General features: G+C 46.3%; 3 protein-coding genes, 1 long non-coding RNA gene and 2 pseudogenes across 7 annotated transcripts; 3 read left to right on the plus strand and 3 right to left on the minus strand.

Moving 5' to 3' along the window:
* Positions 1–10417: 10417 nt before the first annotated feature.
* On the minus strand, positions 10418–12819 carry LOC136535038 (RING-H2 finger protein ATL43-like). The gene has a single exon (XM_066527384.1). The coding sequence runs from the start codon at positions 12391–12393 to the stop codon at positions 11158–11160; it is 1236 nt and encodes a 411-aa protein (XP_066383481.1). The 5' UTR covers positions 12394–12819; the 3' UTR covers positions 10418–11157.
* Positions 12820–18427: 5608 nt separating this feature from the next.
* On the minus strand, positions 18428–22133 carry LOC136535036 (uncharacterized). Of its 4 annotated transcripts, XR_010778914.1 has the most exons (6): positions 21797–22133; positions 21460–21540; positions 19732–20942; positions 19550–19615; positions 19124–19473; positions 18428–18570 (listed from the first exon to the last, which is right to left on the minus strand). It is a non-coding gene; the product is annotated as an uncharacterized lncRNA (long non-coding RNA). The 4 variants fall into 4 exon arrangements; XR_010778913.1 differs by having other exon boundaries at positions 18428–19473; positions 21797–22131; XR_010778916.1 differs by having other exon boundaries at positions 18428–19473; positions 21460–21609; positions 21797–22131.
* A 1236-nt stretch (positions 22134–23369) lies between these two features.
* LOC136535029 (protein ALP1-like) lies at positions 23370–24620 on the plus strand. The gene has a single exon (XM_066527378.1). It carries the CDS (start codon positions 23583–23585, stop codon positions 24618–24620), a length of 1038 nt encoding a protein of 345 aa, XP_066383475.1. The 5' UTR covers positions 23370–23582.
* Positions 24621–25449: 829 nt separating this feature from the next.
* Positions 25450–27310, minus strand: LOC136535031 (uncharacterized; annotated as a pseudogene).
* Positions 27311–42110: 14800 nt separating this feature from the next.
* LOC136535032 (uncharacterized) lies at positions 42111–44767 on the plus strand. The gene is made up of 4 exons (XM_066527381.1): positions 42111–42503; positions 42988–43155; positions 43369–43523; positions 43630–44767. The coding sequence occupies exons 1-4, from the start codon at positions 42111–42113 to the stop codon at positions 44765–44767; spliced, it is 1854 nt and encodes a 617-aa protein (XP_066383478.1).
* Positions 44768–66664: 21897 nt separating this feature from the next.
* On the plus strand, positions 66665–67770 carry LOC136535033 (xyloglucan endotransglucosylase/hydrolase protein 22-like; annotated as a pseudogene).
* The last annotated feature ends 3845 nt before the right edge of the window (positions 67771–71615 follow it).

Raw genomic sequence — 71615 nt, forward strand, 5'->3', positions numbered from 1 at the left:
AAAATCGTTTAACCATGTCAAGCGCTTCCTGAGCCTCGTCTGTCCACTCGAAGCGGTCAGATTTCTTTAGGAGTCGATAAAGGGGGAGTCCTCGTTCGTCGAGGCGTGAAATGAATCGGCTGAGAGCGGCAAGGCACCCTGTGATCCGCTAAACTCCCTTTATGTTTTGAATCGGGCCCATCCTTGTGATGGTTGATATTTTCTCTGGGTTGGCTTCAATGCCACGCTCGGAGATGATAAAGCCGAGCAGCATGCCCCTCGGGACCCTGAAAACACATTTTTCGGGATTGAGTTTGATGCCATTTGCCTGGAGTTTCACAAAGGTTTGCTCAAGGTCGGCGACAAGGTGGTTAGCTTGTTTGGATTTGACTACGATGTCATTGACATAGGCCTCAATGGTTCGCCCGATGAGGTCTCCGAAGCAACTGAGCATACAACGCTGGTACATTGCCCCAGCATTCTTCAGACCAAAAGGCATCGAAATGTAGCAAAATGATCCGAAGGGGGTGATAAAAGATGTTGCGAGCTGGTCAGAATCTTTCATCGTGATTTGGTGGTAACCAGAGTACGCGTCAAGGAAGCAGAGGGTTTCGCACCCTGAGGTGGAATCGACTATTTGGTCTATTTGTGGCAAAGGAAATGGATCCTTTAGACATGCTTTGTTGAGGCCGGTATAATCGACACACATTCTCCATTTCCCGCTCTTTTTTCGTACAAGAACGGGATTTGCTAACCACTCTGGGCGGTATACTTCCTTAATGAATCCTGTGGCCAGCAGTTTGGCTATCTCCTCGCCGATGGCCCTGCGTTTCTCTTCGTCGAATCGGCGTAGGCGTTCCTTTACCGGCTTGGAGCCCGGGAGGATCTAGAGAGTATGCTCGGTGACCTCCCTCGGCATGCCCGGCATATCCGAGGGTTTCTACGCAAAGATGTCTTTGTTGTCGCGGAGGAAGTTGACGAGCGCGCTTTCCTATTAGGAGGAGAGCGCGGTCCCGATACGGATTTTTTTGCCCTCGGAGCTGCTGGGGTCCAAAAGGACCTCCCTGGAGCCTTCTGTCGATTCGAACGACCCAGTTGATTTCTTCGCGTCGGGTGCCTCTTCAACGACCTCTTCCCTGAGGGTAGTGAGTTCTTCGGAGGCGATGACTGCGGATGCGTGTCCGCGGCATTTGACCTCGCACTCGTAAGCACGCTAGAAAGAGGTGTCTATGGTGATGACCCCGTGGGGGCCCGGCATCTTCAGCTTAAGGTACGTATAATTGGGTACGGCCATGAACTTCACGTAGCATGGTCATCCCAGAATGGTGTGGAAAGTCCCCAGGAACCCCACTACGTTGAAGGTGAGGGTCTCAATCTGGTAATTGGACCGATCCCCAAAAGTGATGGGTAGGTCGATCTGCCCTAGTGGCATGGCTTGCCTACCAGGCACAACGCCATGGAAGGGTGCTCGGATGGGACGGAGGTTCGTTCGGTCGATGCCCATCTCGTCGAGCGTCTTGGCGTACATGATGTTGAGGTCGCTGCCTCCATCCATCAGTACTTTGGTAAGCTGCTTTGGACCAACGATCGGATCGATGACAAGCGAGTACCTTCCTGGGTGTGGGACGGCATCCGGATGGTCGGTCCGGTCGAAGGTGATGGCGGATTCCAACCATCGGTGGAAGGCTGACGTGGCCGGTCTGGCGGTATAGACCTCGCGACGCGTGACCTTCTGGCAGCGCCTGGAGTCGTAGGCCGTTGATCCTCCAAAGATCATGAGGGCACCGGTCGGCGTTGGGAAGGTGTCGTCCTTCTCCTCTGCGTCGTCTGTGGCGGGAACAGGTTCCTTCCCCTGCTCCCCTTTGTTAAGGCCCTTGGCTAAGTATTTGCGCATGAGGCCGCATTCCTTGTATAGATGCTTGGCCGGGAAGGCGTGGTTTGGGCATGGCCCCTCGAGCATTTTCTCGAAGTGGTTCGGAGTGCCCTCCGTGGGCTTCCAGCCACCTTTGCAGTCGGCAGCGGCCACGAGCGAGTTGTCGCACCATTGCTTCTTATTTTTCTTTTTGGCAGGACGGTTGGAGGCGCCTTCACCGGCGTCCTCGTCCTGCCTCATCTTTCCGTCGGAGCGATCAAAGATGGCTCTGACCGCCTCCTCTCTAGAGGCATGACTGGTGGCGATGTCCAGGAGTTCCTTGGTAGTTTGTGGGCCCCTACGTCCTAGCTTGTGGACCAAGGATTCGTAGGTTGTTCCAGACAGAAAGGCTCCTATCACGTCAGCGTTGGCGACGTTAGGGAGCTCATTGCACTGCCGAGAGAAGCACCGAATGTACCCGCGAAGGGTTTCATCGGCCTTCTAGCGGCAGTTCTTGAGGTCCCATGGGTTTTCAGGGCGTTTGTACGTGCCCTAGAAGTTGCCCATGAAGATCTCCGTCAGATCCGCCCAACTCTAAATAGTATTGGACAGTAGGTGCTCCAGCCAGGCTCATGCTGAATCGGCCAAGAACAGCGGGAGATTGCGAATAATAAAATTGTCATCACTCGCCCCACCGGCCTGACATGCAAGCCGATAGTCTTCGAGCCAAAGCCCGGGATTTGTTTCACCAGAATATTTAGGGATGTTGGTAGGCGGTTGATACCTTAGGGGGAACGCGGCATTGAGGATGTGCCGACCGAAGGCCTGAGGACCTGGCAGGCCGAGGCTCGGGCTTCGGTCTTCGTTGCTGTCGTAGCGTCTGCCACATCGGGGATGGTAGCCATGGCGTGCTGCTTCTCTGTCGTCGCCATGGGCGCGTTTCTGAGCGTCGATGATGTTGCATACGTCGCGGCCATGGCTGAGGCATTGATGTACTGGGACGGCGGAGGGCTGCCTGCCCGCTGGCGGTGTTTGGTGAACGGACGCATCCCTGGTGGGACGTACTGAGGGCGAGCACTAGCTGGTGTTGGGTTCGCATCGTCGAGACAACGAACTTTCCGCCTGCTGCGCCGCCGCACGCTCAAGCAACGTGCGAATCTCCCTATGGGCCCGGTGATCTTCGGTTGTCGTGGCCTCCAGAAGGCCATGCAGCAAGGCGGTTGCTGTGGCGATGTTCTGGCTGGCTTAGGCAAAGTGAGGAAGGGTCCCATCATCGGTGAGGATCCTTTGGTGTACGGTGCGGGCCGTGGCGCGCGCGCCCCCCGTCTTTGCGGCGCTCAATCTCGTGATTGATGTTCGCGTACTCCCGGACGAGCCCTTGCCCGGCCTCATCGATCTCCTACTAACGGGCCCTCAACTGCTCCATCCTTAGGTGAGATGGGGCCGTCATCTCTTCCCCAGATTTGCCATCATGGTTGTTCATAGGGGTGACCTCTTCCCTGGAGACACTTTCGACATGACCCTCGGGGGTCTGCGTCATGAAGCATTCTCGGGAAGGGTGGTGGCTCCCCCTACTAGAATCCGAGTTAGAGAACGATCCTAGTTCCTCGTTGAGGAGCCTGTAGAGGGTCTTCGTACCATGCTCAATCGCCCCCATGAACTCGATGTCTGTGGGTGACTGAACTGCACGTAGTGCCAGAAGGTGGCCAGCGGTCGCCGCAGCGTTGCGGAGACCGAACGAAAACGCTGTCGGGGCGCTCCGTGCGGGCCCTTCTGGACACAGGGTGACATTGTGCGAGGCCTCCCTTGATGACTGGGGTCCAAGGGAGTTGCCCGGTGGGGCTTCAAGCCTAAGACGGTTGAGGTCGATGGAAGAGAGAGGCCGGGCGGCTGGGTGAGTCAACGCCAGCTCTCCTTCTAGTGTGATGATGAAATCTAGGTCGCCGAAATGCACGTGTGCGCCTGGGGCCTAGCTGATTGCATGGGTGGCCATCCGAGGCCTTTTCTGGGACACGCAAAGCCCCTACCTGGCGCGCCAACTATCGGTGTTTTGTACGAGCACCGGCAAGTAAATTTATAGTAATGTGCGTTAGGCTCGGATGGTACGCTAAAGGACATAAGATTTATACTGGTTCGGGCTGAATGTCCCTATGTCTAGTTTGTTACTGCTCGTGTTATTAACACCGTGAACGGTCTGCAGTAAGGGGTACAAACGATCGAGAGAGGGACTGGTCCCAAGTCTCTGATGGAAGGGTTGAAAGGAGGTCAAAAGCTTCGTAGCCACTTGACTGTGTGTATGTGTCTTCTTGTTCGGTTCCAAAAGTCTGTCCCTTTGTTGGGAGAAGAGCATCCCCTTTTATAGATGAAGGGGGTGGCTTTACAAGGATGAGGGCTTTACCTAATCTTGTGGCTCACGTCTACTCGGCCTCCTTCTTCATCCTGATGAGTGTGAAGGAAGATAAGTACCTACAATACTATCGAAGTCTTTGTAGAATGTCAGGTTGATTACAGAACGCTGCCCTGCGTAGGGTATGGGCTATAATACAATGGTTTTGACTTATTAGCCTCTCCCAGCCTTGCTCCGCACGCCTCCTGGTTCCTGTGAGTCTTCGTCGGAGGGACGAGGGGTCGGGGCTCGACATAATGCCGTGGTCAAGGCCTTCTGACTTGGCGGACCTGAGGGGTCGGGAAGCGGGCGCCGCTCCCTCGGGTCCATAGCGTGGTGACAGAATATCCGTCGTTCATGGAGATAGCAAATCCTTTTTTGGAGCATAGCGGTTGTCGTATATCTTCGTCGGGTTCTGTGTCCCAGGGCTGAAGGCGGTGCCTACAACTCTATAGGACAAGGAGCACGCACCTGTACAACCTTTCGGGCTCTACGGTGCTCGAAAGGGTCTAAAGCACCTATCCCGTCACCCCCTGGTAGTACTTTTCCTGCTAGGGCGTAGGGTATGGTCCTATGCGTCCAGAAGTTTTTCACGTTAGGTGGTTATTGGTTCCACCTTCTAGGGTACCTCGGTATTAGGTCCCCGATAGGTACGTTCATTGACCTTAGTTGCTCAAGCTCAATCGCTGTGTAAGGTGGTGGTGGAACATACTGCTGCGCTTCGCTAATTCTGCCCCATGAATCATATGGGGTATCATCTGCTAGCAAATTTGTGACTAGTCTACCTTGAGCCTAGATAGCATGCAAAACCTTAGTTGGTCCTGGTAATGGCATACCATGAACAGACACTTGCATGGCATCAATTAGTGTGGGCATAGCATGTCTAGCTCCCTGGTCACCATCTGAATCGTCCGAATCACTGCTAACTACATCACCGATCCTGTCCTCCTCCTCCTGCTCCTCCTCTTCCAGTTCGAACTCGTTCATATCAAAATCATTGCTTATACAGCCTACTTGACTTGAATGAAAATGCTTCTGCGTCAACTGACCGTCCAAATCCATATTACCCTGAGCTGCTTCCCCTTTGACCCTCAATTTTTGCTCATTGCCTCCAACACCGTCTATGGATGGCCCGTCCTGGACACCCTGCATCCTATAGCCATTCTCCACCACCACCTCAGCCATGGGCACATTGGAACCTTGGAGCACCCTAGTGTAGCGGGACCAGTGAGCAGGGTCGCGTAAGAGCATGAGGACATAGTGTGCCCTAGTCTTCCCAGTATCAAATCTCTCCTTCAGTGTGAAATCACCGCCAAACTTTGCATTCAAACGGACACAAAGGTCGTTGAAGCTAGGAGGTTCATCAAACCATTCCAATTCTTCTTCCATATCCTTAAACATACCATCTTCTCTCCTAACACTTCCTCCGTAAAAAACTCTAACACAACAATCCATCTACAAAAGCATTTCAAGAAACTTCATCAATTTATCGAAATCGGCGTACGTAATGTCCATAGTAATATTAATACATATTCTAACTATAACTATACTAACTAATCTAATATTGACATCTATACAAGGTTAACTACAACAACTAATGTATAACTAGACTCACTAACTGTACTAACTAAGCCAACTAACTTTACTATCTATATTAACTTACTATATTGCCTATACTAACTAAACTAACTAATTTTACTAACTATACTAACTATGCTTTACTAATCATACTAACTTTATTTATTTTATTAACTTACTATACTAACAATATCGATTCAATCAATAAATACACAAGGGGAGTACCTCACGGCAGCGGCGCTCGTCCTTACGGCGGCGGCGCGCTAGACCGGGCCCTAGAGGTGCGGGCGCTGGCCTCGGCGGCAGTCGTGGGCCCTGCAATGAGGGCGGCGGCACGACAGTGAGGGCGGTGGCGGGTGCGATGGGCATCCGTGGTCGGAGGGCGCGGCTTGCGGCCGGAGGGGGTGGCGCGCCGGTGTTCGTGGCGCGGCCGTGCGGTGCGGCCGCGGCCTGCAGCAGGCGCGACGGGCTGGCGCTGTCCACGGCGGGTGCGGTGGGCAAGCGAGGTGTTGGCCACGCGCGGTGAGCGTGACACTCTGGCGGGACTGGGCTGCTGCCCTTTTAGCCGGCTCTGCCACGCCACTGATCAGGGCGCGTCACTGGTGGCACGGCAGACCCTGCCACATCACCGGTCATCGCCACGTCAACCCTCTCGCCGCGCTACCATGCATGGCGCGGCACATACGTTTCGCCGCGCCAGGGAAATAGGCACGTCCAAAAGTGTTAGTTTTGAAAAAAAAATTAAACAATGTTAGATTTAAAATTAATTTACAAAAAATGTTAAAAATAAAAAAAATCACAAGGGCGGATCTACAGGGGGCTGGGGGGGCTTCAGCCCCCCTGGTGCATCAATGGAAGTATGGGGAGAGTGAGGGAGAAGAAGAGGTGGATGAAAAAAAATAGAGAGAAGGAAAGAAGAAGAGACTAGCTCTCCTTCAATTCTGTTCTGCATCCACCACTAATGGGATGAAGGTGCTAGCTTGTCTGAGATTGGAACCTTCGATGTGAAGTACTTGTTGCCATCTCTGCTCCCAATTCCAATTCAATGAACGTTCACTCGTTTTGAAACGAGCGAACACTTCCACCCTGCCGTGCGCATCCCTACCACTCCTGCAGCAAGGGCTTTCCTGCATGCTTGTGTGAAGCAGAAAGCAATCATTTTTTTCAACACTCCCGCATGCGCCCACTCCTGCCGCACGCACGCACTTCTTTCTCGTTATTATTATTCTTTTTATTTTATTTAGTTATTGTTTTATGTGATTTTTTGTATTCTTTTCATTTTTTACATTTTTTATCCTTCTTTTTTTATTTGTTTTTGGCGGTGTTGACAAGTTGTATATAATAACTCATGTACATAAGTTGTGTTTGATAACTTTTATACATAGGTTGTGTTTCAAGTTTTTCTTTTATTTTTTTATTTCTACTTTTTTCCTTTGCCTTTTAAATCTTTTATACATTAACTTATGTATTTTTACATGACCATATTTTTTATATTTCTGCTAAAATGTTATGATATTAATTTACACATAATAACTTATACTCCCAACTTTACATCTAAGTTACTAATCAAGTTATATATCTAAGTTGTACAAACAAGTTATTATATAATATAAGTTATCAATGTTGAGTTGTACATATAAGTTTGTTCATCTATATCTGATAAATCTAACTTTTTACATGCAGGTCATCTAATTTTGTCATGTAGTAAGTTATATGTATAAGTTATGTGCATAACTTATCACATAAAAGTTATATGTATAAGGTATACACATAACTTGTGGCCTAAAAAATTCTTCGAAACATATGCAAGTGGGGTTAGTTTTGTTCGCCTCGTCGCGTAGAACACACCGGTGTAGGCGGAATTAAAAACGCGTACATCGTTTATAAGTTATAGCAATTAGAATTTTTTTGCTGAGTCAGCGCTAACATCAGCAGGCGGGGGTGAGCGCGCAGCCGAGAAGCCAAAAGAGAATGACTGAGCATGCCCCGCCATCCAAAATAGAAAAAAGGTATTTTTTTCGGAAAAAGTCTACTTAACCTCCACCTTTCATACTTGGTCTACTTCACCCCCTCAACTATGAAACCGTCTGTTTTACCCCCCTGAACTTTCTAAAACCGTCTATTTTACCCCTTGGGCGGTTTCAGACGGCGGTTTTGCTACAGTAACGACTGGTTGCTACAGTGTTAGTGTTTTGAATTTTCTCTTTTTTTATTTATTTTCGGTGAATTTTTAAAAAAAATCATAGTAAATCATAGAAAAATCATAAAATAAAAAATCTAATTTTATTGGACTCCACATGAGTAGATCTACAGTGAATATATAATACAGTATGCTTTAGTACAAATTTTTTTTGTAGCTTTAGATTAATTGGAAAATCTAATTTTGTCTGTAATTAATTGGAATAATTAATAGCTGCAGCTTCTATGGTCCAATTGTGGTGAAATTTTTATGGTACGCTAATTATTGTATGCTTGAACTATAGTAAAAATTTCGTACTCATTGGACTATGTATAACTTAATTATAGATAAATTCTAATTAATTACAGACAAAATTGGATTTTCCAATTAATCTAAAGCTACAAAAAAAATTTTGTACTAAAGCATACCGTATTATATATTCACTGTGTAGATCTACTCATGTGGAGTCCAATAAAATTAGATTTTTTATTTTATGATTTTTCAAAAATTCACCGAAAATAAAAAAAAATTCAAAATCCCGGCTCTGTATCAAACCCACCGTTACTGTAGCAAAACCGCTGTCAAAAACCACCCAGGGGGTAAAATAGACGGTTTTAGAAAGTTCAGGGGGTAAAACAGATGGTTTCATAGTTGAGGGTGAAGTAGACCAAGTATGAAAGGTGGGGGGTTAAGTAGACTTTTTCGTTTTTTTTTTCTAAAATAGGAAACAAATGCATGTCAGAAATTTGTTCGCCAGATTTAATTTCAACGAAAATTCGCTATTTAGACCACCTTCTTTTCGCAGACGCAAAAGATTTGCGCATCATTGCTATTTAGTCTAACCGCCTTTGCTCCAAGGTCGCCGTTCTGACTTGTAACGGTATATCAAACAAAACAGGTGGAGTATATTCGACACAAAACAAAGAAGAGATTGAATATCAGTGCGCTTACGAACGAACGACGGAACGAGCACGTCGTACGGCGACGCAGGACGGGATTGATTGCGTGTCACGAGAATCATGTCGGCAGCAGCAGCAGTCCACCACAAGGAGTAGCAGAATGTAGGAGTGTTCTCCTACTGCTACTCCCTGCGAGGCCTGAGTTCGTGGTTTCCCTGTCCCGGGAAAGCGGCTTCGTGCTTTTGGAAAAGCCGCCTGCTAGTGGTATGTGGCCGCTTCTTGGGATACCGTATCGGAGCAGCGATCATGAGGGCGTGTCACGAGGAGGGCAGCCATGTCGGGACCGTGTCCGAGCGCACGACCGAAAAGAGAGCCGCGAGTTGGGAGACGAGGAGTAGCCGTGGCCGACTGGCCATGGAGAGCTGAAACTGAGATCCCCGCCTGTCGCGTCTATGCCTGCCGGTTCTGTTCGCAAGTCGCAACGACGACAGCCAGCCACCGCACCGCGTGTCACGAGGGGAGTCATGGATGCGAGCTGGCGACTCGTTTGAGCCATGGAGATGGCGGTCGAGCACCGACGACCGGACCCGCCTCCGGCCTCCTGGTCCGGGCGGCGAGTGAGGCCAAAAAGGGAAGGCGCCTGCCACGCCCATCCCATGCGTACACGTCCCTGCTCTGCAGGGTGCAGTGGAGGCTCACGGCTGTAACGCCGATACAGAAATCGCAGCGAGACATACTCCTACTCCGTACGTACTCCGACGTACGCCCGGGCACAGTACACGCACGACGGGATCAGATTTGCGATCAGTGATCCCCCACACCCACAGGCCACAGGCGGACAGCCGGACAGGCCACGGCGCCCCACCGAGAGAGAGCTCGAGCTGCGCCGTGTACAGCGAACTGATCGCGGCCGTGTCAGGCGGGGCCTCACCCTCACCCTCCCCTGACGTCGACGAGCGCCCACGCACAGAGGGGCAGGCGCTGAAAAAGGCGAGAAATTTCCCTTCAATGCGGCAGGGGAGGCCAGCAGAAGTGCAGGAGGCAATTTATTAACGCGAGAACGAGCGCACAGGCCAGGCCACACGACGGCAGCAATCATGGCCGCCCGCGCCAGTCACCCCGCGAGAGGATTCGGAGCAAGAAGCGGCGCACCCGTGTGTGATACGGTGACATAGCCGTTGGGGGCCGCCCGGGGCACGGCGGCATGGGGACAGCCGGACAGACAAGGTGGGTGACTGATGCCCGGCACGGAGAGCACGAGGCCACGACGGAGTGCGGCCGGGGCAGGAGGCAAGCGTGCGTACCGATCCGCTCGCTGGTCGCTACACGGCGAGAGCAAAGGTAAATCCAAGCAAAACAACGCAGGAAGGAACAAAAACGAGATGCCTGCTCGATCGTGCAGTTGTGCCGCTTGACAAAGCGTCTGTGCTCGTGCTCATGTGCTCGCACGCATGCCATGCAGATGCAGCGCGTTGGCCAAGTCACCTATACTTTGTACTAGTAGTAGTACACCAAAAAGCCGCGGCACTTTTCTTCCTCCTCGTGCACAGAGAGACAAAAGAATTTTTAGCAGGCAGCAGTTCAGCTACACAAGCACGCTTCAGCTTTCGTATGGTTCCCTAACCCCCGACCCGGCCGACGCAAGGAGCCAAAACCTCACCTGCGCAGCCGCACCCGCACCCGCACGGGCGCACACACAGCGCTCCGCCGATCGCCACACTGCCGCGCTTCCCGTCCGGGGCCGGCCCGCAGGGGATCCGCGGCCACGCCTCCACCCTGTTACCTGTTAGCTGATGCTGAAATTTGGCTCATACGGATACGTATGTTAAAATACTGTGCAGGGAAAACACTTCCATGACTGAAAAGTGAAAAGCAAGTAGTTCTGAATAAAGAACTAGCGAACCGGGCGCTCGATGCCCGCGGCGGCATCTGCGGGCGGGAGCGGGACGCAACCAATCCGCGCCACACGTACTACCAGCCACCGGACCAACACACCGGCCTCGAGATGTCCGCGAAAGCAACATCCCTTCAGCGTCTCCTCCTCGTTCTCCGGCGCGGCTTCCGAGACCGGCTGGCGTGGCCCCGGACGAAAGTAGGGAGGCCCCCCCGCCCACGCTGCCCATCACGTGACGCGCCGGCGACCACGGAGAGCGGCCAGCCAGCCCCGCCGCTTTACTGCTCTGTGCAATTGCGTGGCATCTCAGGGGGTAGTTTGGCATGGACGACGTCGACGGCGGAAAAAACTTTCTCCCGGCTGCAACGTGGGGTCCCGGGCCACGCAGGCCTAGGCGATAGGGCCGTTACGCGCGGGCGGGGTCCCACGGGGAGCCCACCATCTCGACCCGGGCCACCGCTGGGCGCCGCCGCCGCCACCGGTTCGTGGCTCGGCCTCCCCCTCGCCCTCGCCCTCGCACGCGCCGGCGCGGATGGGCGGGAGGCGGCGGACCCCCGCAGCGAGCTCCGACAGGCTCCGCACGCCGATGGGGCTCCTGGCGTTGCCGAAGTTGACAACGGCCGCGGAGCAGGAGTAGCGGCCGGCCTCGGTGACCAGGAACTCGGCGCGGACGAACATGAGGTCGGAGGGGCGCAGGTCGCTCCACCGCTGCTGCGCCGCGGGGGCCGTCTCGCCCTCGCACCCGCCCGCGGTGCTCACCAGGATGCGGTGCCCGAAGCGCCGGTCGAACGCCACGGGGTCCGGCTCCGCCACCACGGCCGCCGGCTCCACCAGCAGCACCCGGTCCTTGCGCACCTTGGCGCCGTCGAAGCACCCGACCGCGGCGCCGCCGTCGGCCGACCGCCGCGAGGCGGGGCCGACGCGCCCGGGCGCGCGCACTGAACCCGTGGAGTGCCGGCCGGAGATCCTCCGCCCGGACTGCGCGGGCGTTGGAGCTGGAGCAGGAGGCGGAGGCGGAGCAGGCTCTTTGGCAGACGCAGCAGCCGCCGCTTTCGTCTCCGGCGGGTCAGGGGGGCCCGTGGTAGACGGCTTGGGTGGCTCCGGGAGGAGGAGGACGTCCTCCGGGTCGACGCGGGAGCGGCAGAGCGGGCAGGTGGAGTGCGCGTCGAGCCACGTGTCGACGCACTCGACGTGGAAGCCGTGGCGGCACTTGGGCAGCAACCGGAGCGCCTCCGTGGGCTCGAACCGGCCGAGGCAGACGGCGCACTCGAGGCCTTCCTTCTGCCCGCGCAGCGCGCCGAAGCGGAAGACGGGCAGGGACTCGACGACGGCGCGGTCGACGCCGGAGTTCCTCCTGTCCCCGCCCCCCGCGCCGCCGGCGCCGGAGGACCGCAACCCGCCGCCGGCGCTCCCGTAGGGCCCCGACGACTCCGCGGCGCTGCGCTTGCAGTGCTTGGCGTAGAGCAGGAGCAGGAACGTGATGGAGAAGACGCTGGTGAGGATGGCGACGACGACCGCCACCCCGGGGCGGAACGGCGTGGCCGAGGACGGCGGCGGCGGCGACGGCAGCGGCGACTCGATCGCGCCGTCGTAGTCCGACAGCAGGAGCCGCCGCGACCGCTCCATCGCCTCCTCCTCCTGTCGCAGCGCAGGCCCGGCGAAGCTTCGCAGGCGATCGGTCGAGGCCGAGCCACCCCACACGCGCTGCTGCGGCGGTGCCGGGTGTGGGTGGCGCTGCCGCTGGCCGCTGCTGCCACCACAAGCGTTCGCGATTTGTAATCAAGCGGTAGTAGGGGTAATAATAGCGGTGGAGACTAGGCTAGGCTTTAGGCTAGCTCTTCCAGCAGTGGGGGCGGTGAGCCGATCTCCCGGCGATGGGGCCTCGTGGCGGGGAGACGAGGCAGTGGGGGCCTGAAAGAGTGGGCCCACGTCAGCTGCGCTGCTCCGCCGGTGAAGCCACCCGCGTGCGGCTTGTCGCCGAGTGAAGCGAGCTGAGAGAGTGTGGCATGTACAGTACACAGGGGGCACTGACAGTTTAGTTGTGGCACCGTGGGGCCATGTGTCAGACTATGAACGCAGTTTTTTTTTATTTATTTCCCTAAAGAAAGGCGACGAGCGCAGCACCGCAGCATGGCCGGATGGGCTGGGGAGCAGAGACAGCCCGTCAAGCGTCAATACAAATCGCCCAGGGGCAAGATGGGAACCCCCAGCGCATTTTAAAATTGGCACGCAGCATGGCGCCTGAGATCGTCCAAAATTTGAATGTTTGCTGCCAAAATTTTTTAGTTTTCGGAGGGCGCCCCGCCCGGCCATCCCCGTGCGGCGGCAGGCAACCCGCAGCCCCAGCCCAGGATCGGCAGCAGGACCAGCGCCGCACTTTCCGTTTCAGGGATTGCTGGATCCCAGTCCCACGCCGGTTTTAAGGCAAGGTAAGGGTTCGTGCGCACACGTGAAGATCAGTGGTGTGTTTTCAGCTGAGACCTTGATTTCGTTCCCGGTTTGCTGGGCCTTGGGCAAGCATGCGCAGCCTCATTGTTCGCTTTGCTGAGTCGAAAGGAGAGCGGTACGGTACGGAGCGCGCTCTGTCCGGGGACGGGACAGCGGTGGCTGGCTCCAGTAGATGTGGATGCGCCGGCACTGTGCAAGTACACGCCAATGATAGCCCACCACGGCCACTTGCTCACTGCTCACCGTCAGTCGTCCGTGCCCCTGTTTCGCGCGCCTGTGTCGTCGATCCACCTTCGGCCACACCACACCCAACTCGCCAGCTCGGAACCTTACACTCGACCGGCTTCTTCTTCACCGCGGCTAGCTAGTGAAACACTGGAACCCTACCATATGGCTCGTGGCTGATTGCTTCCGTCATGCACGTACGCGCGGCGGGCGACATAAGTCTGTTCTGCGCGCGTTATGCTGCACTGCGTGTGCTGTACGAGTAGGAGTAAGCTGTAACTGCAGAGAGTTACCTTACCGCATGCGTCGACGACGAACGGAAGCAACCAAATATATATAAAAAAAAGAAGCTAGCTTGGCCAGCTGCTGCAACTGGACATGCGGGCCGGGAGAAGATGATGATCGATCCAGCAGCCTGGCGCCGGCAGCGCGTGTGTTGGATTGGTGGGACGATGACGGCCGGAACAGTTGAGCGGCTTGTCGCCGAGCGCCGAGAGAGAGGAGGGAGGACGGAGAGCGCACGTTGCATATTTGAATGCGTGCGTGGAACGGGCAGGTTACGTCGCGATCATAGCTGCAGAGCTCGTGTAGACGTTCACTGTTGCCTCTGACGGAACACCTTGGCGCAGGACGTCCCATGTACAGTAGGTCACTGGGTTGGTAGACGACGACGCGCCGACATGGGTGTGCCGAATCTACTGTCGCCTTCTCCTTGCTGAGCTTCGGCGATTGCTGCTGCCATGATGCATGGTTGGTCGCCCCAAGACTCGCAGTTAAACCAAAGCTTCAGCCTGGGCATGTCAGTTTGGGGGACATGGGAGGGAGGTTTGGGCCAACCTGCACGGAGCCCACAGCCCACCCGTCGTCTTGTGCGCTCTAGATTGTTTGGGCCGAGCCGTCGCCGTTAAGGGGCAGCCTACGCAGAGTTGGCGCAGGTCACATGTGATTCTTGAACGGCCCTTGTCCAATGCATTCTTGAGGGCCACTGTGCTGGGATCTGCTACTTTGCTAGACACGAAGCGAATATAGCCCACACACAGGGGCTAAGCCTCGATCAAGCCACCTGTTCGGCTTAGCCAGCTTCTTTTTTCAGTCAGAATAGTGTTTTTTTCTCATAACAATTTAGCCGAAACAGTATTTTTCAGCCAGTTTCAGTCAAGTTTCAGAGCAGCGAACGGGGTTCTCTCTACAATACTGTTTGCAGCAAATGTAGCCTTGACAGTAGCCTGGACTGTGTGGCCCAATGGCCGATGCCATCGTTGCTAGTGCACCAGATCGGGGTTGCAACTTGCAAGCAGAAATTATGGGCCAAGGCTGCACAACTAGGGGATCTGGGATAAAACGAAGAAAATGTGCTTGTTGTTTTTTTACGGTAACTCTAGTATTTCGGATAGGGCTTCTTCTTTTTACTTTGTTTTGCAGCACAGACGCGAAAGTGGATTCTGTACTTCAAAGTTCCCCCAAACTCGCGTGCTCGGGATGGTCAATGTCCATCTTCCAGTTTTTTTTTTTTTTTTTTTTTGAGCCTATCTTCCAGTATTTAGATGAACCATGTACGACCGTTTTTCAGCCTGTGTGCTCCATGATCTGTACTGCCACACCTATAGGCTATGCACACCAGCCAACCGTGACTCTGATACGTGGGCTTAGGCTAGCAACGGAAGCGGTATCCGTGCCCATCAACTGGAGTCCAACGAAAACCTATTCCTACCCACATAACAGAAGGGGGGAGCGTGCGCGCGCCGCATCCACGGCCCCCGTCATAATCTGAGAAAGATGCAAGGCAGTAGAAGGCGAGGAGGAGACACCGAGGCGAGGCAACAGAAGACGAGGATGAAGATGCAACACTCGATCTACTTTTGAAACATCCAGATGCAACACTTGCAACATACGTCTGACGGCAGATGAAACACTTCAAACATGCATCTGAAACACTTGAAAAAAAACACTTGAAAACCATTGTAAAACATAGGCAACATCCAGATAAAATATGTGCAACATATGTGTGAAACATACGCAACATCCAAAGAAACACACTTGCAACATACGTCTAGAAAAACAGATGAAACATTGAAAAGAGAAGCTTGCAACATACGTGTACAACCATTGTAGCATATGCAACATCCAAATCTACTTTTGTAACATCCACATGAAACAATTGCAATATACATATGAAACATCTGAAACACTTGAAATATAAGCTTGCAACATGTGTTTTTCACACTTCTTCCGTACGACGCAGCACAAAGCGGGTGAACGACCAGTTCCGGCCAGCCGGCGGTTGAGGATGGTGGCGTGGCCTGGCAGCGGCCAGTTGCTCCTACGCCTGGCCTAGGCCCGCCCAACGACGGCCCCCTCTCCTAGCCGCCTGGCCTAGGTGCGACAGAGGATGAGGCACGACATGACGCACCGGGGGACAGAGGCGTCGCGGGGGATGGCAGCGGCGACGTGCCGGAGTGGGGCACGGGTCGGGATGGAGGCACCATGGATTGGGCGTCGCGTGCCACAGAATGGGACGCACAAGAGAGGCAGAGTGGGACGAGCGTGGGCATTCTTTTTTTTAGGGAGCACCTTAGGACAAATGAACGCGGGACAGACGCCTGCCGTGGAGCATTAGCGATAGGGTAGGCTACAAGCTGTTTTGGATCTGCTTATTTCCCGATTTTTCTTCTTTCATGCCTATAAACTTGATATACTAGCTGAAAGGCCCGCGCAACTGCACGGGCTAGTGAGCTATAATAATAATAACATATAAGCTTGGTTATTATGGAAACAATATCTCTTAATAGGAATTCTGCTACCAAATCACGGGCGACCGATACGACCACGTCGCCTATTAGCCTGCTAACCGTCGGATTAAGCAGCTCGCGATAAGGACCGTCCAATCGAGGGCGTAACGGCTCTCTCACCCGTCAAACCCGGACGGCCGTGAATCTTCACGAACCCGCTCGGGGCGACTCCGGTACCTCCCTCCTCGGCTCCTCCCATCGCGGGCGCTGCGCTCTGGCCATCCCGGCGCGGGTGAGAGCCCGATGACCCCGGCGCAGGCGGGGTACGAGCGCGGCGGACCAGGCCGTTCCGGTCCCGGCCATCCCGACGCGTCGCACATGGAGCCTGTGCACGGCTCCTCGCTCGCCCTCGCGCCCTCTCTGCTCAGCTCCCCTGCCCTCACTCTCTCTTCCTCGCGGCAGCAAGCGCCATGGCCGGCTTGAGCACTTGCCACCGTCGTTCTTGCAGTCGGCAGGCACCTCCCTATCGCCCTCCGCCCCTACCACCTCGCTCTAACCGTCCCCGCCACGGCCGTGCAGTGCCGCTGCAGCAGCGCCTGCGCGCGTGGCCAGCAGGCCACGGACCACCTCCCGGTACCGCGCGGGCCCGGCGCAGCTCGCCGGCCGGCCAGCCACCGCCGCCGTGGCCATCCCGGCCGCTCTGCTGAGCGTTCATGGGTCTTCCCTTTGTCGCTGGTATTTGGTTCATCAGAGGTTTCCCATTTGCTGCCGGTACTTGGCTCATCTGGGATCTTCCATTTGCTACTGGTGTTTGGCTCATCAGAGTTTTCTCATTTGGTGTTTGGCTCACCAGCTGCCTTCCATTTGCTGCTGATGTTTGGTTCACCACGGTTGCTACTGGTGTTTGGCTCACCCGGGTTACCTCTGGTGTTTGGTTCACCTGGGGCCTTTCATTTCTATCAACTGGTAGTTGGTCATCAGGGAGGGGGCCTTCCGTTGGTTGTGCATCTCTGGTCCTTCAGTCAAGATGAAAAACATAGAGATACAGATGGAACTTCGACTTGCTTACTATAGTAATGGATACATACCGTTGGCTTTGGGATTGCATCAATCTTACTGTTGAGAGATCTGACAGCTCTAACAATCTCCTGCACAAAGAGGCAATGATCAGCCAGTGTCCAAACAGTGGCTCTGCATTGTCTTTTTCGGCAACCCAAGTGACCTGGTTTCAGAATGCAAAACGGAATACGAGTGACATGGTTTCAGAATGCAAAATAGAATGCGAGATTCACCATATAATTTGAGCCATCTCCAAATCTGAGCTAGCTTGTATATTTATGTGAAACCGAACTGACATCTACTGCGACGACGGGGAAACTCAGAAACTAGCAAGTTGGTAAGATAATTATTTGTGCGCACATGCCAGCCATCACAAAAAACCAAAAGACAAATGTAACTAACGGATTCATATCGAATTAGAGGCTGATCATAGCATAAGAAACCCAAGAGCTACCTCCATGTCTTTTCTAAAAATTCTGAAGATGTCGTCGCTCTGCTGTTGCTTTAAATCTTTTTCTATTCGTTTCGGCAAGATTGAAAGGGTTGAGGAAGTGGGATTTCATAACAGTCAGCTGATCAGAGATGCTTTTGGTGCTGCTCTCAACAAGCACGTTGAGATCATCTTGTCCCTTAAGCTACAACGGTGTAAATAATCTTATACAAAATCATAGAAAAAATCACAAAATGAAAAATTAAGTTTTGTTGAGTTTCTCATGTAGATCAAATTAAGTTTTGTTAAGTTTCTCATGACTAGATCTATGCAGTAGATATATAATATCATATGAATTAGTGCAACTTCAAATGTTCAATATTAGCGATTTAGTTTTTCTGTCTTTATCCATTTCACGTATAGAAGTATTCTTTTCATTTACTTTCAGATATTCATACTCCAGATCTCAATTGGCATCCGTATAATATTTGACAAATCAGATCAAGCAAAGGTTTATTGTCACTAGTTAAAATCCAGCCATATGCTGTTAGTCTTAAATAACCACGTCTATAACCGCTATTTCCCATTTTCAAAATTTCTATATGAAACTTGGAGATTCTAGACTTTATATGAAAATTTCTTTTACAACTAACACAATATATTCAAAATATTAAAAGACCTCGTACAGGTGGCCGCGCGGCAACGCCGCACGTTGCTTTCTAGTAATACATTAAACATATTAGAGTTCCTAAATACTGGCACACTGAGATTTAAGCATATTGTCCAATCTTTTCATTATTAAATACAAAGCAGTTGTTGGAAACGACAAAAAAAAACTTTTTCAATTGCTGCTTCTGCATAGACAATCTGCTTCTGACAAAGGTAAACGAAACATCTGGGAAGTCGAAGGAACTGTCAAAAGGGGGGGGAAAAAGTAAGACAATGAATAAATGTCAATTAGCAAAGAATAAGCACATCAAAAGCGAAACGACAACAGGGTTGTGCTACCTGCAGTTCAGTGATCATGCATGGACAAAGTGGTAGTGTCTCTTTTTAATAATAGACAACGTATCAGGTGCAAACCAACTAACTTGTGTAAATTTAAAAACTATCAATCAGGACCACTAGATACTGATCCAGTGAATGGGATGAGAGATGAGATTTTTTTACGCTTAAGCTCCCCACCCGGCGTTCTTTTTTTCGCTTAAGCCCCCTCACCCCATCCATTGGATCAACATCCAGTGGTCCTGATCGGTAGTTTTCAAGTTTGCACGATATGTTGCCTTAATAATAACCTTGGGAACAAAAAAAGATGTCCTTGTGGTTGTGTTAGCTCATATATTTAACTTTTGCAGTTGAAATGTATTAAGCAGTGCTCCAACTAACTAAGAACCGACAAATGAGTCATTGATGAACACTAAATCTGATGGTGTGTTGTAGTACAGTATATAAAGATTGCACGCACCAAAATTGCCCAAATAATGTGAAGATTCCATCCTCTCCAGAACTGCCGATGTGGCAGGCATGGAAATGTTTTGACCAAGATGAGCAACGAATAAGAAATGCAGATCGCAAGAAGCCACACTTTGAACCAAAGAACATGATGAACCGATAAAAGATCATATTGCCCAAATAATGTGAAGATTCCATCCTCTCCAGAACTGCCGATGTGGCAGGCCTGGAAATGTTCTGACCAAGATGAGCAATAAATAAGAAATGCAGATCGCAAGAAGCCACACTTTGAACAATGGTGGAATACGCATATTAGTGCTTTTCTTGTCAATGATTCATAGCGTAGCATTGTGAACCCTGAATCTGCAAAACAAATGATTAGAAGGTACCAAATGAATGATCAACTGGATACTGGAAGAGGAAAGTACACAGGACTTGCCTGGCATTGTATAGAATTTTACTCTACAATCAGCACGTGACCAACAATTTTGACTAATAGGGCAACCTTCAATTAAAATGAGAAATTTGAAAGTCAGGAAATAAACATTTAGATAATGAATAGTTAAAAAACGAAATCTAAAGAAAGAGTGAAAGAAAGGATGGAAGATGATGAGTACAGACCCGATCTTCCGAGAGGTAGCCGGTAAGTTCGATTTGTGGAGATCTCGACGTTGGCGATCCGGCTTCAAATCAGACACGATTCGAACCCTGCAACCGTTACACCACTGCTCCGTTGGTTATCAACCAAGCACAACTTGATTGACCTCGCCAAGAAGGCTTTTCCTGCAAGCGAATCGAAGAGCACAAGCAAGAAGGTAAAACACGCAATCTGAAATTACAAATATGAATGACGCGAATATCAATAAAGGATTCAAGAACTCGGTTCCAAAGGACTAATCGACACAGTGGAGGAGATCAAGAACGGGGGCCCTGGATCACTGTAAAAGGATTTGTCACCACAGTTACAATGAACGATTCAGTTCCTCGATGGAAAACTAAACTCTAAACAAAACCCAATTGTGTAGCAGCGGCGGCGGATGTGTTTATAGTCTAAGACTCGACCTAGGGTTGGGGACGGCCAGAGGTTGGGCGCCCACAACTTGGGCTTAAGGCCCGACGCGATACATGGCCAAGTTGGCCCAAATAGGTGACGTAGCACCTTGCCGTGGTCACACAAAATGATCCACGGACCTTCTGGAGCTGGGACCAGATCCAAAACGACGGCGTCGTCGTCCCCTTTCCAACGCATCCAAGAACGGCCCGTTTCGATGTCGTATGAGGAAGTTATGACCGAAACAGTGACGACGTGTCTGCTGAATCCGAGGGCGACGTGGCAGCTGAGTTGGGAACGAATTGGAACTTGGGGAAGACCATGGCGTCGGTGTGTCCAGCGTGGCGATGTCCTCATCATCCTCCCCTTCTCGAATTGGAGTCGTCCTCGACTCCATCTTGGCGATGTCCTCATCAGATGGATGGAAGAAAGAAAAACATAAGTTGTTCGCATTTTTTTTATGGAAGGAGTCTATTTGCAAACCATGTATAAACCATGTGCTGGTCTTTTCAAACATCACCAAATGGAAGGTGTGCATTTTGCAACATCACCTGAAAAAGATTAGCGCATACATGGCCATAGATGGCGTGAGTTCTGTTCCCGGCTTCCCACAGCGGCGGCAAATCCTGGCTAGTGCTCGACGACGTCTGCAGCAGAAATGAAGGTTAAACCAACCCTGGAACTTTAGTCTGAGTATGTCTGTGTAACTGAACTGAACCAAGCCCAAGTTGCTGCGGCTTGCTGTTGTGATCAAGCACGCAGTTGAGTCAAGAAATATCTCCTGCAGAAACAAAATAGCACATGATATGAACAATCCGTACATGCTGACATATATCTCCATTCGTTTGAGCACACCATTAATTGCTGTACATATCGGAGATAACCAATATGCTATGCAGGTAGGAATGAAAGGGGAAAAGAGATGCTAGTTTATGTCAGCCCTGTCTCTGACTGTCCAAATCTATGCTGACAGATCCTTAATACATGAGGTGTAGATTAAGGATGTAGCCTAGTGGCTCGGAATGTCAAAATTTCTGAGGAAAAAATCCTTAATATGTACTTCCCCCATCCCAAATTATAAGACATTTGACTTTTTTTGACACCAAGTTTGACCACTTGTCTTATTCAAAAATTTATGCAAAATATCAGTTGTTTTGTCGTGGCTTGCTTTATTAATAAAAGTTCTTCAAGAATCACTTAAATTTGACTATGTTTACACATTTTTTTTGAATAAGACGACTGGTCAAACTTGGTATAAAAAAAGTCAAACGTCTTATAATTTGGGAGGGAGGGAATACCTCGGAAGCACGGGCCATTGGTTGCGATCAAAACTCAGAATGTCCTCAGCAACGCTCACAGCCCCCAAAATGCATTGACAACTGAATCAAGCACGCAGATATGAAGCATCGTCAAAATTGGAACGTATTGTAGAGTGCTTGAGGATTGCCCTGAAATGCACCGCACATGACAAAGCTAGTGGGGTCAGGGTGGGCAGTCCTCTTTTTTTTTTCTTTTCTTGTTTTGGCATTCTATCGAGCACCTGAAATGCACACATGAAGAGCTAGGCACTGTACGGAGAACCTGAAATGCACAGCACACGAAGGGCGCACAGAAGATAGGACTCGAAGTGCTCACCGTTCACAGGAAGGAGGAACAACGCGAAGCAGGCACGGCCGCGTCGCCGGCGGAGCGGAGGAGGAAGGGCATTCGCGGTCTAGCGGGCCAACCGAGACGGCGCTGGCGCATGGGCTTCCCCTCTGGCGCTGCCTGTGCCGCCCGCATACACTGCGGGGGGGTTGAACTGGGGAGGGCTCCGGCGCAGGACGCGCGGCGGGGGGCAGCCGACGGGTAGGCGCGGTGGCGGCGGAGGCGCCCGCGGGGACCGAGCGGAGCCCATGCTGTTCGAGGGGGCTGTTTTTTTTTTTTTTGTTTTCGTGTTGGCGATGTTTCTGGAAACCTGGAGGCCGGCACGGTGGCTGCGGGGATTGTACGGACGGAGGTGTGGTGTGTGCAGACGGATAGAGAGGACGGTGGAATCATGCGGCTGGGAAAAGGCGATGACGTGGCTGATGGAGGGGACATTTTTTTTTTGTTGTTCACAAATAAGAGTAATGGCAGATAAGTTGGGGTAATCGGTAAACAAACAGCCCCTTAGAGCAACTCCAGCCCAGCATGTAAATTGGGCCTCTATTTCATTTGCATGCTGGCCTGCAAAAAATAGGGACCCAAATTTGCTTTCAACTCCAGCCCAAGACCCTATTGCTACCCCTCCAGCCCAAGAACGCCACCAGCATCGGCGCCCCGCCCGCGCGCCGCCGGCGTCCTCCCGCGCGCCGCCAGCACCGGCGCCCCGCCCGCGCGCCGCTAGCACCTCCCGTGCTCTGCCAGCACCGGCGCCCCGCCCGCACCGGCGCCCTCCCGCGCGCCGCCTACTCCGGCAAGGGAGTGACCGCCGACTGGGTGGAGAACCCAGGCCGGACCGCCGACTAGGAGGAGAACCCAGTCCGACTCCGACGAGCAAGAGGATCAAGAAGCGCAGAAGCTTCTCCTGGCCACTGCGCCCGGGAGAAGCGGTGACGCCTGCCACTCAGCTGCGTCCGGCGTCGCCTCGTCCTCCTCTTCGATTGCGGTGGTGGTCGCCGTCGCTGGGTCCTTCGAGTTCGGCATCTCGGTAATCAAGCCCTTCCTTTGATGCAAATCAGTATTCAGTGACAATGCATAGTCCAATTCCAAGGTGCACCTAGCAACAGCATGGACTTTGATTCCGAGATGTATTGGTATAGAGATGGTACTGTAGTGTCTACTACTGGCTACTGCTTATTCAGTTCTCAATGCATATTCAATTACTGATCATGCAGTATTCAGTTTAATTTCTCCTCAAATTAGTTCAATTGATGTACCTGTAGTATTGTTTTAGACAGTGGGGATGCATGAATTAGTTGATTACTATACTCAATTGTTTTAGACAGTGGAGATTAAGTTGCATTTATGTAAGCATTACAAGTGTTGAAGCATACTAGTTTGTGCTAGAACACATCTGCAGTGTGTATGCAGTATGCAGTGTTGAAGCATACAGTATGCAGTGTGTATGCCAATTATATCATTGAGTCATGAATCTGATGAGTCATTAATACACTACAAGAACCTAAACATTTTGTTGCTATGGCAGATGTCAAGGTTTGGAACTAGAGCTCGTCGAGGATGGGATGAAGAGGATGAATCTGATGATGACGACCTCTTCATCATTGCTGGTCTTCTTGAGGGCTCAAGGAGAAACAAGTGCAAGAAAAAGTTTCGTGGATCGTTGCCGGGTCACTGCAAAGTGCCACGGAACATTTTCGAAGGTCACAATCGCATCTATCTAGACTACTTCGTGGACCAGTGTGTATACACTGAGAAACATTTTAGAAGGAGGTTTTGGATGTCCAGGTCTCTCTTTCTGCGGATAGTGGATGCAGTGGGGTCTCATGATGACTATTTCCGTCAGAAGCCCGATGCCATCGAAACTCTTGGCGCCTCTCCCATACAGAAGGTTATTGCCGCCGTTTGGATGCTTGCCTATGGTATTTCAGTAGACTTCTTGGATGAGTATGTGAGGATGGGAGAGAGCACAATCATTGAGTGTCTGAAACATCTTATGAAGGTTGTCGTCGATGTCTTTGGTGAAGAATACTTGAGGGCCCTCAATGCCCAGGACACAGCCAGGCTGTTGGCAATTAATAGTGTAAGAGGCTTCCCAGGTATGCTTGGTTCCATTGATTGCATGCATTGGAAATGGGACAAGTGCCCAGTAGGTTGGAGAGGAGCATATGAAGGGAAGGAAGATGGGCCGACCATGATCCTTGAGGCCATTGCATCACAAAATTTATGGATATGGCATGCATTCTTTGGCCTTCCTGGTTCTCTAAATGATATCAACGTTTTGCGCCGCTCTCCACTATTTCAGAGTTTGACTTCTGGGACGGCGCCACAAGTGGAATACATGGTCAATGGAAACAAGTACACAATGGGGTACTATCTTACTGATGGGATATACCCAGCCTGGGCAACGTTTGTCAAAGCTTTTCAACATCCACAGGGCAACAAGAAGATCCACTTCACAATGGCACAAGAAGCAGCGAGGAAAGATGTGGAAAGAGTGTTTGGGGTACTCCAAGCTCACTTTGCAATTGTGCGGGGTCCTGCAAGAATGTGGGACAAGGAAGATCTATGGTATATAATGCAAGCTTGTGTAGTCTTGCACAACATGATCATTGAGGATGAGCGAGATGAGGAAGATGATTTTAACTACCATCAGGAGGGTGTCCCTGTGTTGCAACCTATGGACTACCAACGTCGTAATCCGCTTGTGCTAGAGGACTTCCTGAAGATACACGACAAGATTGAGGATAGGTCTTCACATGAGCGACTTCGGGATGACCTTGTAGAGCACTTGTGGGCAATTCATAGTTCTAGATAGTTAGAACTAATAGTTCTAGATAGTTAGGACTGTATGTGTCTTTTTCCTATATTCTTGGTTTGCATGGCCATCTGAATGAGAGTTGTGTTGTAGAAATTGGATAGGGCCTGTTTGGTAGCTCAGTAAACTTATTCACTCATAAGAGCTTTCTAGTTGTAATTATTTAACTACTGCTGTTATTCTGCAGATTTGAACTATTCATAATGTTTAATTACACCAGGGATTTTGATGCTTTTGATTTACGATTGAGGCTTCCTGCTGTGGTTAGCAAATTGCTTATATGTTCTGGATTATTGGGTACAGTCTCAATGAAGGACATCAACTGCTGTAGGACATCAGCTGCTACAAAAGTCATGTGTTGTGCAGTGGCATAAACAACCAGTGAAGCACTTTTTCTACCACTTATACTATAACACTTTGGTTCAGTTTTTAGTAGCAATGAAGCAACACTGAATGGAAGTGGCATGCTTTTGAACTTTTGTGAATGAAAGTAAAAATGTATAATAGTCCTAGAGCTAGGCAAGCTTTCTCTAAACTGTTGGGAATGAAATGTAATATATTATGTAGCACATTCAGATTCAGTACACTGATTATCAAGCAAAGACAGAGAGCAAGGCACATAATTCAAACTAAAGGAAAAGGTCTTTCACAAATGACCAAGGCACAGCCATAGTTTGCAGACTACATAATTCATATTACACATAGTACCCTCATTGAACTGAAGAACACACCAAGCTTTTCAACAGAGAGCAATAACAACAGAGAGCAATAAGATGCTAATTTTCTTGAGACATAAACTTAAGAAATGACCACTCCACTCTCATGAAACCTACACTCCACTCTCACCACTAGCCGTCTCGCTTACACTACCGCTCATCTCCTTCACAATCCGAGCTCTCTTTGCCTTCACATATGCCATTTGATCATCATCCATGGTGGTGACATCACAAAACATAACTTTCTATTCTTGCTCCCACTGCAGACGCCGCTCTTCCACCTCAATCCTACGCTGCTCAAGCATCATATCCTTGTCCCACCTTTCTTTCTTCATCTTATATTCCTCAGTCTTGAGTACCACTAAGGTTTGCATCATATCCTTGTACTCATCCTCTCCATTTTTTCAGCTTCTCTTTGGATTGCTTTCTACCCAGAGGTCGGGTTGTCTTGGCAGAAGGAATTGAAGAGCTCTCTTGGCCTTGGGCAGTTGAGTCATAGTCTTGTTGAGTTCCTACAGAGAGGTTGAGCTCTCTGGACTTGGCTGGCCTCTTGCTGACTTCAAGTGTTGATTCAAACTTCTGAGTATGCCTCAACGTGAGCCAGCATTCTTCGAATTGACATTTTTTGCCCTTCGCTTTTCTAGCATACCTTTCATGGGCTTCCAGCAACTGCAACAAAGATCAAGTGCGTGATTAGATATATAGCAGCGACAACATATGGGATGAACCAAGTGCAAGATGACATACATGTTCTTTGTATGGGACGCCACTTGGATGACGACGCTCGACCTCCTCGTAGTAGCCTTGGAATTTCATGCACTCCTTTAGTATGATTCCAAAGCGATGCTCGAGTGAATTTGGAGTCCTATCGGACTCAAAGTCCCTGTTCCTGTAGAAATCATTAGCAATCCTCTCCCAATAAGTTTTTCCTATCTAATCATTCCCTGTGATAGGGTCATTGCTGATATGAATCCAGGATTTGCAAAGTTGGATATCTTCAAGACTAGTGTAGTTACTGCCTCGCTTGGATGCTCCTTTCTCGCCGGTACTTGGAGTGGCAGCCTGCTGATTCACCAATTCCAAATCATCATCCATTTCCTATGTCATTATGTTTGTGAAATATTGTGAACTTGAAGCCCATGGTTGCTGCAAAGAATAAGAGACAGTCAATTTTCAGTGAAACTAAAAATGAGTACAGTGGCAAATAGATAGTCAACAATCTAACTGAATGCCATCTACTATGACTGCTAGTATTCATGACTGATAAAAAAATTCATAGCATGACAATTGCTCATGACAAGAATTGAGCATGCCAACAACCAAATGATGCTCAGCTAGAAAATCCCTCCCCAACTAACACCAAATCTATCCCAACTCGGAGCTGTCATTGCAGACATTGAGGTCACATGTCCATCAATTGTGCATGCACCAAAAATTCAGTTTCACATTCACACAAAATATTAGCATCATAACTCAAATGGCATTCAGACCCATTGGCGTCAGATAGCATTCACATTGAGACACTAATCTTTGGAGCATATAGAACATAATCTTTGGGGCTAAACTCACCGAGTAGTCAGGATTCCAATGGTTGGGGCTAAAGTGATCGCCGGTGACCTCGTACACTTTTGTTGGTGATGTTGTCATTCTGCAGGCGTCCCAGGTGGTGGCGTGAGGCTCTGTGAAGTTCAACACGCGAGGGCCGAGTGGAGGTGGGTCGTTGGGGAGCCAACGAGAGAAGCCGACGCCGGCACCAATGCCGCCACAGCTAGGAGAAGGCATCCGACCACCACTGCCGCTACCGTTGGGAGAAGGCATCCTACTGCCGCTGCCACTGTCGGTGGGAGAAGGCATCCTGCCACCACTGCCGCCGCTGGGAGAAGGATGTTCTTGGCAACCAGGTAGGTTGGTGTCGAGAGAAGATGACGTGGGAGGACGGGAATGCGACGCGACGAACGGAGCATGATGTCGCATGGTAGACACCGACGAATGGGGAGGCAGCCCACCTCCAGAGAATCCTCCTGACACGCTGCCATCCATAGGAGCAGAACCGGCGGGAGAAGAGGAAGAGGAGCTGGGAGGAGTCGCTGTGGGGAGGAGCTTCCGCGGTGCTCGTGTGGAGAGGAGAAGGATGCGGCCGCATGCGGGAAGAGAAGCGGCGGTGGAGGAGCGGCGGTCGTGGCGGTGGGGTGGCGGCGGGAGGGCGTCGGGGGCGGAATAGGAGCCCCTGGTTCCTGGAGACCTAAAACTAAATTTTGGGAGTTCTCCTAAAATGAGAGTCCAAGTAGGAGCCCCATTGGAGTGTTTTTTTTGCTCAAGCCCCTAAAATTGGAATAGGGGCTTGTTTAGGGGCTCCACTGGAGTTGCTCTTAGGGCTGAGACCATGACAGCTAATATTTGCTTCTCTCCAATTATGAACCTGATGATAACATTTGCCATGTTCATTTAGCTGATAAGCCATGTTTAAAAAATATTATTGGTTGATTTGTTGTGAGAGAAAAATACTATTCGTTGGCTGAAAAAATACGGCTTATAAGTCAAACGACGGGGCGATTACCATTGGATGTGGTGTGGGCATCTGGAAGCTAATAATCAGAGAAGCATGTAATATCTTGCCTGGTGTAGCTAGACGACTCGTGTAATTCAGGAGCCCAGATGAGATATTTTGGCAGATGCATGTAGGGGAGGCCCGGGCTGGGCGGGCGCAACATTGTGGCTCCACGGATAATCAGCCCGTTCGCTTGTTGGTTTTAGGCAGGGCTTATCAGCCAGCCAACGGTGTTTTCCTTTCACAATAAATCAGCATCAACCGGGTTTATCAGTCCAGAAAGCAACCAGCGAACAGGCCAAATGGCTAGCTGTCGCATGGATTTGGGTTCTGAAACATTTCCCATGACCCGGTAATTACTCAGATCAGGACGACAAACGTTGCGAAGGTGGATCAAGCACGCATCGTGTGCTCCTAGCCAGCATTTTCGGCCACACCCACACGAAAGAACAAAGGGCACTTGAGTACGAGGGGCCTAGGCTAGCCTGCATGAAGCGGCAACAAATAGCAAGCCGCAGGGCGCAGATTAATGCATCACGCAGCGGCGCCTGGCGGCCTCACAGGGGCAAAGCTACGTGGGCTGACCTGAGTGCACCAGCACCAAGGTAAAATCAAAATATAAGTTAACAGGAAGTAATTTTTACTTCTTATGCATTATCCTGGGCTAAACATGTGCACCACCGTGAGTCCATGCTTGATGCGTTCATAGGCCACAAGTAGGCCAATCTTGCCGTGCGGTCGGCCCAGCTAGGATGTCTAGGAAATAGACTAAATGCTGAACGCATGATGCATCATTTCCTTCGCGTAGAAACTTTCACCGCGACTGTAACTCTACGACAACTATGAAGCGGAGAGACGGAGTGGGCAAGGCTGTCGCTTCGCCTGCCCAAAATTGTGACCATTGCGAGGGGGAAAACGTTGCTCACGGCTCATGCCTCACGGATCATGGCCACCGGATTGCCACGCCGACAGGACTGCTAGAGCTCATCGCCAAGTCGCCAGAGCTCATGTCGAGTAAGCTTCTGCATCTTTGAATCTTTGATCAAATGAAATATTTGTTTTTTCTCACTTAATTCTTTGGAATAACGTGCAATGATAGGTAAGCTTATGGATAGATGGTTGAAAAGGAAAGCGCCAGATTATGTTAGCAATCCGAGGGCTGTTAGCAATGCTAATACTTCTCATGAACCTCATCAACAAGAAACCAATGTTCGTGTTTTAGCTCCAGAGGAAATCAATTGGGAGGAGGAGATCCAATTTGATCCAGGCAAAAGGAAAGATATACGTGCTTATCATCCTAATCTTCGAGATTCAGTAAGAAGAAAGTATTTGCTAAATGGGCCTTGTCAACCTCGCACTCTTGATTTTCCAGGGACATGGATTGAAGCAAAATGTAGAATGTTTAATCTAGAATGGTTTGATGAATTTGAAAATTGGTTGAGTACAGCGAGTCCACTAATAAAGCATATTGCTTTACATGTTTCTTGTTTAGAGACCCTACTAAGAAAGGAGCCGGTTACAAGTCATTTGTCGTAGATGGTTGGAATTGTTGGAATAATAAAGATAGATTAAAGAAGCATGTTGGTGGAGTTGGCAGCCCTCACAATGTAGCATTGAAAAAAAGTGAAGTTCTGTTGCAAAAAGAACAACACATTGATGTTGCTTTACACAAATAGCTCGAGTCTTCTAAGAATGCATATTATGTTCGACTCAGTGGTGCCATTGATACTGCTAGATTGCTACTAAAGCAATGTTTGTCTTTTCGGGGTCTTGATGGGTCAAATACATTGAAAGGATCTAACAATGCCTAGAGAGAGGAGAGGGGTGAATAGGCGTATCTAAAATTAACTGTAAATGCTAAGTTCAAATTTGTCAGTCAATGTCGGAAGTCCCGGCATTTGGGTCGGAACTCCCGACGTCGTCAGAAGTTCTAGCACAAACGTCAGCAGTCCCGATGCCTACGTGAACTACAAAAGCAGTGCCAAATTTAACTTTGTGGATAAATAATCTTACAACCCCACTTCCTAGTGGTTTGGTAAAGATGTTGTGTCACTCCCTTGATGCCATAATGCCTCCAAACCGTAGATCGAGTCCAAACCCTAAAATAAAGTTTGGGAGAGAAAGAGACAAGCAAATACAAGTAATCTCTAGCAATCACAACAACAAGCACATGGGACACAATGATTTATCCCGAGGTTCAGCAACCCCACAAAGGAGCTCCTACGTCCTCGTTGTTGAGGTGACCACCAAGGTCAGAGTCTCTTCCACCTTCTTGCCTCTCTCAAAGCGACCACAAAGATCACTTGAGCTTTCCACTAAGAAATCAAAGGGTAATACAAACTTCCCAAGGCTCTTCCATAAGATGGAAGCTATTGGGCAACGCCTAGCCGGATAGGGGCAAAGCCCTAAGAGTAATAGACGCAAAATCAACTGGCTTGATGAAGAAATCAAGTGCTCAAGCTTGTCAAAGTGATTCTCACTTAATCCACTCTCCTTTCACTCAAAACCCTAAGGGAATCAAATATTGGAGCAAAGGAGGGAGGAGAGGGGTGCCTTTCTTGCTTGGGGTTGTTGGGACAAAGTTAGGTCAGCTGTGAATGAGTCTATAACGGTTAGAAGTGAAGAGAGGGGTATTTATACTCTTAGTAGAAATCTAACCGTTCAGATCTACGTTGGAAGTTTCAACGCAGATCTCGGGACTTTCGACGTTAATAGAAAGCACTGTTCAAACATGATCAGAAGTCCACGCGTGCAAGTCAATGTCGGAACTCCCGGCAAACATCGAGGCTTTCGATGGTGGGAACTTTCGACGTATGTCAGGACTTTTGATGTGCGCAGGTAAACAACCAGCCAGCACCACTTCAGGTGTCAGGACTTCTGACGTACGTTGGGAGTTCCAACATGCGCAGACAGCCAGCCAGCAGAACCATTGATGCCGGGACTCTCGGTTTGGGTCGGGACTTTCGACTGTCGGGAGTTCCGATTCATGTCGGGACTTCCGACGTCCATAGTCACCGCACAAGTTAAGTGACTGGGAGTCGGAACTTCCGGCATGAGTCGTGACTTCCGACACCAACAATCATAGAAAAAAATCTACATGCTCATGGAGTGCTAGAGTGTCTCTCTTTTGATTTTATTTTTATGCTTGAGCACCCTATCTTCCTCAGAACAACTAAGTTTGCATCCCTCTTTATAGGACGGCAGATCCGAAACTCAAAAACAAAAATAAAACCTTTGGAGAGAATTTTGAGTTCGTCCACCTTTGCAACTTCAAGAATTGAGGGATACCATTTCATCTTTATCAACTCTTTGAATCTTTCATGGGACTAATAGCCGTGATATATCTCATTAAGATCACATTAGTCCCTAATTTGAATGTCATCAATACACCAAAACCCACATAGGGGGCAAATGCACTTTCAATCTTCCCCTTTTTGGTAATTGATGACAACCAACTTAGGCTTTTATAAGAATGAAAGAATTTAAAGCTTTTGAACCCCAAAATTTATGAAGAGCTCCCCCTTGATGTATGCATGAATTTGAATTTCAATTAGAATCAACTATACATGATTTGTATACATCAAGACAAAAGCTCCCCCTAAATTTTGCAATCCGTGGGGTGCAACAAGTGTGTGTGAACAAATAGATATCCGTGAAAAGAAATGCAATATGACATGTTATTTCACACAACAAGTAAAAAAAGAGTATGATGGCCAAGATTTCAAAGTAAAAAAACTTAAGCAACACATGGCCATCTAAAAACCATTCACCATCACAAGTATAGACAAGTACAAGCGAATAAGTTAGATAAATAACCATTACTTGTCCTACAATCATTCATCACAAACATATCTATAAAGTTGTCCATCACAAGGTAGCCACCACATGAAATAGTTCACACAAGATACAGGTTTTTAAGTCTCGAAACAAAATGACCAATAACTAACTTATTACAAGATATCAAAGCCTAACACTCCCCCTTTGTCAACAAGTGCCAAAAGGAGTAGGCCACATAAAAAACCAACTACTCATCCTCGTAGTCATCATTCTCATCTTGGTCACTGTCCTAACCACCATCGTCATCTTCATCATCATCCTCCTCTATGTATTCCTCATCTTCTTTCGTCGCCTTGCCCTTGCCATGAGGGCGAGAAGTCGCATCATCTTCATATATCGCACAAGCCTCATCACATAAAGCCAACGGATCATGGGGAGGCACAAACAACGGCGGAGGAGAAGACACAATCCCTACGTGTTGTTCCAACCGGTAGAGCCTCTCTTGCATATCGTGCTCACGTTGAGCACTAGCACAACACTATCCAAGCATGTATGTCATGAGGAACTTGAATTTGCTTGGCTTCTTACCCGAGGAGGATGAAGAGAGGGGCTCGACACTAGAAGAGCAAGCAACAACAGCAGGTGGTGAAGCACCACGGTGAGAGCGAGAACCTGAGACACCTTTCCCTTTTGCTTTGGTTGTAGCACCTTTCTCCCTCAGTTCTCTTGCAGCAGAGATGGATGTCTTGTTGGAAATGTTTAGGAGATTGTGCTGAGTGTCTATGGGGAACCGAATGTCGGACACTTGCTTAATGACATGCATAATGTATGGTGCATAGGGAAGATGCTTCACCAGATCCTCAATAGCATCATGTGTCTTGTTCCAAATGTATCTACTGATGGAAAATTTCTAAAACTCATCTCCAAATCATTGAAGCACCTTCTGAGAATCATCACGAAGGAAGGTGGAGTAACCTCGCTTCGGATACAAGATCTATCTTAGAATGTTATTAAGGACATAGTAATATGGGTTCAGATATACTGCCTGTCCATCAATTGTATGTCCATCAAGGTACATGTGTTGGTACTCCTCCAAAGCTACATCATCATACTCAGTCAACTCAGGTGCAGTGCGGTCGGTGTGACTCAAACTAAAAAGGCGAGAGAAAGTGATGAAGTCCACCTTATAATGCTTGCCTTCAGTGGTCCAATGAATAAAGTCAATAGCACCGGTAGGGTCTCTCTCATGATGATAGGAAGCATAAAACTGATAGATGAGCTCATTGTTCTAATGCTTCCTAAACTCCAGCAAGTATGACTACCCTATTGGGTGTATATCATAAACCATCTGCTCCCGCTCGGGCTCCTTGTACTTACCAAGAGAGTATGCATCAATGCACTTCATCTAAAGGACCAGTGGCTCCCTCTTCTTCAAAAACTTCAGATAGAGAATGGAATCATAGAAGTCATAATAGAATGGGTGCTAGAAACGATACTCAAGCCTAGATCCTTCTCATCCTCAACATAAAGGTTCCTTCCCCTCATGGACCTGATGTCCTTAACCCGGTGATGGTAGTCCACTAGTAGAGGAGGAGTCCAACCACTAGCAGGATTAGGAGCCATGGCGGGCTCCCGTATGATTGGCAAAACACCCAGGAAGGGAATGAGCTGAGAGACGAAGCCCAGACCATGAGTCAGGGTGCGAGTTAGTGGAGCAGCAATGGTGCGGTCGGCATGCTCAAGAGCTTCTTCTTCGGCATCAACAATCAGAACATCCCCAACAAAGGCTAGAGCAGGAGGAGGAGCGGCAGTCAATGATCCTTGATTGTCATGGCAACAGGCACGGGAACCACCAACAGTAGCACGGGGACCTCCAGCACCAGCATGGTGATATGCCACTTTGGTGTGGCCAGACGGCTTGGGGATAGCGGCATGATCTTGGTTCTTCTTGGATCGCTTCTCCTTATTACATGAGGGACTGCCACCGTCCATGACTACAAAGAACACGAAGTGGAACTAAGAAACAATACAACGAGACATGAACGAACATCAAGAATTGAAGAAATATGAATGGAGTGGTCATCCTAGGGTTAGGAGTCCTGGCCGTAGTCGGGACTTCCGACAGCCGGGAGTTCCGGCTTGGCGTCGGGAGTTTCGACGGGCGGAAACTCCGACGGCCACCGGGACTTCCGGTGCACATGGCGACCATCCCATTCAAGGGGCTTCAAATCATGACACACATTCATACAAGGAGGACAGAGGAGTAGAGAGGGAGAAAGAATAGAGGCAAAATGCAAGGTACATTGATAATAGGGTTAGGGCGCCATGGTAGTACCTTGAATCAAGCAAAGAGGAGATGGAGAAGGACGAAATTGATGTCCATGAACAAATCGATGATCCTGAGCACCACCATGAACGGAATCCCCACCACACCACCGAGCCGAGGAAGGAGATCAAAGCACGGGCGGTGGTCGAAAGAGACGGCAGGACTCCCGGTAGCACAACCGGAAGGGAGGGTAGCCGGAACCTCCGGCAGGCTAGAGCCACGGACAGGGCATGATGGCACGAGGAGGAGCAAGGAAGGTCGGGGGGCGGCACATGGAAGGGCTAGGGCGGCATGAGGAGATGGATGGCGACAGGAGTGCGGGGATGGAGAGAGTAACCACAATAAAAGGGACCGGGCCGGTTATAAATGAGCAGGTGAAACGATGCGGCATGGTAAAAAACTTAGATCTACGTCAGGACTCCCGACGTATGTCAGGACTTTCGGTGGTCGGGAGTTCCGGCGCGAGCCGTGACTTTCGGCCATCGGGACTTCCGACATAGGGAAACTGAAAAACACCTCAACCTACACTCACTCTACCATGTGGGACAAAAATATGATGGACACAAACATTTTCATAAGTGGCTAGATTTCATTCAACCAGCACAAAGCAATAGTCACTCATAAAAATTATAAAATAGATTTTGAAAGTGTCACATAATGTTTTCTTAATTCTTTTCTCCTAACTAGATCAAACAAAATGTGTATGCAAGGGATCAAGCCACGTTACGAGAATCAATGATATTTAGTTCACTCCTCAAAGCACAAAATCTTGACTCATCTAGGGGCTTTGTGAAGATATCGGCTAGTTGTTTTTCGGTGCTCACATGGTAAATGACGATAGCTCCTTTGGCTTCGTGGTCTATCAAAAAATGATGCCGGATATCTATGTGCTTTGTTCGAGAGTGGTTTACAGGGTTGTTTGCCAACTTAATGGCACTCTCGTTGTCACACAAAAGTGGAATCTTGGTTAACTCACATCCAAAGTCCTTTAAGGTTTGCTTCATCCAAAGTAGTTGGGCACAACAAGCACCGGCCGCCACATACTTGGCTTCGGTGGTGGACAAAGCAATGGAATTTTACTTCTTAGAGCTCCAAGACACCAAGGATCGACCAATAAATTGGCGAGTCCCGGTATTACTCTTTCGGGTTACTTTGCAACCGGCATAATCCGAATCGGAATAGCCAAGTAACTTAAAAGTGGAGCCCTTATGATACCACAAGCCAAGATTAGGAGTGTGCACTAAATACCAAAAAATTCTCTTAACAGCCATCAAATGACATTCTTTCAGATTAGCTTGAAATCTTGCACACATACACATGCTAAGCATAATATAGGGCCTAGATGCACAAAGGTAAAGAAGGGATCCAATCATGGAGCGATATACCTTTTGATCGACGTCCTTTCCTCCTTGATCAAGATCAAGATGTCCATTGGTTGGCATGGGTGCCTTGATGGGCTTGGCCTTGTCTAAGTTAAACTTGTACAACATGTCGTTGGTGTACTTAGTTTGACTTATGAACGTGCCATCCTTGAGTTGCTTGATTTGAAATCCAAGGAAGAATTTCAACTCTCCCATCATGGACATCTCGAACCTATTTGTCATAATCCTACTAAATTCCTCACAAAAAGCCACATTAGTACTACCAAATATTATGCCATCGACATATATTTGGTAAACAAAGATATTATTATTGACTTTGTGAGTAAACAAAGTAGCATCGGCCTTTCCTATCTCAAAACCATGTTTGAGTAGGAAATCCTTCAAACAATCATACCAAGCTCTAGGGGCTTGTTTAAGCCCATAGAGCTCCTTGTCGAGCTTGTAGACATGGTTTGGATACTTGGGGTCTTCAAAGCCCGGTGGTTGCTCTACATACACCAACTCGGATAGGGGGCCATTGAGAAATGCACTCTTCATATCCATTTGATATAGCTTGAAATCATGATGGGCGGCATAGGCAAGTAGAATGTGAATTGATTCTAGCCTAGCCACTGGTGCGTAGGTCTCCCCAAAATCCAAGCCTTCAATTTGAGTGAATCCTTGAGCCACCAACCTTGCCTTGTTCCTTGTTACCACGCCATGCTCATCTTGCTTGTTGTGTAAGACCCACTTGGTTCCAATCACATTTTACTTGGGCCTTTCCACCAAGGACCAGACTTCATTTCGAGTGAAGTTGTTTAACTCCTCTTGCATGGCTATCATCCAATCCAAATCATCAAGTGCCTCTTCCACCCTATGAGGTTCCAAAGGAGAAACAAATGAGTAATGTTCACAAAAACTTGCTAAACGGGAACGTGTAGTTACCCCTCGTCGAATGCTCCCCAATATGTTATCAACGGGATGATCCCATTGAATGGATTGATGCACTCTAGATGTGGCACTTGAGTTGATCTTTGTATGGGGCCATCATCGTCATCATCATGGTCAAGATCGATTGGAGGATCACAATCATGAGCTTGTGGAGGATTGACTTCACTTCTTTCTTCATTATTGAGTTGAGGTTGAGCTTGCTCATTGTTGACACCATCTTCATGAGAATGACCTTGTGCTTCATTTGATCTCCCATTTTGATTATTTCTTATTGTGGAAGCTTCACCACGTTCATTGGATGAAACATGATGAATGGTTGGATCAAGATCATCATGCACAACATGGTCTTCATCTTCGTCTTCAACAGGCTTTACTTCACCAATGGCAAGCTTCTTGATTGCTTTGTGTGTAACTTCTTCAATACCTACAATCTCAACATTGACTTACTCCTTTTGAGAGCCATCGGTTTCATCAAAAGTCACGTCTACCACGATTTCAATCAAACCAGTGGTTTTATTGAAAACACGATATCCATGTTCGTTAGTACCATAACCAAGCATGAAACCTTCATCAACCTTTGGTGCAAACTTAGAGCTTTTGGATTTTTTGTTAAGTATGAAACACTTGGATCCAAAAACTCTAAAGTAGTGCATCTTAGGCTTTTTACTGGTTAGAAGTTCGTAGACGGTCTTTTCTTTTTTCTTGTGAAGATATAAGCGGTTGATAGCATGGCATGCCATGTTGACCACTTCCGCCCAATAGTTGGTTGGAGTCTTATACTCATCCAACATTGCTCTTGCAGCTTCTATGAGCGTTCGGTTCTTCCTCTCCACAACATCATTTTATTGTGGAGTGTATGGAACCGAAAACTCATGCTTGATTCCTTCTTCATCAAGAAACTCTTCAATGTTGGTGTTCTTGAACTCCGTCTCGTTGTCACTTCTAACTCTCTTGATTTTGACATCAAACTCGTTTTGGGCTCTTCTTGCAAACTTCTTGAAGATACCTTGGACTTCACTCTTTTCACGCAAAAAGAATACCCAAGTGAAACGAGAAAAATCATCAACAATTACATAACTATATTTGTTACCACCAATGCTTATATAAGCGATGGGTCCAAATATATCCATGTGAAGCAACTCCAATGCCCTTTCGGTTGTCACAACATTCTTGACGGGATGTTTAGCTCCAACTTGTTTTCTCGCTTGGCATGCGCTACAAATCCTATCTTTCTGAAAAGAAACATTTGTTAGTCTAAGGATGTATTCGCCTTTTTGAAGTTTGGCCATGTTCCTCATCCCAACATGAGCAAGTCGGCGATGCCATAACCAACCCATGCTAGATTTTGCCATTAAATAAGTCTCGGGATTTACTCTATTTGATGTGAAATCAACTAGATAGAGTTTCCCTTTTAAATGACCCATAAATGCAATAGAGGAATCCTCCCTTCTATAGACTTCCACACCCTTATCCATAAAAATACAATTATAACCCATCTCACAAAGTTGTGAGACGGACAACAAATTGTATCTCAACGAATTCACAAGTAAGACATTTGAAATAGAATTATCATTTGATATAGCAATTTTACCCAAACCGATGACTTCTCCTTTTCCATTGTCACCAAATACAATATTTCCACTTTGATCATGACTTGGTTGGAATGATGTGAACATGTCCTTCTCACCGGTCATATGATTGGGGCATCCACTATCCAACACCCAACTTATTCCACCAGAGGAATATTCCTACAAAGATAAATTAAGCTTTTGTTTTAGGTACCCAAAAAGATTTGAGTCCTAGGAGGTTAGTCACATAAAATTTGGGCACCCAAACACTCCTTATAATTTCCTTTCTCTTTTGGGCACCAACATACTTAACCACAATCTTGCCATCCTTGCCCCAACAACACATATAGTCACTAGCATAGCACCATGGAAGTGGTGCTTGTGGCTTGGGGGCCTCGTATTGCTTCATCTTGATTGTCTTGTTACTTGTAGGTTGGATCTTTGGAATGTATACCTTGTTGTTGGCCTTGCATATAAGCTCATCAAGAGCAACGCCCTTGTTGAACTTCACACAAGGCACACCATTGATCATGTTCCTTCTATTGGCCTTTCCATCATACCTATTGTAGCCAATGCCTTCCTTAATTGATGGGTGCCTTGATGACTTGTATATAGTTTTGTTGGATTGCTCTTGACACTTGCACCCATTCTTCAAGATCATCTTCAACCTATGAATCTCCTTGTCTTTTTTCTCTAACTCAACAATGTTAGTTGTATATGCATTCACATCAATTTTATAGCATCTTTTACAACCATTACTAGTGGAGACATTAGAATCTTTGGTTGCCTTAGGAGAAGTTAAAGTGCTAGCCCAAAGAGTACTATAGTTTAGCTCAAGATTTCAGTATTTTTCTTCCAAGCTTGTGAGGCTTTCTTGAGCTATACTCTTCTCATTCTTGAGGCTAGCTACTTTATCATTAACCGAGGAATATTCCTTAGTCAATTTCCTAATTGAGTTATTGGCTAAAGACAATTCAACGGTTAACTTCTCAACCTTCATTTTTTCCTCAGCGATAGATGCTTCAAGAGCAAGGTTTTTCTCTCTCTCTCTTGAGTGATTATATCCCCTTGCATCTGTAAGCATATATCCCTCTTCTCTAATATCTTCATTAATGTTTTTATTTTAGTGAAGGCCTTTTTACCAAATTTTTTTATCATGGTTGCTTCAATTTCTTCTATGTTACCATCACAACTATCATACTCATCACTAGAGGAATCAGGTGTAGTATGTGCCTTCTCCCCTTTTGCTATGAGACAAGTTGGGGTGTAGTAGTTGTTTGTCGATGAGGTTGGAGAAGAGCTTCGGTGGTGAAGATAGGTTGGGGAAGAGTTTTGGTGGTGAAGTTGAGTCAGGGAAGATCATGGTCGATGAAGAAGAGTGGTGGATGGCGATGTTTGCGACTCCCTTCTTCTTCTCATCATCACTTGAGTCACTATCACTTGACTCCCATTCTTCCCCAAGATAAGCTTCACCTCTCTTCTTGCCTTTGTTCTTCTTGTCTTCATTCTTGTCGTGTTTGTGCTTCTTATCATTAGGACAATCGGCTATGAAGTGACCGGTTTGACCACATCCATAGCAAAACCTCTTTTTGAATCTCCTTTTTCTATCACCATAGGTCTTGCGGTTGCTTTTCTTCTTCATAAACTTTCTAAGATTTCTAATCACAAATGCAACCTTCGCATCAGAATCTTCTTCTCCACTTGAGGATTCATCCTTCACTTTCTTCTTCTTCTCTCGACTTAAACCTTGACCTTCATGTTGTTGAGTTGCTTTAAGGGCTGCACTCTTGTTGTATCCCATTGTATTAGGATTTTGATTATGAGCATTGATTACATCTTCATCTAGACACTCATGATGCTTGAGTTTTGAAAGAACTTCTTGGGGTGTTATCACATCATAACCAGGCCTTTCCATGATCATAGATGCTAGCATGTTGTTCTTGGCTCTATAGGTTCTCAATATCTTTCTAGCAACCTTGTTGTTATCCCATTCGGTGCTTTCAAGAGCTCTTATGCGGTTGACCAATGCCATGAGCCTATCAAACATGGATTGTGTTGTTTCATTTTCCAAGAACACAAATCTTTCCAATTCGCCATGAAGTAACTCAATGTTGTCTTTTCTCACACTTCTATCTCCTTCAAATGACACTTTCAAAGTATCCCAAATTTATTTTGCACTTTCCATTCCATTCACTTTTCTAAACTCATCCGGAGCTAGGCTTGACACAAGCAATGCTACGGCTTGTGCATTTTGATAGAGGTTGTGCACTTCTTCTGGAGTTATCTCTCTATCTTTATCGGTACTTTTGGTAGGAATCATCACACCAACATCCACAACTTCCCAAAGTCTTGTGGCAATGAGATGCATCTTCATCTTGTAAGACCAATCGGTGTATCTTGTTCCATCAAAGTGAGGTGGCTTGCCAATGTTGATGGACGGAGTATGTAGTGTTGAACCTTTTATGAGTTGTCCATTGTCAAAACTCATGTTTGAATATATTCCATTTCCATGAGCATGCTCACCGGCTCCAATATCACTAGAGACATCTTTATTTGCTTCATTCTTGTCACTTGTATCATTCTTGCCACTTATTGCATCATCAACCTTCTTGCTCAATTCTTCCTTCATCTTGCTCATCTCATCTTGCATCTTTTTCATTTCATCTTGAAAGAGCTTGACTTGAGCACTCATCAACTCTTCAGCTATTTTCTTGGCCATTTTGGCGGCAACGGCTTGCATCTTGTTGGACTCCGACATTGTTTCTTCTTACGCGATGAAGCGCTAAAAGAAGACCTTGCTCTGATACCAATTGAAAGGATCTAACAATACCTAGAGGGGGGTGAATAGGCGTATCTAAAATTAATTGTAAATGCTAAGTTCAAATTTGTCAGTCAATGTCGGAAGTCCCGACATTTGGGTCGGAACTCCCGATGTCATCAGAAGTTCCAACACAAACGTCAGTAGTCCCGACGCCTACGTGAACTATAAAAGTAGTGCCAAATTTAACTTTGTGGATAAATAATCTTACAACCCCACTTCCTAGTGGTTTGGTGAGGATGTTGGGTCACTCCCTTGACGCCGTAATGTCTCCAAACCGTAGATCGAGTCCAAACCCTAAAATAAAGTTTGGGAGAGAAAGAGACAAACAAATACAAGTAATCTCTAGCAATCACAACAACAAGCATACATGACACAAGGATTTATCCCGAGGTTCAGCAACCCCACAAAGGAGCTTCTACGTCCTCATTGTTGAGGTGACCACCAAGGTCGAAGTCTCTTCCACCTCCTTGCCTCTCTCAAAGCGACCACAAAGGTCACTTGAGCTTTTCTCTAAGAAATCAAAGGGTAATACAAACTTCTCAAGGCTCTTCCACAAGATGGAAGCTCATAGGCAATGCCTAGCTGGCTAGGGGCAAAGCCCTAAGAGTAATAGATGCAAAATCAACCGGCTTGATGAAGAAATCAAGTGCTCAAACTTGCCAAAGTGATTCTCTCACTTAATCCACTCTCCTTTCACTCAAAAACCTAAGGGAATCGAAGATTGGAGCAAAGGAGAAAGGAGAGGGGTGTCTTTCTTGCTTGGGGCTATTGGGACGAAGTTAGGTCAGCTATGAATGAGTCCATAACGGTTAGAAGTGAAGAGAGGGATATTTATACTCTTAGTAGAAATCTAACCATTCAGATCTACGTCAGAAGTTTCGACGTAGATCTCAGGACTTCTGACGTTAATAGAAAGCACTGTTCACATAGGATCAGAAAGTTCGCGCGTGCAAGTCAATGTTGGAACTTCTGATGTATGTTGGGACTTCCGACGTGCACAGGTAAACAACCAACCAGCACTGCTTCAGGTGTCGGGACTCCCAACATGGGTCGGGACTTCCGATGGTCGAAACTTCTGACGTATGTCGGGAGTTTCGACATGCGCAGACAGCCGTCCAGCAGAACCACTGATGTCAGGACTCCTAGCTTGGGTCGTGACTTCCGACTGTCGGGAGTTCTGACTCACATCAGGACTTTCGACGTCCACAGTCACCAGCGACGGAGCCAACGCCCGTGCTACCGAGGCTTTAGCCCAGGCTACCGATCGAGGGAACGTGGAGCCCTTCCTCAGCCCACCTTAATTTTTTTGCCTAATTATATGGATTAGGAAGGGCTAAAATATTTTAGAAATGGAAAAATGGCTCTTTTAGTTATTGGGCCTTCATAGAGACAGAGCATCACAACACAGGCCCAAATCCAATCATGAAACAAACCCTATTGGGTACGGGGTACCATCGGCCGCTGCATCCCTCCCGTCCCGACTCCTCTTCGCTTGACATTCTAGCGGCGGCGCCGGCGGCTTCCTCTTCCTTCTTCGCTACATCTTTTGGCAGCTTCGCGCGGGGCGGGACGCAGGCGGCCACGGCGCTCGGCCCAGCGGCGCGGATGCACGACGGCCAGGGCGCTCGCCGGCCTTGCCCCAGCGGCGTGGGCGCACTGCTGCTGGACAGCGGCGGGGAGCCGAGGAGGCCAGCCGCAGGCAAGGACCTGACTACGCAAGGTGGGTGGGCGGGCGCCGGCGGCCGCAGCGTGCAGCGCTACGAAGCTCTGGAGTTTGGAGGCAGGGAGGCGAGCATCAGCCAAGCAACAGAGCAGGTAGGTGATTTTTAAGGGTCATTTTTAACTGTAAAATTGAGTATGCAGTCCATGATGTGTGTTGAATGTTTGATTATGATAGATTTCAATTTTTTAGATTTTCAGTATGTCGAAAAGAACTTTGATGAACTACTATTCAAGTGCAAGTGGCAGTGGCAGTGGCTCAACTCCACATACTAATGAGAGCACAAGTCAACCAAAGAAACTGAGGGAAGAGTTTAGTCATTCAAACCTAATTGCTGACCATGCACAACGCAAACCAATAGATTCTTATGATCCAGCAATTAGAGACCAATTAAAGAGAGCATATGCTTTGAGTGGTCCAACCCAACCTCATGAATTTAAATTTCCTTCTAAATGGATGGTTGATCAATGGAGAGCGTTTCAAAAGTCTTGGTTTGATGAATTTGATTGGCTAGAGTATAGTGAGTCCAAGGATGCTGCTTTTTGCTTATATTGCTATCTTTTCTTTAATTCGGGAAAGCCTGAAAAATTTGGGAGTTCTGTCTTTGCACATCAAGGTTATATAAATTGGAAGAATGCTAAGGATACTTTTCAGAAGCACAGTGCTTCCAAGAATCATACAGAGGCTAGACTAAAGTGTGATGATTTTATGAACCAAAGGACTAGTGTGGGTCAAAGAATAGTTGAGGTAAGCATGGAGGAAGAAAAGCGATATGAGATTCATCTAACATCATCTTTAGATGTTGCAAGATTTCTTATATATCAAGGGCAGCCTTTTCATGGAGATGATGAGAGTTGTACTTCCCTCAACAAGGGTATGTTCAGAGAGATGGTTGATTGGTATAAAGATAAGGTAAATATAGTCAATGATGCATATGAAAAAGGTTCTAAAAATTGTCAGATGATATCTCCAGATATACAAAAGGATCTTGCAAAAGCTTGTGCAGGGGAAGTCATAGCTGTCAGTATGGATGAGATTCGAGGTAGAAAATTCTCAGTGCTTATTGATGAGTCCCGGGATGTATCAATAAAAGAGCAAATGGCAGTCATTCTAAGGTTAATACTCCACAATTGCAATTTTGGTCAGAGCTTATTTTGTGCATAGATTTTATTACAATTATTTCTACAATTATACTAACATATAAAAAAATGTATTGTGCAGGTTTGTGAATGATAAAGGGCAAGTGGTGGAGAGATTTCTTGGACTTCAGCATGTTCAGAGTTGTACAGCTATTGCATTGAAAGAAGCTTTGGTTGATATGCTTTCAAGTCACAATTTGTCTATCTCTATGCTTCGTGGGAAAGGGTATGATGGAGCTTCTAATATGAGAGGTGAATTTAATGGGGTGCAAAAATTGATTCGTGATGAAAATCCTTATGCTTTCTATGTGCTTGAGATAGTGAAAAAAGATTCTATTAAACCAAGAAATAATGGTGGAGCTTTAGGTTTAATTAAAAAAATGGAGAGCTTTGATTTTGTGTTCATCCTGCATTTGATGATACAATTGTTGAGCACGACAGAGATTTTGTCACAAGCTTTGCAAAGGAAGGATCAAGACATAGTTGAAGCAATGCATTTGATCTCAGATGTGAAAGATAGCTTGCAGGATATGAGGGAAAATGGATGGGAGCCATTACTCAAAAGAGTGATAACATTCTGTAAGAAGAATGAGATTGAAGTGCCAGATATGGATAAGGAAATAAATGTTAGAGGGACACCTAGAAGAAGGAAGCAAAAGGTAACAAATATGCATTACTATCATGTTGAGCTTTTTCTGGTCGCCATTGATGCCCTCTTGACTGAGATGAATCATCGGTTCAGTGAAACTAGTTTAGAATTATTAGTATGCATGGCTGCTTTTAACCCAAGGGACTCCTTCTCTAATTTTGATGTGAAGAAACTTGTGAGGCTTGCTGAAATTTATGCCGATGATTTTGATATTGGTGAACTTGCTGTTTTGCCAAATCATCTTACACAATTTGTCAACCGTGCTAGAAGAACTCCAGACTTTCTTGGATGCACTGAGCTTGGAAAAGTTACTGAAATTATGGTCAAGACTAAAATGCACACATCTTATAAATTGGTTTATCGTCTCATTGAGCTAATCTTGATACTACCAGTGGCAACAGCTTCAGTTGAGAGGATATTTTCATCCTTGAACATTATAAAGATAGATTTGCGCAATAAAATAGGTGATGAATGGCTCAATGATTTGATGATATGTTATACTAAGAAGGAGATATTTAGAAAGATTGATAATGAAAAGATCAAAAAGCGGTTTCAAGAGATGAAAAAGTGACGTATGTTATTGCCTAAAAAAGTAGTGGTACGCTCTATTCTCTTCTAAATTTATAATTTGGAGGTCTATATATCAATATATGTATGACTAATCGATTATGTCTATTTTGTGTAGGTTGCTACTTCGGAGGAATAATGTGGGGGGGGGGGGATTATTAGTTTCACAATTGGTCATGTCGGTATGAATGAACTTCATCTTTTTTTCATGCTGTATTTTGTGAATTTCGTCGTTGGTCAACGTTTCAATATAATATTAATTCAAGCTATTATATATATGTCCATTGTGTGGGGCCATAGTAGAGATAAATCGCCGTAGACTTTTGTTCAGCCCGACCTAAATTTTTTCCGGGCTTCGTCGCTGACAGTCACCACGCAGGTTAAGTGACTGGGAGTCAGAACTTTCGGCATGAGTCGTGACTTCCGACGGTCGAGAGTTCCAGCTTACGTCGGGACTTCCGACACCAACAGTCACAGAAAAAAATCTATGTGCTCGTGGAGTGCTAGAGTGTCTCTCTTTTGATTTTATTTTTATGCTTGAGCACTCTATCTTCCTCAGACAAACTAAGTTTGCATCCCTCTTTATAGTGCGGTGGATCCAAAACTCAAAAATAAAAATAAAACCTTTGGAGAGCGTTTTGAGTTTGTCCGTCTTTATAACTTCAAGAATTGAGGGATACCATTTTATCTTTATCAACTCTTTAAATCTTTCATGGGACTAATAGCTGCGACATATCTCATTAAGATCACATTAGTTCCTAATTTGGATGTCATCAATACACCAAAACCCATATAGGGGGCAAATGCACTTTCAGACATCCTACAATAGAGGGAATTATAGGGAGTTTTACCAGTGCTTAGCTGAGCATGATCTGGCTTTAGCCAACGCATTAACAGTTGATGCTGCAGATAATAGTCTTTTGGTGTCTTCTGACATATAAAAAGACATCATTAAATATTTTGTAGATGAGATTTTGCATTCCATCCTTGAAGACATAGGGCAAGATGTATTCTACTTGCTAGTTGATGAGTCTAGAGATGTCTCTTGCAAGGAGAAAATTGTAACACCCTAGGTGTTTGCCACCAGTTAAGCAATGGGTTTGAGCTCAAACATGGCATGTTAAGTGGTGATGAGGGTGTCAAGATCAAATTTACAAGAGTGAGCTGCAACTTAAACTTGGGCAACACACCTTTGCTTGCATATTGCCCCTTTTCGGATATATACTTAAGTAATGTTGAAGGTGCTCCCTTCATATGCCTCACATCAATTTCCACCCACATGGATCGCTGGAAAAGTTTCATGAAATTTGGAATCAAGAAGTCACATGAAATGACAAGTTATGTTCTCGCCTGAATTGCTTTATTAGGTGTATGAGAACATGTGATGACAAACAAACATTGCAACCTTGATCAAACAACTCTACCTATACTCATGAACAAAAGTCATGAAAGGTTCATGTTGGGAAAATGTCAAGAAAATGCATCGATCGGTCTAAAACTCAGATTTAAGCTTTACCGCGATGCTACTTTGACCTGTGTTGACGAATTGCGTACAGTGCTTGCATGGAGTTACACCTTAAATAAAAGTTGAAGTTTGAGTGGAGTAGAACAAACTTTGTTTTTGGAACAAGAGCCAGATCAACTTGGAACTAAGTCATACCGAGGCTCAAACTTTGAATCTGCTGCTGTTTTCAGAGTCCAAAAATATTCTAAGTCTGAGATAACTGAAACCTGAATTTTCAGTTTCATGAGCCCTACTTTGCAGCTCTATATCTTCCAATATAATCCGAGTTAGACCAAAAACCTTTAAGCAAAGTTGTAGTCCTCATATAGCTCTACAACATTTGTTACTACCGTTTGTGCCTAAACTAAACGTATTAGGAGATATGAAAGGACAAAGATTTAGGTTCAGTCGCGTTTTTGAGGTAGAATTGGAAATTTGAAATGGATGAACAGTGCCGACCATGCACCAGGCGCTGCAGGTCGCGTGGCGCTCTTCCTGCTTGCATGGCCGCCAGCTCCTCCTTGCTGTGCTCTGGTAAATGACCCTAGCTCTCCTGCTCTCTCCATTCACTCTCTTCCTCTCCCTTCCCATTCACTCTCCTGCTCTCTCCTAGCCGCCGGTCAGCTTCGGTTGCCGCTCGCACTGCTGTGGCCGTGCAGCTGCTGCCTGCTGCTGGACTCTCTCCTAGGCACGCCACCGAGCGAAGCTCTGCCGCCAGCGCTGCTGCCCCTCGGCCTCCCCATGCCTAGCTCCGCGCTTGTGCCATACAACACCACTACCGCGTCGCCTCGCCACTGCCATAGCCGGCCGCCGCCGCGGCATGCCGCCCATGCACGTGGCTGGACCTTCCCAGGCCAAGGCCGGCCAAGCCAAAGCCCTGTGTGAGTGCGTGCGGTCCTGCTGAAGCTCCACCACCACTCCACCGCCGTCGACAAGCTTCCTCCGGCCGTCAGTGGCGAACTCCCAGCCTCCTATGTTCCCAACTGTGAGCAGGGACCAAGAGCAACAATTTGATCTATGGCAGGGGGTTAAGTGCGAAATCTGTGACTCAAATGAATAGTGCTGTTAAGGACCTTCTTGCAGGAAATTTGCTGAACTTTAGAAATTCATAGTAATTCATAGAAAAATTGTAAAATAGCAAATGAGGACTTTTTGGAATCCTTGTTAAATTCTCTATGCGCTAGATCTATAATATGGCATCTTTTAGTTTAAATATTTTGCGGTAAAAATAGATTTGTGCAGTAAGGTTGTAATGCTAGTTGAATTTGTTATTTTCCATAACTGTAGATCTATGGCTCCAAATGAAGTGAAATTTTTGTGGCATGCTACTCATGTGATAGTTGATGTGTGGTAAAAATTTCATGAGTATTGGATGAAGTATGAGTGAGTTATTGGTTTATCTTGCTCTCACACGATTTCTTGCTTTAGCAACTTGTCTTTTTCATAGAGGTTGCTATACATATTCAAATGGAGTGAAATTTGTACAGTAGACTAATGAGAGGATATGTGAGCCACTGTAATTTTTGTAGAATTTATTGTATACTTTTGGTATATGTTCATTAAATCACCTTGTTATCTAAAATAAATTAAGAAATGCATTAAAAGAATTTATTTGGCCATGGACACTAGGTTTTCTGGTGTTCTTTAGTCATGTGTGACATGTTGATAAAGTTGGTTTTGCCTAATTATGTGTTTGCAACATAAGTTAATATTTATTTTCTTGCAAATGTGGTTTATGGACAGATCTGGGAACCTAGCAAAGTTCTTCATGCTAATGTGCTTTGTTGTGAAACTTGTTTATACAAAAGTTGTAGATAATTCATGTATCTAGCTGCTGTTAAAATTTGGTGGCATTTGTCCTTGTAGTTTGTGAGTTATGCCTGTTTAAAGTTGGGTTTCAGAAATGGCTGCTCTCTGTCAATTGTGGACTAGTTTCTGTAAATGGGTATATTTGACTTAGTTAACTTGAGAATCATGCTAAGATGATTATAGATGAAATGTAGATAATTTTATAAGCTTTCCAAAATGTCTTCTTGCAAGTCATTTGGATTTGTGTAACTCCAGTTATAGCTAAATCTTGTAGCTGCTGTTTGCATGTCCAGAAATTGGCAGATTCTAATTATAGTGTTTGCTTGTATATTGTTAAGTGTGACGTATGCCTTGAATGATGACTGAGTTAGAGCACCTGAGATCTTGGGAAACTTGTGCCATGCTTGATGTGCTTGCTCTCTATAGTTAGTGGTGTGATGTTAGTTAAATAGTTATTGGTGTATGTCTTGCATAATCTTATGTTTGTCTTGAATGTTTATGTGATGCATCTTGTGTTATAATTCATCACATTCATACACTTGCATATTGCATCTCATCTAGGTACGCTAGATGAACCACGTGAAGGACGTGATGTTGGAGCCAAGCCCGAAGACGATGTATGGAGGATCTATCCTGAAGATGGAAGGGCTAAGCAAGTGTTAGGACCTGTGATGTCACCAGGATGGTGCAAGCTAACTGAACTGACTTGTGTCGGATCCCAGGCAAGCCCCGGAGCATTATAAGTCTCCTAATTTATAAAAGCAATTCTTTCTATATATATGAGTTTATATATTATTGCATTAAGTTGTAGGAGTTGATTGAAACCGTTGATGCATTTATTACTATCATTGCCTACCTTATTACCTTTTTACCCTGTTAGGTCAGGATCGAATAACTGCTTAGCCTTGCTTAGATCGATAGCGATCGGAGATATCCGGTCACCTATATTATAGGTGGTTACTGGAAGAATTTAGCTATGGAAAGAATGATATCCTGGAATTAACCATGTGTGATGGATAATTAGAGACCGGACGGAAAAAGTTAGAGGCAACCAGACAGGGTTCTGGGGTGCTGTTAGTTTCCATCTGTGTCGATTAAGGACCGACCGTTGTTGGGCCTCGAGTTATGTTGAACGCATGCCTTACATTTAGCTGGCCGGATAAAGTACCTTCCGACCACGAAGCTGGGAGATTTTTCGGGCCGAGTAGATTGCCCGCAGCGCACTGTGCCGGAGCAGGTGTGGTAGGACACGGGGGCGAGATGATAAGACCAAAGTGTAGTCGGTCGGCCCCCGGGTACATGTGGTTCCTGGCAAACTCGAGATTCCTGGAAAGTTGACTCGGTGATCAATATCTCACTTTAGCGGGTGAGTGAGGTTTGTGTAAGGAATAAATCACCAGCTGGTTAGGAATCGATTCGAATCGCCATCGCTCCTAGATAGTGAGCACTTGACTCGAGTTACTGCATCGTAGTAATTATTATGGAACAATGATGGTTATCTGGATGGTATGGGATATGCTAAATCTAAATTGGTAACTGGATGTTATTGGTTAATCAAGTGATTGCTATAGTATAGGTGCTTACCTAGATGGATAGGTCATAATAAAGATGATGCAAAGTACTTAAAATGGTTTCTTCATGATAGCTTATGATTTTCGCAAACAAGTCAGCTAGCCCACTAAAGAAAGCCTTGCATGATCCTTGGTGTCATTTGTTTTGGTTTCCGACGGGTAAGTCTGGCTGAGTACATTCGAGTACTCAGGGTTTATCCCACCTTGTTGCAGGTGATGTTCTTGACCTGTTGATGATGGTGGCTAACCGCCGGTGGGCTCGGTGATTCTATACTTACTTCTCATCTATATGCTTTTGTCGGATGATGTCACTATGCTAGCAATATATTTGGAACTTATATTAATGTAATCATTTGAAAGCTATGTTGTTTTCACTAAGCGGTTTTGAAACCCCAAACTTGTACTATTATTTGTTAACCCCTTTGTAATATTATTTCCGCTGCAACCCGATGTATGTGATGTGTATTGGCTTAATCACATGATCTTGGTTGTGATGTTGATTTACCGAGGTCTTTCGGGACACTCGGCGGACTACCGGGTTTATATGAGTGAAAGTATGGGTGCGTCAACGTGTTAGCGGGGACAATCGTACTTGATCTTGTATAAATTGGGCGGTTCTGTTACAGCTGGTATCAGAGCAAGATTAAGCATAATACTGTCATGTACATTGTTTTAAAAACAAAGTTTTGGTTTTAAAAAGCCAATTTTAACTAAAACTTTAGCTACAGATAAATTTGTCAAAACTAATTTGCAAAACTATGCTAGCGACATCCTCCTTTATGCCTAGTTAAGGACTATTAGGTGGCTATCTAAGTACTAACATGGGGTTTTTTACTTTCGTCGTCCATACGGCGTGCTATTGTATGGATGCCATTCGTTTGAATGGTAATGTATGGATCAATTGCCTCTATGTCCAGGTAAGTGTGAGTTGTGAGAGCATGACCGTCCAACTGTCGATCTAGAGGAAAGTTAGCTTTGGTTACTGGAATATTTACATGTTACACACATGTATATATGAAGGTACTTAATTGCGGGTATAATTATCGGGTAGCTATGGATATCGAAGTATATACATCTGGGGATGTATATATGGAGAGTATCTTAGTTTACTATTTTCATTGTGTGCTTATTTATCTCTTGTGGGAATGGGCTGCAATGAATTTGCCTGTAGGTACGCTAACCACGAATGCGTAGATTGAATATAGCTGACGACTAGCTATATATCGAGAGAGTACGTGTTATGCCACCGACATAGAACGTGATTGCCACCTTAGGTTGGCAATTTTGTGAGGACAAATAGGACGAGCATGCATCATGATTGTGCTTGTGCATAAATATGTTTTCCTCACCTTGTTCTAATGCTAAGTGACTTGTGATCAATGTGATGTTACTATCTTCCCTGTGTGAAGCTAGACAAAATGTCTTGTCCCATGCTGCTTGAATAGCTATGCTTGAAGATAGTGTGTGATTAGCTCGTCTTGTATGTTTGCTTCCAAAGGAAATAGATGACGAGTTAATAGTTAATAAAAAGTTCACCCCTTTGAAAACTAAATTGCTAAATGTAAGTAAAACTTGTTTTGAAGAGATATCCACCTACTCAGTAAAAAGGAAACAAAAGATAATAGTGCCTTACCACCATGTTTTGCCTAATATGTGTAGTGGTGTTGTTGTAGGTGACTGCTTGTTATGTACGAGCTTTGTGCTTCGTAATAGCCATTTAAGCTAATTGGATTGAGTGTTTCAAAATGCTCGCTTAAGACCATGATGTAGGCGTGGATGCTTGTTATCTAGGTAGTGCCGTAGTTGTCACCCTTTTGTCCTCGGTAAGCATACGAGTGTCAAATAGCTTTATCCTAAAACAACGCTCAAGTTACGTAATCGCACAGTTGTCGTTTCCAATTAAGTTCTCTCTTAAGAGCCTGAGCCTATACACGTGGTTGCTAGCCTTGAACATTGCGCTACGAAGACTTTATCTATGCCTTTGCTTGACCTTAGGCCCAAGCTTAATTCCCTAGAATGCTTGCATGTGTCGTGGTTGTCTCGCTCCTATGTGGGAGGACCTTGCTCAAAAATTTTTATCGGACTTCATTGCTCCTTCTCCTATAGATGATCTGGTGTAACGCTAATCGCTATCTACCCTGGCTTTGGAACTTTTTCCTTGTAGATCCTGTCATTGCTTTATCAACTCAATCCCTAGTCAGTGCATTGGCTATGTCCCTTGAATCTCTCCAACCCTTTCAAGTCCCTGGATGTTTATCAGTCTTGATCTCATGTTGCTGCTTGACAAGACCAAATCTCATGTTAATCTTTATTTGATAATCACTTTGGTGGATCCAAGGCGTATATGGAAATTAGGCAAGAAGTCCCCTGCTCAGTTGTCTTGGCAATTAAGCTATGTTCTCTTGCGCTGTGATTTGATCTTCAGATCACCTCCTTGTTGATTCCTAACCTTGTGACTATCCTTGTTTGCTATCCCTCTTTTGCACAATGCTTGTTCTTACAATCTAATTGGTGCCACTAGAAATTTCACTTTGGTTGTTAGTTTAGTAATGGTGTTACGATTAACATTCTATGGTGCCACGACGAAACCGAGAGCCTCCTATGGGCGCGCACACAAGGTTGTGCTACTCGGCACGCGCTGGTATCAGGGTTGCTATTCATGATCCATTATGAAACGATAGCCGATGTGATATTTTCTTGTGATCCTTTCTTGGTTATCTCCCCATATCTTATCAAAAGATCAATCTATTAGGACCATATGTAGTAGAGCTTCCTCCTGATGTCATCTGGAAGATAACCTTTGAAGAACAGATCACCGGCATAATCATTAATAGATTGCAAGAGGTGGTAGACAAGTGACTCCACTTGGTTGTCCCAGTATTGACGTCCGTCACCTAGTGAACAACTTATGTCATCATTGTTGGATCAGAAAGGCACACAACACTTATTGTTGGATAAGTTGTTAGTCAGATAAGAATCGAATGTCACATTATGATTATGACCTAGCTATCCAAGTCTTGATTATTATGTGCATGCTGATCGCACGGTCGAGATTAACAATCTCTAGTGTGACCCCTTTTCTGCTGACTTCAATGGCGACCATCGGTTTATGCTTCGACCACAATTCTTATTGTCAAAAGTGAAGATTTGGGACCTTTTTAGTGTTGAGAGCCAACTAATTAGTCACTAGTATGAAGCTTCACCTCCCGCTAGGTGACAACTTTTGCTAATTATGAAGGCCAGATCTCATAGAACAATGTTAAGCAAACGAACAGCAAAGCCGGTCATCGATGCTAGTACTGCTTCCTTCTCCAAGCCCTATGTTGTCAAGTCAAGTCCATCTTGGACAATCACACAGATAGTGCTGGATGCTCTATCAGCTAAGTAAAGAGTTAGAGAGTGCAAAACACACACCCCAACGTGAGAAGCAAAGAAAAGGGAGAACACGAAATCTGTCTAGATTTGGTGGCACTAAATCGGTTATCTTCAAGCCGGCAATTAGTGACTCAAACAAAGTTGGATTGACCCCAAACTTGGTGATCTCATTCCTTGCTTAGGACCCTTCAATGTCTTAAGTTGGTTTGAGTATTGATTGAGTAAAACATCGGATTTGAGAGATATCTTGTTGGCTCGGTTGCTGCCATTTCAGAACATAACAGTTTTGGTAGATGAATTGTTTAGATGGTCAAACGGTGTCCGGTTGAGTTGAATTTTGGTGAGTAGTTAGAAGACCCATGGATCTACATGCCCACCAAAATTTGTTCATATTGAAGCAGTAGTTTGTGAGATATGAATAGAAAACAAAAGGGTACAGAATCTGCAATTTCGCTATGACTGCGATCATCCTTTGCATTAGACGGTTGTGTTTGTAATTCATGCCAAGAAATTACAACTTGTAGGTGTATTGCTGTTAGACAACCCTTCATACCCTTGAGAAGATTAATTGCACCCCTATGTGCCTTGCTTTTGCCCTCTTAGATCAGCAATGCGTGAGCAGTCAAGGTGTTCTAGAAGTTAAATTGTGCCCTTGCAATTCAAAAGTGATTAGAAAGGTGTCAAACCATAGATTTTTGGATTATGGTTTTTGAGATATTGATTGGCCTAAGAATGGAAGCCTCGACGTCAAATATAGTTTAAGAAAGCTGGTTTTGCTACGATGCAAGTCAACCAACTTGCTGTGCAACTGCACCACGAAGGCAAATTGTACTTAACCTGCTTGGTAGTGAACTAGTCCCTAGTTTTGTAATTACTTGCAACTTGTGTTGCCCTCCAAGCATCACTAACATCCTTTTGCATCAATGGTTCTCCAATGCTGACATGCCTAAGGTGTCTTCCATGTGTTTTACCCAAGGGGTTGCCTCAGATATAACTCAGATAACTGTTGCCGTTTGGATACGAGAATTCCCTTAAATAATGGTCATCGAAAACGCTGAGTCAACAGAGTCAGTTATCACATTCACCGCTCACTCAACTGACTCAGGTAATATAGTATTGTTATCAGAGAAAGAGCACTGCACACATGGAACATTATGTAGCTTTTCATCAGTTGACATATGAGTGAGTGCACCACTACAACCAGTTTGGATATTGGTTAACTAGCTTCTCATGCCCTCAAGGGATGTTTACCCCGTCTATGATCACATCCTTTATGAGAAGTTGTGCTCAAGCCATGTTAGTAGAGAACTGCTTTTTAGACCTTAGGAGCCAATATAACACTATTGCAAGGAATATCCATCAACCGACCGCGATCTAGTGCAAAGTCCATAAGGTCGGTGCTTTATCCACTAGGGAAGTAGATGTTACAAGTATTTAGTCTACACTTGTATCACTCTTCGTACATCGAGGACGAAGTACGTAGGACAGTGCTATCTTGGATTCCTTCCAATGTAATAATGCTTTATGGACGCCAACAAAGGAAATTCTTCAGACAACAGCTTATGACGAAGAGCAAGTATCAAAAAGTGTCGTGACCAAATTAGACTCTCTGATACTTTGAAGTTAAGTAGCCTAATGCTATCACTGATGTTGGAAACTGGATGACAAGTTTCTCTTCCCTTAAAAGTCTTTCGCACCAAATCTCGGGACGTGATTCCTTTAAGGGGGAGGGCTATAACACCCTAGGTGTTTGCCACCAGTTAAGCAATGGGTTTGTGCTCAAACATGGCATGTTAAGTGGTGATGAGGGTGTCAAGATCAAATTTACAAGAGTGAGCTACAACTTAAACTTGGGCAACACACCTTTGCTTGCATATTGCCCCTTTTCGGATATATACTTAAGTAATGTTGAAGGTGCTCCCTTCATATGCCTCACATCAATTTCCACCCACATGGATCGCTGGAAAAGTTTCATGAAGTTTGGAATCAAGAAGTCACATGAAATGACAAGTTATGTTCTCGCCTGAATTGCTTTATTAGGTGTATGAGAACATGTGATGACAAACAAACATTGCAACCTTGATCAAACAACTCTACCTATACTCATGAACAAAAGTCATGAAAGGTTCATGTTGGGAAAATGTCAAGAAAATGCATCGATCGGTCTAAAACTCAGATTTAAGCTTTACCGCGATGCTACTTTGACCTATGTTGACGAATTGCGTACAGTGCTTGCATGGAGTTACACCTTAAATAAAAGTTGAAGTTTGAGTGGAGTAGAACAAACTTTGTTTTTGGAACAAGAGCCAGATCAACTTGGAACTAAGTCATACCGAGGCTCAAACTTTGAATCTGCTGCTGTTTTCAGAGTCCAAAAATATTCTAAGTCTGAGATAACTGAAACCTGAATTTTCAGTTTCATGAGCCCTACTTTGCAGCTCTATATCTTTCAATATAATCCGAGTTAGACCAAAAACCTTTAAGCAAAGTTGTAGTCCTCATATAGCTCTGCAACATTTGTTACTACCGTTTGTGCCTAAACTAAACGTATTAGGAGATATGAAAGGACAAAGATTTAGGTCCAGTCACGTTTTTGAGGTAGAATTGGAAATTTGATATGGATGAACAGTGCCGACCATGCACCAGGCGCTGCAGGTCGCGTGGCGCTCTTCCTGCTTGCATGGCCGCCAGCTCCTCCTTGCTGTGCTCTGGTAAATGACCCTAGCTCTCCTGCTCTCTCCATTTACTCTCTTCCTCTCCCTTCCCATTCACTCTCCTGCTCCCTCCTAGCCGCCGGTTAGCTTCGGTTGCCGCTCGCACTGCTACGGCTGTGCAGCTGCTGCCTGCTGCTGGACTCTCTCCTAGGCACGCCACCGAGCGAAGCTCTGCCGCCAGCGCTGCTGCCCCTCGGCCTCCCCATGCCTAGCTCCGCGCTCGTGCCAATAAACACCACTACCGCGTCGCCTCGCCGCTGCCATAGCCGGCCGCCGCCACGGCATGCCGCCCATGCATGTGGCTGGACCTTCCTAGGCCAAGGCCGACCAAGCCAAAGCCCTGTGCGAGTGCGCGCGGTCCTGCTGAAGCTCCACCACCATTCCACCGCCGTCGACAAGCTTCCTCCGGCCGTCAGTGGCGAACTCCCAACCTCCTATGTTCCCAACTGCGAGCAGGGACCAAGAGCAACAATTTGATCTATGGCAGGGGGTTAAGTGCGAAATCTGTGACTCAAATGAATAGTGTTGTTAAGGACCTTCTTGCAGGAAATTTGCTGAACTTTAGAAATTCATAGTAATTCATAGAAAAATCGTAAAATAGCAAATGAGGACTTTTTGGAATCCTTGTTAAATTCTCTATGCGCTAGATCTATAATATGGCATCTTTTAGTTTAAATATTTTGCGGTAAAAATAGATTTGTGCAGTAAGGTTGTAATGCTAGTTGAATTTGTTATTTTTCATAACTGCAGATCTAGGGCTCCAAATGAAGTGAAATTTTTGTGGCATGCTACTCATGTGATAGTTGATGTGTGGTAAAAATTTCATGAGTATTGGATGAAGTATGAGTGAGTTATTGGTTTATCTTGCTCTCACACGATTTCTTGCTTTAGTAACTTGTCTTTTTCATAGAGGTTGCTATACATATTCAAATGGAGTGAAATTTGTACAGTAGACTAATGAGAGGATATGTGAGCCACTGTAATTTTTGTAGAATTTATTGTATACTTTTGGTATATGTTCATTAAATCACCTTGTTATCTAAAATAAATTAAGAAATGCATTAAAAGAATTTATTTGGCCATGGACACTAGGTTTTCTGGTGTTCTTTAGTCATGTGTGACATGTTGATAAAGTTGGTTTTGCCTAATTATGTGTTTGCAACATAAGTTAATATTTATTTTCTTGCAAATGTGGTTTATGGACAGATCTGGGAACCTAGCAAAGTTCTTCATGCTAATGTGCTTTGTTGTGAAACTTGTTTATACAAAAGTTGTAGATAATTCATGTATCTAGCTGCTGTTAAAATTTGGTGGCATTTGTCCTTGTAGTTTGTGAGTTATGCCTGTTTAAAGTTGGGTTTCAGAAATGGCTGCTCTCTGTCAATTGTGGACCAGTTTCTGTAAATGGGTATATTTGACTTAGTTAACTTGAGAATCATGCTAAGATGATTATAGATGAAATGTAGATAATTTTATAAGCTTTCCAAAATGTCTTCTTGCAAGTCATTTGGATTTGTGTAACTCCAGTTATAGCTAAATCTTGTAGCTGCTGTTTGCATGTCCAGAAATTGGCAGATTCTAATTATAGTGTTTGCTTGTATATTGTTAAGTGTGACGTATGCCTTGAATGATGACTGAGTTAGAGCACCTGAGATCTTGGGAAACTTGTGCCATGCTTGATGTGCTTGCTCTCTATAGTTAGTGGTGTGATGTTAGTTAAATAGTTATTGGTGTATGTCTTGCATAATCTTATGTTTGTCTTGAATGTTTATGTGATGCATCTTGTGTTATAATTCATCACATTCATACACTTGCATATTGCATCTCATCTAGATACGCTAGATGAACCACGTGAAGGATGTGATGTTGGAGCCAAGCCCGAAGACGATGTATGGAGGATCTATCCTGAAGATGGAAGGGCTAAGCAAGTATTAGGACCTGTGATGTCACCAGGATGGTGCAAGCTAACTGAACTGACTTGTGTCGGATCCCAGGCAAGCCCCGGAGCATTATAAGTCTCCTAATTTATAAAAGCAATTCTTTCTATATATATGAGTTTATATATTATTGTATTAAGTTATAGGAGTTGATTGAAACCGTTGATGCATTTATTACTATCATTGCCTACCTTATTACCTTTTTACCCTGTTAGGTCAGGATCGAATAACTGCTTAGCCTTGCTTAGATCGATAGCGATCGGAGATATCCGGTCACCTACATTATAGGTGGTTACTGGAAGAATTTAGCTATGGAAAGAATGATATCCTGGAATTAACCATGTGTGATGGATAATTAGAGACCGGACGGAAAAAGTTGGAGGCAACCAGACAGGGTTCTGGGGTGCTGTTAGTTTCCGTCTGTGTCGATTAAGGACCGACCGTTGTTGGGCCTCGAGTCATGTTGAACGCATGCCTTACATTTAGCTGGCCAGATAAAGTACCTTCCGACCACGAAGCTGGGAGATTTTTCGGGCCGAGTAGATTGCCCGCAGTGCACTGTGCCGGAGCAGGTGTGGTAGGACACGGGGGCGAGATGATAAGACCAAAGTGCAGTCGGTCGGCCCCCGGGTACATGTGGTTCCTGGCAAACTCAAGATTCCTGGAAAGTTGACTTGGTGATCAATATCTCACTTTAGCGGGTGAGTAAGGTTTGTGTAAGGAATAAATCACCAGCTGGTTAGGAATCGATTCGAATCGCCATCGCTCCTGGATAGTGAGCACTTGACTCGAGTTACTGCATCGTAGTAATTATTATGGAACAATGATGGTTATCTGGATGGTATGGGATATGCTAAATCTAAATTGGTAACTGGATGTTATTGGTTAATCAAGTGATTGCTATAGTATAGGTGCTTACCTAGATGGATAGGTCATAATAAAGATGATGCAAAGTACTTAAAATGGTTTCTTCATGATAGCTTATGCTTTTCGCAAACAAGTCAGCTAGCCCACTAAAGAAAGCCTTGCATGATCCTTGGTGTCATTTGTTTTGGTTTCCGACGGGTAAGTCTGGCTGAGTACATTCGAGTACTCAGGGTTTATCCCACCTTGTTGCAGGTGATGTTCTTGACCTGTTGATGATGGTGGCTAACCGCCGGTGGGCTCGGTGATTCTATACTTACTTCTCATCTATATGCTTTTGTCGGATGATGTCACTATGCTAGCAATATATTTGGAACTTATATTAATGTAATCATTTGAAAGCTATATTGTTTTCACTAAGCGGTTTTGAAACCCCAAACTTGTACTATTATTTGTTAACCCCTTTGTAATATTATTTCCGCTGCAACCCGATGTATGTGATGTGTATTGGCTTAATCACACGATCTTGGTTGTGATGTTGATTTACCGAGGTCTTTCGGGACACTCGGCGGACTACCGGGTTTATATGAGTGAAAGTATGGGTGTGTCAACGTGTTAGCGGGGACAACCGTACTTGATCTTGTATAAATTGGGCGGTTCTGTTACAAAAATGGTTGTGGTGCTGAGATATGTTGATAGGTGTGGAGTTGTGAAGGAGAGCTTTGTTGGGCTTGTTCATGTGAAGGATACAACTTCTGCAAACCTCAAGTCATCTATTGATTCTCTATTTGCTAGGTTCAAGCAGAGCATAAAGCAAGTGAGAGGCCAAGGATATGCTAGTGCTAGCAATATGCGAGGTGAGTTCAATGGCTTAAAATTATTGGTCATGAGAGAAAATAATAGTGCATATTATGTCCATTTCTTTGCTCATCAACTTCAACTAGTGGTTGTAGCTGTTGCTAGAAAGCATACAGGCATTGCAGAATTTTTTAGCAAGATTTCTACCTTGTTGAATTGGTGGGTGGATCTTCAAAGAGAAGGGACATGATTAGAGACATCAATCTCAAAGAAGTTAGTAAGGCCTTAGGTCGTGGGTTACTTGAAACTGGGACAGGATTGAATCAAGAACAATGTCTTCAAAGACCTGAAAATACTCGTCGGAGTTCTCACTATAAATCTCTTAGAAGTCTAGTTAACTTGTTCCAAACAATTATCAAAGTGTTGGAATTTGTGGAAAATGAGGACAAGGATGGAAAGGCAAGGGGCATTCTTGTGTACTTCCTGTCTTTTGAATTTGTCTTTTATTTGCATCTCATGTTGAACATTTTGACTATCACAAATGTCTTGTCAAATGGATTGCAACTGAAAGATCAAGATATTGTGAATACTGTTAATTGTGTGAGGTCAACTAGAAGCCATTTGGATAAGGTTAGAAGAGATGGATTGAAGCAAATACTTGGAGAAGTGTACGCATTTTGTGATGAACATGATATTTTCAACCTAGAAATGGATGAGCCTTACATTGATCCAACTAGGTCAAGAAAAAAATCTGGAATTACCAACAAGCATCATTTTCAAGTTGATTGTTTTAATGAAGTCTTTGATTGGTTGCTAGAAGAGCTTGATAGTCGCTTCAATGAGACTACCTCTCAATTGCTAGTATGTTCAGCTGCATTCAATCTAAGAGATTCATTTCATGATTTCAACGTGGATAGTTTGATAAGCCTAGCTAAGCTATACCCAAGTGACTTTAATTCCGTGCAATTGAGAGATCTGAATTCTGAACTTTTCCTTTATAGTGGTGATGTGCGACAGGATGATAGATTTCTTGACATACAAACAATTGATGAGCTTTCCAAAAAAATGGTGGACATAAAGAAATATCTTACCTATCCTTTGGTTTATTGGCTATTGAAGCTAGTACTTGTATTGCCCGTCGCCACAGCTACAATTGAGAGGGTCTTTTCAGGTATGAAAATAGTGAAAACATCTTTGCGCAACCGTATGGGTAATCAGTACATGAGTAATAGTCTCATTTGTTACGTGGAGAAAGAGAAAATGTTGAACGTTACCAATGCTGCTGTAGTGGTTCGTTTCAAGAAAATGAGAGATCGCAAATACTAGAGGTGATGCATTACTTTCATATTTTATCGTTTTTTAGTTCTGAATCCGTCTTTTCTCGACGTATTTAGTCATCTAACTAATACTTATGTCGTAGGTAATTGACTCATCGAGGACTTCGGCTTAATATGTATTTTGTCATGCAGACCATGTAAATTTTGGGTGTTTATCTGAATTAACTATTAATGTCTCGGATCCAGTATTTTGGTAAGAATTTCTGCAGTTCTATTGTCTATGTACCGTCACTGTACTGAGATAATCATTATGCTTAATAAAGTGTGCACTCGGGTCTAGCTTCGCCCCGGGCCTCGCCCCCCGTTCGTATGTATGGGAGCGTCCGTCGGACTGGCCGTTAAACCCCCCACCCCCCGCACTGCACAGCAGGCAGATAGCCGTTCCAAACTTGCAATGCCGCTCGGTAGCCGCACGGGAGCGACCGGAAAGCAGTGCTCCCGTAGAACGCGTCGCGCGCGCGCGGATTGGACGAGGCCGCTGCGTGGTCACCGCGCACGGCAGACGCACGCATGGCCTCGATGCCTGAAGCCGTATGGGGCAGGGCAGCTCGCGCTCGCGGTCCCGGCCGGGTTGCCTGCCTGCTCTCCCGGGCCGGCCGGATGCCGGTCTGGCTGGCACCAGTGCGCGGTGCGGCGCGCCTGGACAAGGCCGACAGGCGCCAGCTGTGATGTGCAAGCATACGATCCCCGTGTCTTCCTTCCGCTCCATCTACGGAGTAGGAGTACTCCGTATTCGAATCGAAAGCAGCACGGGCGCACCTTAAATGCTGCAGCGGTACTACCGTTACACCAGATGGGAGAATGGCCTTTTCGCTTGAAATTATCGTCTGTATTTTTCTCTTATAACAAAACAGTTTTAGTCGGCTTATTGACGAGCAGAGCCGACGGACGTTGCAGTACTGGTGGTAGGCAGGCAGCAGTGCGTAGGAGCGGTACATGCATGCACCGAGCATGATGATCTGCTCCGGTGCCATGTCCCGTTGCTCCTTCGATGCCGACGTACCTGTCCCGTGATGATGCCAACGTGGCTGTCCAGTACTGCAGGTGTTTGATTGGGGTGGTTCTATGTCTATTGTATTGGAAGCAGAATGGTGCGCCATGGTTCCACGTTATCGCTCCTTAAGTCCTTATAACGAAACTAGCACGGCTACGTTTGTTTGTTACTAGTATTTTAGCAATTCTAGATTTTTATTATAGGATTTGAAAGGAGCAGAATAACATCTCACTTTAACACTCCAGGAATCCTCGGTCGCCCAGGGTTTCGGCCACTGTTCAACACTGTAGTTGATGTGACGATCTTTTTCTTCTTCTTCTTCTACCTCTTTTCCCCCCTTTTCCCTCCGTTAAAACTTGTTCGTGTATAGAAAAAATCGACGCAGCGTAGCGTGTTCATCGTTCGTGCTAGTACTCTATTCAACCATGGTGTAACTACCACTCCTCAGTCGCACAACACAATTGCAATGCAATCAATGCTGGTGATCGTTTGTTTAAACATTCGTCGAACATTCTAGATATCTACTGGTTTATTTATCATATAATTCATCATGCAGTTTAAAGATCTAGGAGTCGAACCATTACAGTTCCATCTGTTCACAATTTCTCATGTCTAATACTTAATCGAGTACTACCCTAACCACAAACATGCCATCAAAATTTACAACTGCGTTGGAGACATGTAATTGATATTATTATCTATTCTATATATGCTAGTACGGAGTATTAGCCTTTACGTGCACGTTTGCACCTAGTCTTCATGATTTCGTCTGCCTTTAATATGTCACCACCTGGCGTGCAAATTTGCTGCGGTACTTCCAAATGACCGTGAGCCGTATATTTATTTCGATCGGACGGTCACGATCAATTATTACCTTCTAGAGGTAATAGATGAAATGTATATTTTTTATTTTTTATTTTATAAAATAGGATAAAGAAGGAAAGTTTTAGATATAAAAAATATTTTTTGATGCATGCGTGATCTCACTGATATAGTAAATCCTTTTTAGTTTATAACTTTGTACTTGATATATTTTAATTATCATATAATTCTGTATGTAACTTTATACATTTGATTTTGCATGTGGTAGGATTTGAATGTGTACGTGATTAGCCTGTGTATGTAGTTAGCCTATGTAGCGTGTGTGTACGCGCACCTAACGACTAGCGTGTACATGGTTAGGCGTGTGTGGTTACTGGTTAGCGTGTGCATGCATGCTAGTTGAGTGGTTAGCATGTGTGTTCGTGTTCGTGGTCTGCGTGTGTGTACGTGGCTAGTGTGTACGTGCATGTTTTTTTTCTATACCATATAATGTAATGTCTTGTATTATATACTATATCATAGAAATGTAAAAAAAAATACTATCACAGGAAATTGCTCTCTAAGATAGACTATGGATAGATTGAATATGTGTGTTTATCTGTCAAATTCCTGCACAGTGCCACAAATTTTCCCGGCATACAAACGGTTCGAACCTAGTTATCGACCACATAAAAAAAAAAGAAAAACACATCAAAATTGAACTATTCTCTCTTCAAACCATACACAATGTATAATACCATGCAATCGGAAAATGCCATTTTTTTATGAGGGAAAGTGATTAGGGGGCAGGATGGACGTTTCCCTCCCATCATTAGCGGCATGCAGGATTTCCTCTCCGTCATTAGAGGCATGCGGAGGAAGTTTTTTATTTTTCTATATTTTTTAATTTAAGTAATTCGTAAAATCCGTAAAATCAACGACTCAGATTTATTTCAGATATTACCTCCTGGTAGGTAAATGATGTACCTTAGCGTTGCCCTTTGTTGACTATTTTGTACTAAACCACGGCTGAGACCATATTTGATCATAAACAGAGCTAGGTACAAGAATGAGATTCAACGTTTTCATACTTAGTCTGATTGAATATTATAATTTTACAGTACTTCAAACCGAATTGTAATTAATGTTGTATACTTTTACCAAACTAACTCATATACGGTTGTTAGCGACCGATATCACTAAAACCTCAGCAAGCACGAACAAGTAACGAGTCAATACAATCCGATATAACGGAGCGAGATAGAGTTTGGACTTTGCAGAAGGAAGCACCAGCAGGGTGCTGAGGGTATGTAGAGCAGCAAGTTCTATAGATAGATAGGAATCAAAGATACATGAAGAATGAGAGGTAAGACATAAGGGGAAGGAGCTGTTCTTCGGTTCAGAACTTCTCATAATCGATCGCAAATTGCTACCGGTGCTTGCTTGATATTTCTCTCCGTCATGAGACCTAGCAAGCCAAGCCAGGGTTTTTAATTTTGATATTGCAAAAATTTCGGTCACCACCGAAATTACCGAATTTCGTGAAATTCAGCCGAAATTTTTTAGAGGCTAGCACATGAAGTATGTTTTTTTTTTCTAAAAAAATGTAGATCTAAACAACTATTAGTATTGATTTATGACTACACATATATTCAATAAAATAGTATGCAATATAGACAATAAAAAATACGAGTCTAGAGTTGTATAGCACATGTATTAATATATTACAAATTTTTGGGTTTTTTCTTTCGGACACCACCGAGATTATCGAAATTCGTGAAATTTCGCCAAAATTTTAAACCCTCAGCCAAGCCCATATTGCCTAGGCACATATCTTATCCTAGGTTGACATCCTAACATTCTCCCTTTTTAAAGATCCGGCTTGCCCTCAAGTCGATGCATAAATGCTAGACCACTGGAATCACAAAGTATAAGCAATTCCTTGAGGTGATGCCATGATTTGTAACCATTGGTGAGTAGTGGTAATGGTGAGACTTTGTAGCCATTAGAAACCTTGATGAGCTTGTTGCCGACCGCCCACTGTCTTGCACAAAGCATCTCATCAAATCTGTCAATGGGATAGGCAAGCTATACGCCATGTTCGTTTGGCTTATAAGCCGTACTTTTCACCCATGAACATTATTTTTCTCTCGCAACAAATCAGCAAATGGTACTTTCAGCCATGACTTATCAGCCAAGCGAACATGGCATATATATCTGCAGGAGCATTTGTAGTCTGAACCATAGAAGCAACTGAGGTATTGCTTCACACTCAGTCAGACAACACTGGTACCTTTTTGCTCATCATAGATAACACCCTCAACAATATAGTCAGAACTAGTGGGACGTTATCTTCAAGATTAAACATATGCCAACAAATAGCGTAGGACAGCCCAAGGATCCACAACTTCCATGTTTATTTGAGTATAGAAGTTTTGATCCTGCAACTCTTTAGTTCTTGTACTTGGATGAACGGGGCTGTATTTTTTGCTGATGATATAGCAGATTTCTCAAGTCACACACAAGCACATTATGAGAGAAAACTCTTCAGCCACGTTAAATGAGGATAAAAACACAGAACAAGCGTCCTTCAGTGTTCAAATTTCCTTGTAAGTTGTAACGGATTCAAATTCGGCAGCCCCCTGTCTGGATCTCGACATGTCCAAAAGCGGTCGTGTAGGTTTGTAAAGCGTAGTCCAAATCAGCACACCCGTATAGGTGTACCTAACGACAGCATGTCGGAGGGAGAAACCAGTAAGCACTCCAGCTCGACCAGACCGTATCCATCTAGCTGCCTGACTGCCTGAGCTACACCAACACAGCCTCTGCCTCTGTACGTGTACGGGCTTCCGTCGCTACCGCCACCGCCACCGCCCGTTCAACTGCTCAGCGTAATGGCGGATCCAACGACTTTCGTCTCAAACCTACTAAGGCCCCGTTTAGTTCCACCCAAAAGCCAAAAAATTTTGCATAGTAACCATCACATCGAATTTTGTGGCACATGCATGGAGTACTAAATGTAGACGAAAAAAAAACTAATTACACAGTTAGTCGAGAAATCGTGAGACGAATCTTTTAAGCCTAAATAGCCCATAATTGGACAATTTTTACCAAATACAAACGAAAGTGCTACAGTGGCCAAAAGTCAAAAATTTTCGGAACTAAACACGCCCTAACTGCACCAATGAAGTTTCACCAGACACCGGCGGCGCTGCGTTTAGCGGTTTTACCGTGGACGAACACCCCTGCACCTGCAGCATGCAAGTACGTACCACTCGAATGCCATGGACGGGAAGGCCACTGACCAGCCGCCGCGTTCCTTCTCCACGGGGGCAAGGGCATCAACTGGGCAAGCGGCCGGCCGAGCAGAGCAGAGCCGGCAACCGGACGAACCTTCCGCGAATCCCAGACCTGTGCGCACGTCCTTGGCACATGCCACGGCCGGATCTCGCCGCGGGCTGGCACTGGCAGACGGGCAGCACGAGCGGGGCAAGCAGCCAGTGCCCCTGCGTGCCTGCCCACCACCAGCCGGCGCCTCACTGTAAAGCAGCGACCGGAGCACGCAGAGGAAAACAGCTGCCAAAAGTTGCACGCGCGCTTCCCCGCCCGGCACTCGGCACCCGGCAACCGGCTCCCGCACGGCAGGCACCCCACCCCCACCACTTGCCAGGCTAGGCTACTACCCCTTTCGCGGATGCCGCCGCCCGCCGGGGTCGGGGTGGACGCGTCCGCGCGTGGGCAAGTAAAGGCGCCCGCGCCGCGCGGCCCCCACCGGCGTGGACGTACGCGCGGGCAGGCTCCGCTGGATCCAGGGTGCGGCCAGCAGTGTCGTGTCCCAAACCTACCACATTTACTCCGCGGACGCGCCATCCTGCCAGCCAGCCGAGCGCCCCCGGAGCCGCCCGGCACTCGCCCGTTGGTTCACCACCTGCTGTCCGTGCCGTGCCGCGGCTGCCTGCCTGCCTGGCTAGCTGGTTGCCACGGCTAAGGAACCGGCCCCCGGCGCTCCCGTATAAATACCACCCCACTCCATGCCATCCCAACCCACTCACACACCAATCGAAACTTACACATCTCTCGAGTTCAAGTTCCTCCCTCCCCCCACACACCACTGTCACTAGCTAGAGATCCGGCAGTCACAGACGCGAGCTAGAGCTGAGAGGAGGAAGATGATGAGGTCAGCCACGCTAGGTTGCCTTCATGGCGGTGGCGTGCATGGCGTCCATCGCACACGGCGGCAACTTCTACGAGGACACGGAGATGACGTGGGGGCAAGGGCGAGGCAAGGTGGTGGACGGCGGGCGCGGGCTGGACCTGACCCTGGACAAGACCTCCGGGTCCGGGTTCCAGTCCAAGAAGGAGTACCTCTTCGGCAAGATCGACATGCAGATCAAGCTGGTGCCCGGCAACTCCGCCGGCACCGTCACCACCTTCTACCTCTCCTCCGCCGGCAGCGCGCACGACGAGATCGACTTCGAGTTCCTCGGCAACGTCTCCGGCGAGCCCTACACGCTGCACACCAACGTGTTCACGCGGGGCCAGGGCCAGCGGGAGCAGCAGTTCCGGCTCTGGTTCGACCCGACCAAGGACTTCCACACCTACTCGGTGGTGTGGAACCCGCAGCACGTGATCTTCGCGGTGGACGGCACGCCGATCCGGGACTTCAAGAACCACGAGGCGCGCGGGGTGGCGTTCCCGCGGACGCAGCCGATGCGGCTGTACGCGAGTCTCTGGAACGCCGACGACTGGGCCACGCAGGGCGGGAGAGTCAAGGCGGACTGGACGCAGGCGCCGTTCGTGGCGTCGTTCCGTGGGTTCAGCGCCGATGCATGCGTCTGGGCTAACGGGAAGCAGCAGTGCCCTGTGGGAACCATGGAGACGGCGGCGCCGGGGGGGACGGCGCGGAGTCAGCTGGTGGAACCAGCAGCTCAGTGATATGAGCTACCGCCGCATGCGCTGGGTGCAGAGGAAGTTTATGATCTACAACTACTGCACCGACGCCAAGCGGTTCCCGCAGGGCGTGCCCGCCGAGTGCAAGCTGCGGTGAGGATGCGTGTGGTTGGATCGATGGATGAACGAACACGAAGCCCTCGTCGTTCGGCCTCGCCGTGGTGGAAACCAGAGAGATCGGTGCTCTGGTCTGGTCTGGTGAATAATGTTTTGGTTTTTGCCATGGGCGATGGCAATGTAAATGTAGCGCGCATGTCGCATTATTCTTTCATTTCTTTCTGCAACACCGGATGTACAACTGCCAAGTTTTCGAATAGTAGCGATCGAGTTCGTTTCTTTTCAAATCTGTGTGCGCCGTGCTTTCAAACACAATTCATGCATGCGTGTGTGTGTTCTCTCATCTCCATCTGTGTGCGGGGCCGCTGAGTTACAGACAGCTTGGACACCACGCGGACACGGGCGCACGGACATGACGTCCATGGGGTCATGGACAGGACAGACATGGACACCCTGTAAAACTGGACTCTTGCGTCAGACTAGGGTCCTGGAACCGGAGGAAAGCTTATCCGGATTTGGTTGGTTATTTTATTTTAACCGAGGAAGCAGACATCCATGCGTTGAAGGTTGCCTGCATAATAATCGAGGGAGGGGGCATTCATTTTTTTTTTTTTTGCCACTCTTGCGAATGACACTATAACATGTGTTCATGGTATCTTAAAAAGTTAATTATTCCATCGAGGGAGACTAGGATTGCGACGGAGAGGGCCGACATTCATGGTCTCTGTAGACTGTAGTAGGAGTATATTTTATAAAGGAGTAAGCGCGTGTTCAGTTCCACCCAAAATCCAAAAGATGCTATAAGTACCTATCACATCGAATGTTTACGGTCCGTACATGGAGCATTAAATATAGATAAAAAAACTAATTACATAGTTTGGTGAAAAATTACGAGACGAACGTTTTAAAGCCTAATTAATCCATGTTAAACACTAATTACTAAATAAAAACGAAAGTACTACAGTAACCCAAAATTCCAACCCCTGTAACTAAACACGCTCCAAACTGATGATTGCTCATGAGTGACGACTGACGAGAACGAAGTTACAACGTGGTAGGGCTAATACAATAAACTAGGCGAAACTGGTGTCATCCGTGTTTAGTTCAGCAAAGTTTGCACCTGTAAACTTTGTATAGTGCATGATTATTTACGGTAACATTTCGTTTGTATTTGTAAATTATTGTCCAAACATTGATTAATTAGGCTTAAAAAATTCGTCTTACAGAGTTAAAGCAAACTGTGCCAATTAGTTTTTAATTTCATCTACATTTAGTACTCTATGCATGTACTGTGAATTTGATGTGACGAAAATCTTTTTTTTATATAGTGTATTTTTGGAGAACTAAACGGAGGGCTCGGTTTTCCCCGTGAACCAGACGCGTTTTTCTTCCGAGCCTTGATGAGCCTGCACCGTTCACTCGTTCAACAGGGACTAGCCGCCTTCACCCACGGAAAACCAGAGGAGTGGAGTCAGACTCGGACCCATCACCCCTCCCACGACCCATCACCCCTTCAAATATGACTGCAAGCACATTTCCTATGCTAGCATCCCCAACACATTCCTAGGTACACATTTGAAGCGTCTGGCATGAATCAAAACTTGCGACCTCTTCGGTTGGTACCGATGCAAAGTTTTGCTACATTTTGACACGTCGAATCCGCTACGATGACGGCCGAAATGTTGGCCAGCCACTTTCATCAGACTGTAGATTGTAGAACTGCGATATCGGGAGGAAAGCATAGCTCCACAAACAATACGTGCTGGACCACGATGAAACAATCACCCCGTTCGTTTGTTGGTTTCAGCCAGGCCTTATCAGTCATGGTACAGTATTTTTTTTTCACAACAAACCAACACCAGTCAGACTTATTAGCCCAGAAACTAATCAGCGAACAGGCTGAATGTCCAACCCAGCCCAACAATCATAACCAGACCAAAATGGTGAACAGGATGGTCCAGAACCAGATTATAACCGGCCCAAATGATTTTACTAAACAACATAAGGAAAATTATGCAGTTTAGCTCCGTTCACTTGGTCACAGATACATGTCCACTAGCCCAAACTGAAAATGCTATGGCCAGAAGATGAATAGATTTCTATAATCTCTATCTAGTTGTGATAATTTATCAAAGTAGTCTATGAATATTTTATTGTTTGTTAGGCGAGGACAGGGACACATCGTGCGCTAGAGGTTTGCTGCTAGAGGCGGGGGTTTCAATGTTCTTATATTTTTAGTAAGACGGTTGGCAACCAGAGGCAGTGTTCATGCATCGACTTTACCACACCATGAGATTAGCGGCCTTAAGGGGGGCTTAGCCCCCCCCCCCCCCCCCCCAGCCCCCCCCCCCCCCCCCCCAATCGTAGATCTGCCCTAGTTGTAGCGGCTTGCTAGGTGTGGAATATCATTTTTTTTGGCGGCACAAGCATGCGATGGTGGGATGGTTGGGGTGCGGTGTCAAGTTTTGCAGGATGGCAATGCTTATGGAGTTCGGTGTGGATGTCTTGAGCGATAGACATAGTGGTTTGGCCCGTTGATGGGGCTTTGATGCTCATCCTGTGTTATGTTTCAATTCAACCAGCTAGTTTAGCCTTTGTTGCTTTTAGTTGTTTTGATTGTCATAGTTGCTTGACCTTTGGGGTTTCATAGCTCTCTTACCCAATCTTGGTTCATCTTCTTAATATAGTCGGCAGCTCTATTGTCCGGTTCGCTTTAGAAAAATATTTTTATTGTTTGTATTGCACATGCATGGGGTTTCATAGGTATTCAATTCAAACATTAACTTAAGCGATATATCAACTATTATTACACCACTTATTGTGACATCATATAGATCTAAATTTTGGCTTTTCAATCTTTTGCCTTGCTAGGCAAATATGCCCATGCATCTTCGGTCGATGACCGTATATATGTGTGATCAATAGTGTTGATATGCCTTTTGTTAAAGTGTGATCCAATATGGTCTTTTTTATTCTACTAAAAATATCCCCTAAATTAGTGATTGGAATACTATACTAACATATAAGCACGTGCGTAGAAGGTTTAAGATTTGTCATGAATTATAAAGTATTTTGAATTGCTCGGTCTATCTATATGTATCTGTTTTTAAAACCCATCTCCATGCATACCTTTAATTATTAGAGCATCTTCGAGAGACTCTCCATATCTTTCCTAAATCATAGGAATAGAGATATTTTGGTGGAAAAGTATCCTCCACAGGTTCTCTAAATGGTCATCTTTTATTTTGGATTTGTTCGTTAGCCAAAATAGAAGACGAGAATAGCTCTCTAGAGTACGAATCTCTACTATAATAGACCAATCAAATTATCTAGGTCCCCTAAGAAAAAACGTCCCCTGCTAAAAGCCCTCTAACCATTGTGCACTCAAAAAATAACACACCAGAATTCATCTCCATTAAATTAAAGGCTAATAAATGCCAGGCTTCCCTCCATCCCACGCACGCGAGCTCAAACCCGCACCGCACCCGCACCGTGCGGTGCTCGGGTGGCGAGGTTCCTTCCCATTCCCGTGCCCCCATTTTCTTCTCTTCCGCGAAAAAAGAAACATCGCCACGTTAGGCCGCCTCCTGTTGATGCCGCCGAATCCACCTCGCGCGTGGGATCCTTCCCCCGACACGGGTTGCCGCGTCCCCCTCCGCTGCGGTCATGGCCACCGGGCATGGCTTGCTGGGGGACTGCCGGAGCACCGGGGACCGTTGGAGGCAGGGACATGCGACCGCGGGTATGTCGCGTGGAGCCATGACGTTTCCAGGCAGAGGGATGGGCATGGCTTTCGGAGGGAGCCGGCGTGGGCGACGGCGCGGCGCCGCCAGTGGCCCATGTCCAGGCGTGTGCACTCCTCCGCTGCTCCGCCAGTCGCCACCAGTGCCATGACCAGCGCGGCGGCCCACGCGATGGGTCCCCGTCGAAGTGATTCGCCTTGGCCACGAAGGTAGGGATGCAGGCGTTAGTTTCCTCTTCTTGTCCTCCTTCGCCTTCCTCAGCCACTCGCCCTCGGCGTGATTCGCCATCCTCACGGCCGGCCCCTCGGCTGGTCCCGCCCCTCTCAAAGTTAGTATCACGGGGTCGGTAAATCAATTGAAGAGAAGGCAAGCAAAAGGGAAACTTACAAAGATGACGT

Source organism: Miscanthus floridulus, unplaced genomic scaffold (genome assembly GCF_019320115.1).
Source record: "Miscanthus floridulus cultivar M001 unplaced genomic scaffold, ASM1932011v1 os_2481_2, whole genome shotgun sequence".
NCBI classification, from domain to species: Eukaryota; Viridiplantae; Streptophyta; class Magnoliopsida; order Poales; family Poaceae; genus Miscanthus; species Miscanthus floridulus.

Bases quoted from the DNA above. Each gene is read 5' to 3' on its own strand.
- LOC136535038 (XM_066527384.1), bottom strand. From the start codon at position 12,393: ATGGAGCGGTCGCGGCGGCTCCTGCTGTCGGACTACGACGGCGCGATC.
- LOC136535029 (XM_066527378.1), top strand. From the start codon at position 23,583: ATGTCCAGGTCTCTCTTTCTGCGGATAGTGGATGCAGTGGGGTCTCAT.
- LOC136535032 (XM_066527381.1), top strand. From the start codon at position 42,111: ATGAAACAAACCCTATTGGGTACGGGGTACCATCGGCCGCTGCATCCC. The intron at 42,504-42,987 runs GTAGGTGATTTT...AATTCGGGAAAG, and splicing joins TCAGCCAAGCAACAGAGCAG to CCTGAAAAATTTGGGAGTTC. The intron at 43,524-43,629 runs GTTAATACTCCA...TGTATTGTGCAG, and splicing joins CAAATGGCAGTCATTCTAAG to GTTTGTGAATGATAAAGGGC.